Below are 70,314 nucleotides of genomic sequence, written 5' to 3' on the forward strand. Positions count from 1 at the left end.
CAATTAGAGACTGAGACCTCTCCTGGGTGCTAGGACACCTAGTCCTTAATCTGAGCCCACTCCTTCGACAGCCGGCCCTCCAGAGGTCAGTGCTATGTTACTGATGGCCAGGTCCCAGCCCGATAGATGAAAGTTAGGGCACCCTGGTAGGGCCAGGCAAAGCGCTGGTTCTGGGGAAATGGAGGGCAGGCAGTGTGCACTTGGTGACGGAGAATGAGGCCTATCTAGAAGCCAGGAGTAAGTTCTAGGAGATTCATCAGTGTAAGGGGAGATGCGATGCGAGGGGAGCAGGCCTGAGGACCTGGGTCTGAGCAGAGCAGAGACAAGTAGGGAGGTGGCCTCAGAGTCACTACCCACTCTCAAGCAATGAGCGCGTTCAGGTTGTGGTAGACACCAGGAAACTACTACATTTTAGGACTCTGCAGGCACTGGCCAATTCAACTCTCCCTACCGCCGGGAGGGGCGGGGCGCTATGGCCCACGATGCGCATGCGCCGGAGGAGGTGCCCCGGACGCGGCAAGGATCGCTCCGCCCCGTTCCCGCCCTCAACTCCGCTGTCCCTGACTCACGTGACGTGCCCGGGGCAAACAAGCCGGTCAGCTGATCCGCCCCGACTGCGCAGTCATCCCGGCTATAAGCGCGCGACCTGAACCCGGCGTTCGGCTCGCACCTGGCCGCCGCCACCATGCTGCCCCCTATTCTCATGCTGCTCGCCCTGGGCCTGCTGCCCTTTTCCACCACCGCGCTCATCAGGTGAGGCACCCCTGCGGCTTCTGCGACACTAGCCGGCCAACCCCTCCCCTCCCCCAGTGCTGGCATGCAGACACCTGTGTCCTGCGCGACCTCAGGGGCTCTTGAGCTTGGAGTGTAGGGTTCTACCCTCCACCTCTACCACTGGGAGGAGTCTGGCCTTGAGGGCCAGGAGAGGGCAGGAGACCTTGGCTAGGCCTCGAGCGTGATCCCAGGTTGCCAGGTCAGTGCGCATGAAGAATAGGAAGACTACAGTGTCTGTACTGAGGGCCCAAGGAGGATCAGGACACAGAGGAGTAGGCCTTGGAGCCTCCTGAATGCAAGCAAAACATTTTTCCACTTGGCGACAATGTTTGCTAGCTGTGAACTGGAGTGTCATCCTCCAGTTTTTTAATTGCATCTTTCCATAACCCCGAGGGAAGAGGTCCCTGAATACCTTAAGAGTCCCACAAGTCCCAGAGAAAAGGGGAAGGCTCAAGGTGGATCAGGCCCTCCTCAGCTGTAGAGATCTGCCCCTTGGGCTAGGTGGGCCTTTGCTGGAGACATCTGCTGCCTTTCACTTGCTGGGCTCTGTGCCTATAGCAGGTGGGTGGGTGAGGTCATAGGGCTGCCAGGACCTGGGAGCTTACTGGGCGGGCTGGGGGCAAGGAGCTGGGTAGGACTAAGCTTTGTCAAAGGCTGTGGGCTGCAGCCTGGAGGCGGGTAGCCTCAATTGGAGCCATTAAAGAGTGCAGCCACAGGTCTGGGCGTGCTCGTGTGTGCCCTGTTCCACCCTTAGGCCTCCCCTCCAGGGAGGGCAGAGATAGCTGTGAGAAGGGAGACCCGCCTGCTTCATCCTGGTAGGGCAGAAGGGTCAAAGCCCTTCCCACCTAGTCCTGGGTCTCACTGTACTGATGGCATGTGTATCCCAGATCCTTGGAAAGTGTGCTCCCCCAAAGCCAGAAGTTGGCTGTTTTCAGCCCCTGACCCTTAAAGCAAGAATCCTATCCTAGAGCTTGTCCTTGGCTTGCTAGGGAAAGCTATCTCTGACCTTGGGCTCAAATGGAGGGTGGGGATGGTTCACCCACCCACAAGCTCAGAGGAGCTATAATCTCTGCCGGAAGCTCAGACCAAGGAGGCTAGCAACACTAAGGTGTGGGGCAGGGAATCCTCACTCCACTCTATGATGGTAGAGTCCAATGTTTATGAGATTAATGAACCAGCCCCCCTCTGCACAGATCAGACCCCTAAAGCCACCTGAGTCAGGCCTCGGAAGGATTGCTTTGAGCCAGAGTCCCAGGGGCCCCATGGAGGACTCTCAGAAGCCTCTGACACCCTGGGGCAGTTGTTAAACTCTCAGGATGTGGTTGTGAGACACATAGATGGAGGCCTACAGGGCACCCACCTCAGTGTGGAGCCCAGTTGGAGAACAGTTCTTGCCAGAGGACCAGGGACAGGAGATGGCACAAAGGGCCTCAGGTGGAAGTGACAGGTACCTGGCAACACCTTCACCAAACTCAAGTGGTCACCATTTTGGATGAGACTAGAATTGCACAAAGATTGGAGACCAGCAGGGGTTCCTATGGGGCATCTGGAATGACTGAGGGTGGCTGGGGAGCAGCAGAGGTAGACACACAAGCCTCCACCTTTAGATGTGGGATACAAGAGCAGTAAACTGGATCAGAGTCCCTGTAGGGTGCAGGACCTTCCAGAACTTTGGTCTGAGCCACCTGGGATGGTGATGGGTTGCTGTTTGGTGGTTTGAGGGCCATTGGACCTGCAGATTTTGTTTAGGTCAGGAGTTTGGTTTAAGCCATGCAGAGTTTGAGATTTCCAGGGACATCCAGGTGGACCTACCCCAGAGGTAGCTGGCGGACATCTGGTTGTCATCAGGTGGTCTCAGCATGCTAGAGGGCTACCCTCACTATCCCTAGGGTGGGAGATGAAGGGGGAATCCGGGTCCCTCTCTGATGTGCCCTGCCCCATCTTGACAGAATTCCCCTGCACAAGTTCAAGTCCATTCGCCACACCATGACGGAGGCAGGGGGCTCCGTGGAAAACCTGATTGCCCGAGATCCCTTGACAAAGTACTCACCACAGTTGTCCACCAAGGCCACTGGCCCTGTTCCTGAGCCACTGAGTAACTACATGGATGTGAGTTTGGGGCACGGGTACACTGAAGGGTGAGTTTGGGGTACCTGCCATACAAACCAGAAGGTGAAAACTGCCTTCTTACTCTGCAGTCAGGAAATTGGCTGGTACATCTGTTTGGTGTCGCTGTGCTTGGCCACTTCTTCCCTCCTCAACCCCACTCATCTGCCTGCCTTCTGGGATCCCCCTGCTGGGACTGACACGGCAGGTTAGGGGTTGGTCTTGGCACCTTGGGAATGATTTTACTGTGTGTCCTTCTGAGCACTGACCACCAGCTCAGAGGTATAGCAATGTCTAATCCTCAGGACTATGGGGCACAGAGGAGCCTCAGATCAATCTCAGCCCTGCCCTGATCCTGCCCCAGATGCTGTGGTATGGAACCTGGGCCTTGTGTCTGCCTGGGTGTGACTAGAGCTCTGTTTTCTGCCTGTCTTGTGGGAGGCCTAGGGTGACACTGTACACTCCTGTCCCCTCACCATCTGTCAGTCCACTATTCCTGTGCCCCCTGTCTGTGAGATGCAAATAGGCTCCAGGTTAGAATGTTTTGGGAGCCATGTAGCAGACTGGACCTAGCCAGCCTGACCCAACTGTAGGGGCAGATTCTGGGCCAAACACTGGAATCTCTCCAGTAGCCTACGACGCTGTTTCCAAATGAGTCTCAAAAGCCCTTGGCACTGTCTAGTACGAGCTTTGTGGCTACCCTGGCAGGGAGGTGACTATGCCCTCTCTCCTGTTTGGGCAGAGCCCTGACTCTGACAAGAAGCTTGAGTGCAGCATGTGACTCTGGAGAAGGTGGGGGCCACCTCTCCTGGAGGCTACTGGTCAGTCTGAATCCCCCCAGAGCACATGCATGCACATATGCGCGTGCACACACGCAGCAGTATGCTGAGTCACACATACAGAGCCACTGCTTCAAGAGGCCAAGAGATTGGAACCCAAGGTCATGTGTGGACAGTTCTCCCCTCTCAGGAAACAGGCTGGCGAGGCAAGCAGGATCCAGCTGACCCCAGACTATAGGAATTGAGGCCACCAGAATCAGGTGTGGCCTAAGGAAGAAATGTCCCCCTTTGTGGACTTTAGGTCCCTAGGCAGTGGCAAGGTCTACCAGGCCAGCCATTGTAGCACTTGGGCCCAGCTCAAGGGCCAGGCCTGACCTCTGGCCTCATTTTCTGAATAGTGTGGTCCTTGCCTGGCCCTGCCTTGCATCAGGTTAGGGGCTGCTGTTGAGGGGAGACCATGAGTACCTGTGAGCCTGAGACCTGCGTTGTGGGGCTGAAGCTTGTTTCTTGGGACCCTCACTCCCCACTTGTACAAACCCCTGCCAAGCACAGCAGATAAAAGTGGATTCCAGGGCCCTTCTTCCTGCAACCTGGGAGTCAGGGGTCCTCTCAGGCCTAGCAGAGAGCTAGGATGCTTCTCCTCACCCTGATGCATACTGCCTCTACCAGGCTCAGTACTACGGGGAGATCGGCATTGGAACCCCGCCACAGTGCTTCACAGTCGTCTTCGACACGGGCTCCTCCAACCTGTGGGTCCCCTCTGCCAAATGTAAAATGCTCGACATAGCCTGCTGTGAGTCTTCCCTGTCACCTTCTGCCCCTAATTCTTCCCTGGCCCCCCAAGGGGAAACCAAGGGCCCTCTCCCCTTCCAGATGCCCACTTGTACACTGTCCTGCCTGCCCTGTGTCCTCATCCATACCCAGGAACCTATGGTCAGGGAGACAGAAGTCCTGCTTGGGGGGCTTAAGTAGCCATGTCCACTCCACTTTTTAGAACACTTGCTTTCCTTCCGGAAGTCCAGCCTTTCTGGTGTACAGTGGCAAGGCCATCAGGGAGATGGGGCAGGCCTGGGACCTATAGGTGTCTCTGCCTTGGGAAGCCTCTTGGGCAATGTGTGGCTGGCTTCTCAACCACATCAGACAGGCTGGCTCTTCTGACCTGCCCCAGGGCACCCTATTTTGGGTGAACTTGTTTGTGCTGGCCTTGCTGCCCAGCAGGGCTGAGGACTCAGTTGGTGCAGTCCCAAGTGAGCTATGAGCTGGACCACCTGTGGATACAAGAGCAGGACTAGGGTATCAGCCCACAGTCAGGGGATCTCTGGCATAGTGGGCCAAGGCCCCTTTGGGGGTTGGGGTGGTCCATGGTGGAGTGGATGACAGGCTGATGATGTCCCCTCTCACCTTTCGCAGGGTTCCACCATAAGTACCATGGTGACAAGTCTAGCACCTATGTGAAGAACGGTACATCTTTCGACATCCACTATGGCTCGGGCAGCCTTTCTGGGTACCTGAGCCAGGACACTGTGTCGGTGAGTCTCCAGGGCCTTTCCTGAGTCTGGTGATGTCAGCTGTGGCTGAGGACTCACCTTCTGTGTACCTGGGGCTGAAGGAAAGGGCATAGTGGGCTCAGGCCAACCCCACCTCTGAGGGGTGAATTTGGGGCTACTGAGTTTGGAAACCAGTAGCAGGGAGGGCCTAGGGGCAGATCTGCTAGGCAGAAGGTTCCGTCTGAGTGGAGACTGGGACAGGAAGGGCTCCAGTGCTCTGTGGGGAAGGCAGGTGGGGATCCTGTGATGTGTAGACCAGAGGGCAGCAAGGAGCCCCTAGGATGGAAGAGCCTGGGTTCCCCGGGAGTCAGGTTAGCTGAGCAGAGGGACAGTACTGGGGCAGCAAGGATGGCCACACCTTGGTGACACAGCAGCACCCATGGGAAGGTGATGTGAGTCAGACTCCCTCTCTGTGGTGTAGTGTGCAGGGTTGGCCTGACTGGGAGGGTAGGATTTTGTTCTGAATGTGTTGGGTTGAAAGAGCCAGCAAGGTGTCTAGGGCCAGGCCTGAGGGGGCCTGGGAAGGGAGTGGGTGTTTGCACCTGCCTGAGGGATTGAATGGGGTAAAATGTGCCAGAAAGCCAGAGGAGAGTTGTCTAGGGAAAAATTCTAGGGAGATGGGTAGAAAAGGACACCATGGGGGCAGCCATCAGGTCTCTTGTGGATGGATGGAGGGTCTTACAAGGAGAGGCTGAGAGACAGTAGACTACCTCTGAGTCAGACTTGGGCGTGACCACATGCGGGTAGGGGGCAGATGTGTTAACCGGGCCTATCTGTAGCATCTCCTTAGGGTTTTCTTTTCTGTGGGCCCCCAACTGAACAGGATGTTGCCCAACCCACTCCCTCTTTTGTCAGCCCCACATAGCCATCCCACATCCTGCTCTGCAGCCTCAGCAGTGTGAGTGCTGTCAGGTTTCCTAGCCTCTTGAGCTAAAGGCCCAGGGTCAGCAACTTATCCCCAGACTCTGTGGTAGAAGTGAGACTGGCCTGGCAGGCAGAGGTCAGAGGATACCACCTAACCTCACATCACATCCTCGTCCCCTGCTGTATTTGACTGAATTCAGCCCTTTGGCTCATAGTTTCTCTGCCTGCTTGTCCTGGGTGAATAGGCTTCCCAGCTGGGGCCACTGGTGCACAAGGTGAATATTCACACACAATCAGCGTACATAACCTACCAACCCCTGCCCTGACCCACAGGTGCCCTGTAAATCATCCAACTCCAGTGTCAAAGTCAGTAAGCAGACCTTTGGAGAGGCCACCAAGCAACCAGGTATCGTCTTTGTTGCGGCCAAGTTTGATGGCATCCTGGGCTTGGCTTATCCCCGCATCTCTGTCAACAACGTGCTGCCGGTCTTTGACAACCTGATGGAACAGAAGCTGGTAGAAAAGAACATCTTCTCCTTCTACCTTAACAGGTGGGTTGGGAGACACAGTGGGCAATTTCCCATTCCGTGCTTCTCCCCCAACTCTCCTGGGCTCAGCTTTGCTGAAACTCAGGTTGGGACTTGGAGCCTGTGCCCACCTTCCAGACATGTGGCCTCAGCCCCAGATCTCTGGCCTACCTTGGGGAGGTCTGAATGAACCACCTTCTTGTGGATAAGCAGGCAGCCTCATGAGAAAAGTGTCATGTCAGGATCCACAGCTGGGAAGTACTTGGGCAGGGTCCTGGCGGCTGTGGCCTCTCTTCCCAGGGGAGTATACCTGGTTAAGGTTATGACAGTTCCTTGAGGCTCAGTCTGCCTCAAGCTTTCAGTAGGGAGGACAGATGGCGTCTTGGCTGCTGATGGCCCAGGGGGGACACAGCTGTGAGTTCTGATCCATGGTGGGCCTCCCAGGAAGGTGGCCCTAGGTTGGCTTCGAGAGGCAGATGTTGGCACACACTCAGAATCGCGGTCTCCATGTGGAAGGAAAGCAGATGTGGCCTAAAGGGAACCCTGGAGACCTTCTTGCCAGTGAGATAGGAGGTCCACTCACTGCCCAGCATGGAGACCCCTGGTCGGTAGACCTTGCAAGGGCCCTCAGTTCTCTCTTTACCCTGGTGCTGTGGGTCCTGGGCAGGAGCTGCAGGCAGGGGGAGGTGACTGAGCATCAGATACGGTACTGCCTGGGATCTGTCTTCCGGGCAAACAGGGTGTCAGTAGGTGGGTCCTAGCCCAAGGTATTGCCATTCACTGTGCTTCATACACCCTTTCCATTTCTTGTGTCCGTTTGACTCTCGGGTCTCTGGATGTGGACCCTAATCCTAAGCCCTAAGGCCCTAAGGCCCTTCTCACAGAATTCCTATCCAAAGCCTTTCACTATAGCTAAACCCTGTCTGTCCGTACGCTTGGCTCAGTGTCTATTCCTTTTCTCTCTTGCTGGGTCCATGATTGCTTCTTAGCAACAGGACTCTAGACAGAACTGCTGGCTGGAGCCTGGGGTGCAGGTGAGGAACTGGAATCATTTCCCTGGGTCACCCATAGGTACAGAGGAGAAGGGAAGATAAAAGACAGTTGCCTCCCGCCAGGGTAAGAGAGGCCCAGGAGCTTGGCACCCAGGCTAAGACCCACCTCTGTGACTGCCCCAGGCAGGGTCTAGAGCCCTGACTGCTTACTGGGCGGGGGTGGGAGTGAAGTCAGCAGGGGGAGGGACCCAGAACTGAGAAGAGCAGGCTTGTGGGTGGAAGAAAGGAGGGACAAGGTGCCCGTCAGGTTTTTCTACACCTGTAATTTCAGAAGTGATGACAGGAGGCCAAGGTTGGAGGCAGGAGAAGCCTGCCCAGGTGGGAGGACAGGGCTTTCGGGTACAGGCACCAGCCAGGAGAAGGGTGGCAAGTACAGTCAGGGACACCCCAAGAAGACAGCAGAGAACTCTGAGAGCGCTTCTCCTAGATTCACTGCATGCTAAGGCTCAGATTTTCCCATTGTTTTTTGTTGTTGTTGTTGTTGTTTTTTAATTTTCAGCATTATGGCTACAGACCACAGAAAGCCGGAAGCAAGTAGCCCACATTCCAGTCAAGGGCACCTTGGCTAGCTGTGAATAGGCCTCTGTGTAAGAGGCTAGAGGTGGGAGGTGAGAGAAACAGATTGAGAAGAGCTCACAAGGGTGTAGGTATAGGTGGTTTCTGGAACAACAAGTACAAAAGCCCTCGAGCAGGAACAGGCCACCTCCTCAGTTTCTCAGAGTTGTGCCCATCTTTGCCTTCCCCTTGAAGTTTTCCTTGATTTTTTTTTCCCCCTGGGCTGAAAAGAGTCCCCCCACTTCCTGGCCTCCTGACATTTCCCTCTCGGCACCGCTGCCTTGATCTGATCACTCATGCTAAGCTTCGGGTGCTCAGAGTTCCAGCCAGCGCTCTCTTGCTGTGAACAGGAAGGAGGAGGGTGCAGCTTTCTCTCTTTGGGTCTTCCTCCTTCCAGAAGCCTCCTGCCTCCCTCTCCTGGTCCACCCAGTCCTCTGGCACCTGTTTAGCAGCCGCCTGTCCTGGGGTGAGAGTTGCTGACTTCCTCTGCCTTTTCCTCCAGGGACCCGACTGCGCAACCCGGCGGGGAGTTGGTGCTGGGCGGCATTGACAGCAAGTACTACAAGGGTTCCTTCACCTACCTGAATGTCACCCGCAAGGCCTACTGGCAGGTCCACATGGACCAGTGAGTCGGGATTCCTCTGGGGCAGGGGTGGCCTTTGGGGTTGAGCAGAATCTATAGCTGAGGCCAGGCCATTACCCTACAGCTCCTGTCACCCCAAGTTCCTCTCTGCCCTGAGGCCCAGTGCAGGAACTCATGTCCTCCACCCCTAGGTTGCAAGTGGGCAGTGAGCTGACTTTGTGCAAGGGGGGCTGTGAGGCCATCGTGGACACAGGCACCTCCCTCCTCGTGGGCCCTGTGGATGAAGTGAAGGAGCTGCAGAAGGCCATCGGGGCCTTGCCGCTGATCCAGGGTGAGGTAAGAGCAGCTGCAGGGCTGGTGGACCAGTGAGCAGCAGAGTGTAGGGGCTGCACCCCGACACTCCTCTCTTCCTGCAGTATATGATCCCCTGTGAGAAGGTGTCCAGCCTGCCCTCAGTTACCCTGAAGCTTGGAGGCACTGACTACACCCTTGCCTCAGAGGACTACGTTCTCAAGGTAAGTAAGTGGGTATGGACAGAGTGCTTCAGGGTGGACACTGGGTGGACAGGCCCCATGATGACCACCATAATCTTGCAGGTATCACAAGCCGGGAAGACCATCTGTCTGAGTGGCTTCATGGGCATGGACATCCCCCCGCCCAGCGGTCCTCTCTGGATCCTGGGTGACGTCTTTATTGGCCGCTACTACACCGTCTTCGACCGAGACAACAACAGGGTGGGCTTCGCCCAGTCTGCCAAGCTCTAGGTCACTTCTGTCCAGTGGTGGAGAAATGGCCTGGAGTCCAGTAGGAGGCTGCCCAGCCCTCCAGCCCTCCAGCCCCTTCCCCACTCACACTTGCACACTTATACACTCACCATGTGGCTCTGGAAGCTCTGGGCCGGTCACTGTTCTTGTGGTTTTTCTCTCCCTGGACTCAGAAACACTGCCAGTCTGTTTGAGAATGGTAGAGACCAGTCCAGTGCATGGATCCGTTTCGCTTACTTGGAAGACCCAGCATGGGCTTGGTGGTTTCCCAGGTTGCATCCCAGGAGACCCTGCCTTGCAACAGACTATTCTCCCCAGGAAACCGGCTCACCTGAGGTCCCTCTGCCCTCACCAGGTTGTGCACCCACCCTCACCCCAGCCACTGCAGAGGCCTGAAGGGTCAGAAGGAGCATGTGGACTAAAACTGGCATAGGGGGCTGCAGGGTCATTCTGTGGTTTCATCCATCTGCAATGCGTACATTGGCCTGGGTGGGGGCAGAATGATTGGGGGCTGGCATAGAGCTTCCTGTCCTCTCTGGCTGACGTTTGCTCCCTTTCCCCTGGGGGACTGAGAGCCACTGTGATGTGAAAATACAGTTGTTTGGGCCTCTGTTTGTGTGTCCATGTTCTTTGTGCCGATTGGGAAAGTTAACTCAGGGCTGAGCAAGGGAGGCCCCTGGTGTGCCCAGGCCTGACTCTCTGACATTGGCCATCTTGCTTAGGCCCCACAATTGTGACTTTCTGTTCAGTCTTGTGCCAATATACAGCTGCCAAGGACTGGCTTGTTCTGAGTCATAGAACAGTGACCAGTGGATGTGACCTGAAGCTGGGGGATGGGGCCTGGCACATAGGTTCTGATGTGAGCCCTACATAAGGCCCAAAGGACACAGGAAGGTGTGATCCAGGCAGGTATCTGCAATGCTTTTCCAGACAGTAGTCCTGCCCTGAAGAAACAGAACAGGACCAGGACACCAGTGGGACCATGAGCATTGCTCCACACCCACCTTAGGCCCAAGGAAGAGGACTTTGCATGGTCTGGGTAGTGTGGGCAACCTGCTTCTAACTGGGCTGCTTTCCCCAGCTCTGGAAGCAGCCTGGACCTGTGTGAACCAAGCCAGTACTGGAGTAGATCTGTCTGGGACCAGAGTCAGGACCCCCAGGTTGCAGCTGTTACAGATAGAAATGCAGGCTGGTTACCAAGTAGTCTTGTTAGAAGCAAAAATATAAGTACATGCTGCAGAGGCAGCCGCTAACAGGTTTTTAAGAGCTGAGTAGGAGTCAGTGAACACAGTGGCAGGGCCAGATTCCCTTTAGGATCAGTGGCTCTGGAGTCTTGCTTGGGATCTCAACCCCAGCAGGTATACGAGACTGGGGGTGAGTGTGATGTTTGTCATCCTGTCATTCTGGCTCCTTCTCAGCCTGCTGGATGGTGATGGTTACTGGTTTCCTAGTTTGGGGCTTAGGCCTGCACCCAAGCATCAAACCTCAGCAGGCACCTTCTCTGCAGAACATTCTCCCAGAGCTGCCAGGAGGCCAGGGTACATGTGGTCAGTGTTCTCTGCACCTGAAATATGAGCAGGGAGCTGGAGAGAGCTCCGCAGGGCCTGGCAGGGTTTCTGGAGACAAGTGTCATCAGGCACTTTGTGCACCAAGGCTGGAAAGCAGCTCCTCCCCTCTTCTGCTGGCCTGAGGCTGCTGTCCACTCCTCTCCCTCCTGAGCTGCCCGTGTTTGCTCAAGCCCACAGCTCAGCTGCCCAGCAGCTATTTAGTCAGCCAGTTAGGATTCTTAGGACCCTGGAGTCTGACTTCAGGTTCAAATCCAGCCTCAGAGGTTTTCTGGCTAGATGACCCACCCCAAGACTCCCTGGCTTCAGGGAGTAACAGGCCTCACTGTATGGCTGGCTGTGGGGGCCCTGGAAGTGTCTAAACAATGGCCCCTCTGCACCACCTGGCTCCCTCAGGGTGGGAGATTCCTGGCCTGGAGAATCTGTAGGAGGTGTCTACCCAAGGTCAGCCCTTCACCCACCATATCAGAGTGAGGACTGCTGAGGCCTTGGAGATAATCCCCCAAGGTGAGGTGCAGGGAGAGGGCTTGACTGCCCTTGTCAATGACCTTGATCAGCCCTGCTCTGAGGCCCAGGCATCTCTTGCTGCCTGAGATGTGCAGACTTGGCTACCCTGGCTATTCTGCTAGTGCCCAGGGTAGCACCAGACAGGGTCTCAAAGGGGTGCCTGCCCTGAGGAGTCAGAATGGCATAACAGCCACACGAAGAGGTTGGGCCCAGTCTTCAGCACATCTGGATGCTGGGTCTGAGTTCCGTAGGGCCAGGCCCTTGAGAAAGGGGAGGTAGACTTAGGTAAACACAAACAGTCTGGTTCCATACCAGGCTCTGGTTCTCTGCCAGAGACCCATCTACCTGTGGGCCCATCTACATATGGGCCTCTGGGCCCATGCACTAAAGCTGAGCTTCATGAAGGGAGCAGCCTGGACTTCCAAAAAGGGAGGGAGGGCTCTTTGAGTTTGGGAATTCTTCATATACAGGGTGTTATCAACATCATTTAGGGGCTCAGCAGCATAAGTGCCTGCCTTGCAAGCGTGTGGTCGTGAGTTCAATCCCCGGTACCGATTAAAAAAAGATTTAAAAAACATCATTTAAGATCACTTCAAGCTGTGGGTTTCCTACAGGCCAGGTGGAGGCTGAGCCAGGGGGTCAGCCTGGGAGAGGAGGCGGGGCCTGCACCAACAAGGGAGGGACTTTTGAGGGGGTGTGGCTTCTCCTGCTACAAGGGTTCTGAAAAGGACTCTGGGCTTAGAGAGCCCAGAAGTTCCAGAGAGAAAGGGTTCAGAGAGGCAGGGCCCGGTGAGCACTAACTTGGGAATGAGTTCCTGAGAGGTTGAGGGAATGAGGGAGTGTCTTGGAGAGGCTGGAGGCAAAACACTAGGGCTCCAGAAAACGGCTTCATAGGAGGAAGGATGGGGCCTTGGACAGGAGGACAGACTGGAGAGGGAGAAGGGCACAAGTATAGTTTCAGGGGACTTAGGAGAAGGTCTGGGCCCAGTAAGGCCACCAAACCGGTGAAGAGAACCCAGCTCAGAGTTGGCAACTGTATGGTATACAGGGGACATCAAGGGAGGGAGAGCTCGGGTTCTTTCCAAGCAGAGGGGGTCCATTACAACTTTTCTGCTGGGAGATCAATTGAGAGAGAATAAGTATTGGAGAGAGTATGAGAGTGTGTGTGTATGTGTGTGTGCGTGTGTGTGTGTGTGTGTGTGTGTGTGTGTGTGTGTGTGTGTTGGGGAGTGTCCAGTGGAGAGAGTGGCACTGTTTAGGGGAAGTGAGGTGTGGTACAGCACCCTCAGGATGGGGCCCAAATGGGATGGAGGCTCACGGAGAGGCCCTGGCAAGTGCATGAACTGGGCTTCAAGGTTACCAGTGTTGGAGGTCGCAGTAAGAGACCAGGGGCCAAGGCTTTGGAGCAGGACACTGGCGCTGAGAGAGTAGTCTATGCACTTATGCAGGGACAACTGACTCGTGAAGGGCCACAGGATCCAGCACCCACTTTTTGAATGAATTGGATTAGAGAGAGTAGGCTAGGTAGAGATGAGACTCAGGCAGGTGGGTGGGAGCTCCAGCGAAGGTCCTGGACTTGGTAGGCTCAGCAAGGAAGGGGTTGGAGAGTGGCCTTAGGTTCTGGGGACTTGTAGGGACAGGACTGCAAAAATGGATGGTTGGGTGGAGGTTTGGTGATGTACACACCACTCTGGAACTGTGATGCAAGTGTTTGGGAACTTTGAGAGACCAGAGACTTTAGAGAAGGGCTTGGTCAGAGACAGGGACATGAGCTGAGCTAGAGGACAAGCTTGGCCAGGAGCAGGGTCAAGACAGGACAGAGAGGAGGAAGTCTCAGGGGGCCCCAATAGGGTCTTTGTAAGGCTCAGACTGCCCCAGGACTGGGAAGTGAGGGGCTCCATGGACTAGGGGGAGGAAGGAGGTGATTGTGGTTTCCATTGCACCAGGACTGAGATCTCACCACCTGGGGCACGAACTCTGCCAGAGGGAAGAAATGGCAGGTGGGCTTAACAGGCCCAGAGGTGGCGAGGTGGGTGGGGGCTCTGAAGACAGCAGCTCCTGGGAAGAGAGAAGAGCAGGAGTAAGGGGCATCTCTCCTGAGGAGAGAGGTGAGGACTGCCCCAGACCCTCTTCAACAGCGACAGGGGACTCCAAGGAAGAGTGGCAGTAGGGTGGGCCCGGATGACAAGCTTGGTGGTCTGGGATGATGGAGGCGGTGTGGCGCTGGATCCCATGGTCCCATGCCTGTCCGGCCTGCCATTCCCTGGGGTCGCGGCTTCCGGCCGGCCTGAGGCCCCCGCCTCCCGGCGGAGGAGGCGGAGGTGTCTGCGCCGCCGCCGCCACCACCGCCACCACCGCCTCTGTGAGTCAGGCTCTGGCTGCAGCCGCGGCCGGGCTGGCGCTGCGGAGCGGCGCGGGCAACGGGGGAGGCAGCGGCGTGGAGAGCACCGCGCGCTCCCCGCCTCCAAGGTTGGGCCACCGGGACGCGCCTCGGTGGACAGATAGCGGCCCGGGACGGTGGAAGGACGCGCGCACAGAGGCGCAGGGGTCTGGCTGCCCACGGCAGTCTCCAGTAGGTGAGGACGCACTGTCCCGGTGGCTGCAGCGGCCCTGGGGCGGGGGGGGGGGGGGCGGGCGGCGGAGCCTGGTGCAGACCCCCGTGTGCCGCACGCGGAGTGGCGCGGAAGGCGAGCGCCTGGGTGCCTCTTTGGAGAAGTGTTCGTTTCGGAGTCGTGCGTCCGTTTGTGGCAAGGGGGCTTCGTGTGTGGGAGTGCACGCTTGGGGTCCCAGAGACCAGTTTCAGCTGAGGTGGGGGTTGGGGGCGATGAGTGCGAGTTTGGTGCCTGGCACTTGTGTTTATCCTCCCTCTGGCGACTGTCTGAGCCTGCGTCGCTGTCCGTGTCCAGTGCGTAGCACAGTGGACAGTTGTTTACCTGGCGATGTCAGCCAGGGTGTGCCGGGGTTGGGGAGCCTGTCTGATGGTGCTGGTTGTTTGCTGTCTGTTTGTCTGTCTGTCTGTCTGTCTGTGGGCAGGGGCTTCAAAAGCTGCCTGTTCTGCCAGGCAGCGCCTGAGGCTTGCATTGTAGGTCTGTGTGCTGGGATGTTTGGGGTTCCGGGGACCTCTATGTATGGCAACAGTGTGTCTGTGGGAGTGCTGTTGGGGGTGCATTTGAGGTGCTGTTGTGTGTGTGTCAGTGGGTGTTTGTGCGCAGATGGCAAAGTGATGAAAAGCCGAGATGCGCCTGCCAAGGCTGCTGCGGAGGGCTTTGGCATCAGCAGTGGCCAGTGGGTGGGGGAGGCAGGTGGCAGACAGCAGCTGGCTGCCTCTCAGGGATCTTCATCTCCACTAGGGGCTCTGAATGGGGCCGCAGAGGGGGATGCAGCAGCCTTGAGGCTGAGCACTGAGAGGCAGGTAGGGCCTGACTTCCTATTCTCTTCCCTTCTCCAGGCCCAGGGCCACGGCCAGTGCCCAGCCCTGCTGGGAGCCCCGGCCAGCACCACGGACGGCGCCCAGGAAGCCCGTGTCCCCCTGGACGGGGCCTTCTGGATCCCGAGGCCCCCAGCAGGTTCACCCAAGGGCTGTTTTGCCTGTGTGTCCAAGCCCCCCGCTTTGCAGGCTCCAGCGGCCCCTGCCCCTGAGGCCTCGGCCTCACCTCCCATGGCTCCCACTCTGTTCCCCATGGAATCCAAGAGCAGCAAGACCGACAGTGTGCGGGCGACCGGTGCCCCTCAGGCTTGCAAGCACTTAGCCGAAAAGAAGACCATGACAAACCCCACAACAGTCATCGAGGTCTACCCGGACACCACCGAGGTGAACGACTACTACCTGTGGTCCATCTTCAACTTCGTCTACCTCAACTTCTGCTGCCTGGGCTTTATCGCATTGGCCTACTCCCTCAAAGTGAGCATGGCGGCAGGGATGGGGGTGGTGGGGAAGGCACTAGCAGGGTGAGCCCTGACTGTGTTGTTCTGGCCCTCCCTTCCCAGAGGAGCCTCTGAGCAGAACAGATACAGTCAAGGGGCAGGGGATCTGACAACCGCAAGGGGCCATGCTGGTGGGTGCGGAGATGAGTGTTGGCTAGGTCTGAGCCGGCAGCAAGAAGCTGAACTGAAAAAAGATCTTGATGGAGCTTGGGTTCATTGGGACCAGCTCGGCACAGCTAGTTTAGCCGAGCCATGGGGAGTGGGGGACTCAGCACTCAGAGCCCTGTCCTCTGGTCAGGGAATGTGGGAATTTAACCTATCGTGTGAGAATTCAACTTAGCTGGCAGCTACCCCTAAGCAAATGGATACAGAGCTGGCATGAAACTGAAGAGGGCTTGCAGCCCTGTGTCTGTCAAGAGAGTGAGGCCAGGACCCTTGCAGACCCCCTTACCCAGAAGCTTGATGCCAGGCACCATGTGCACCCAGCTTGGCACTTGCTGGGGGGACAGTGCCTAGTGACCAGAGCAATCCAGAGCAAGAACAGGGAAGCCTCTCCCAACACTCCCCAGTCACACTTTTTACCCAGAGTGGACATAATTTCTAGAGCCCCTTGATACTGAGAGGAATTGGTTTGGAGCAGATTAGGGCGGTAGGTAATGAAGCCACATCCCCCAAGGGCAAAGTGAGGGAACTGACTACACATATGGGGGTGATGATAAGACACACTCAGGTGGGGCAGCCCCTGTGTCCTATGTAAGGACCAAGCAGCTCTGGGTTGTTGCAACCCACCAGCATGGTGCAAGGAGACAGGCTCAGGCTCTCCACCCACCCTCCCATTCCAGAAGGAAGGAGGGAGGGAGGGAAGCAGGAGTGAGGGAGTGAGGGAGGATAGATGAATGAATAAAAAAGAAGAAAGTGTTTGGCTCACACTGAGCCAGGTCATTTCTTCCCAAGCCTAGACTTGAATGGCCTAAGCCAGATGCAGTCTACTGACTGAAGCTTCTCAGGGTGGTGGGGGTGGCAGAGGGCTGGCCTACAAGGGAGAGGAGAGCTCAGGCAGGCTGTCCTGGGAGGAAGGAAGGACACTGGGACATCTTGCTCTGATCATTTCTGAGTGTGCGCCCCACCCTGCCCTCCATCACATGCTGGCCACCTGGCCTCCATCCTTTCCCTGACTCAGCCCCAGTGCCGCCACCAACACTGTCACTTGCACCTTCATCTTCAAGCCTGTGTACTTAGCTCTGGCTCCACTATTTGGGACTTGTGTATGTGAATATGCATGTGTGATGTGTGTGTCATTTGCATTTGCATGTGTGTACATGCATGTACATCTGACTGTATATGTGAATGAATGTGTGCCTATGAGCATGTGCAGATGTGGGTATATTGCATGGGTGTGCATGTAAGTGTACTGTGTGTTTATATAGGTATGAGTGTAGACATGTGAGTATGTGGGGGAACATGAATATAATGCAATGTGTGTGTGTGCATGTATTGTGCATGTGTTGAATGATGTGCATGAGTGTATGTGCAAATATATATGCATGTGTGGGGAGCATGAGTGTGATTACATGTGTGTGTGGATTTATACATGTGCATACATTTGTGTGCATGTATATGAGTGAATGCATGTGTTTGAGTGTGCTTGAAAATGCCAGTGTAAGTATATGCTGAGTGTGAATGTGGAGGAGGTACTCATACATGAGTGTATGCCTGCACAATAGGGCAGTAAGTGAAAGACCCTGGGATCTGGTGTTGGTCCCTAGTTTGGCTCTGCTCCATTCTCCAGGCCAACGCTGAGCAGAGAACGTGCTTCCTGGGGCAGCTGTGGCTGCAGCTGATAGAGCTCAGCCTCCCTGGTGCCCTCTTGCCTTGCACTTCTGGTGGCCTGTGGCATGATCTGGCTGCCTGGGCTTCGGTCCGGAAACCATCCCCTCCTCCCCTGGCTCAGCCTGTGCTGGCTGGCTTCTGGCGTGGGGCAGTCCCATCTGGTGTGGGTTGTAGGTAGGTCAGGCATCTCTGGATGGTACCGGGTTTGTGCTGCAGTGGGGGTGGTATGAGATTGGTGTTTTGGGGTCAAGGAAGGCTCATACATTTCCTTCTGGTGCTGGCCCTTCCTGGGAGGTAGTGAGACTTGGAAGGCTCTGAGGCTTCCCCAGGGGTGTGGAGCAAGGTGAGCTGACTGCCTCCAGACAGAAGGGAACACAGAGCAGCTGGTTCTGGCCCTGAGCCTGAGAATTGTCCACCTGCCCATCAGCTACATGTATCCTGACCTGCTGCACCCATACTGTATGCAGCTTGTCATGGGTAATTCCAAGGGCAGAGGGTGAACAGGGGGTCAGGAAGTTCTGGCTGAAACTCCAGCTGTAGAGATGTAGCTATCTCACCTGCCTCACTGAGTCCCTGTTCCCTTATATGATCACCAAAGAAACAGAAACAAAATGCCATTGGAGCCAGCACATGTAAACATGGCAGCAGCTGGCAGGTAAACAGGTGTGAAATAAGTGCTACATCTCTGTCTTGCCCTGTCTGTTCATATGTCCACCAGCCACCCCACAGCCCTCCACCAACTGGGCCAGCACCACTCCATGCAGACTAGGCCTGCATCACAGAGACCGGAGCCTCACTTCGCTTAGCCCTTTGGAAAGGGTGGGATATGAAAATAAACTCTCTATTCATGCACTCCGCCTCATAATAACCGTGGCATTATGCTCTGTTGGCTTTTGTATATGCATGTTTTCCACTCCGTCCTTTCTGAGAAGCAACATCATCCATCCACAGCCATCCATCTCCCCATCCATCTATCTATCCACCACCGTCCCACTCTTACATGGTCATGTGATGTAAGGTGGGATATCATGAGGCCTGAGCTAAGGCAAAGATGGAGGACAGTAGATGCAGCCAGGAGGTAATAGCTACTTAACTTGAGCCCAAGAGACTGGGAGACTCCCCAGTGGCAGAGAAACCAAATGGAATAGATTCAGAGCGAGGATGCTCTGTTGGTTTTTATATATGCATGTCTTCTACTCCCTCCTTTCTGAGAAAGCTTTCTTGTGAGCTGGATAGTGTCCAGATTTTCATCTTGTTTAAGATGCCTGAAAACTCCTTTGCATCCCTTTCCTGGCCTCACCAAACACTCTCCTGCCTGTGTCATTCTGGAAACACCATAAGTAATGTTCTTATGTAGGTTTACATAAGCTCTTTCCTCAGCTGGGGGAATTTGTAAGATTGAAGTCTCACAAACCTCAGGACACCCTTGCCCACATCTGCCTACTTCCACCCCAACCATCCTTTCATTTTGGTGTCGTCAGCATCCAAAACGAAGTTGATTAACATAGGAGTCAGAGAATGTTGGTTATATGGGAGGATGGACAGAGGGCCTGTGGCAAGCTGGCATAAATATCCTCAGTGCCTCAGAAAGGAAATACTTGTGGATGAGTGAGGCTCAGGGGCAGGAGACTTCTGGGAAGAGGACGCATTTTTCTGGGTCTTAAAAGAGTGGGTGAGGGGAAAGGCATTCCAGAGAGAATGACATGGAGGTTGGGGCTTTGGGAATCAGTAAGAGCTCTGCCCTTATAGGGTGTGGAAGATAATCCCGAATAGGCAGGCAGAAGCCCTATAGCGAAGGATCTGGTTTCCACCATGGAGACCATTGAAGAAGAAGATGTGATCATGCTGTACCATGAAGAGCAGTGTGGAGGAAGGGGATGAGGAAAGCCTAAAGGCAGTTATGTTGCCAGTATGGAGGTCCAGGTGGGATATCATGAGGCCTGAGCTAAGGCAAAGAGGGGGACAGTACATGCAGCCAGGAGGTAATAGCTACTTAACTTGAGCCCAAGAGACTGGGAGACTCCCCAGTGACAAAGAAACCAGATGGAATAGATTCAGAGGGAGGATGCTCTGTTGGCTTTTGTATATGCATGTCTTCCACTCCCTCCTTTCTGAGAAGCAACATCATCCATCCACAACCACCCATCTCCCCATCCATCTGTCTATCCACCACCGTCCCACTCTTACATGGTCATGTGATGTTTCGGTCAACAGAGGACCACACATACACTGGCAGTTCCATTAAAATGACGTCAGCTAATGATATCATCGCCATTTCAGATTGTGTGAGTGCACTCTAATGTTAGCACAATGATGAAGTCACCTAAAGATGCATGTCTCAGAACGTTTCCCTGTCACTAAGTGACATGTGACTGATTCCTTCATTCCTCTCAATCCTCCAGATAACCTCCCGACCCTCTATTTGACCTTTCATGCTTCCTCCTCCCTCTCCTGATCTCCTGTTCTGCTCCCACCTACCATGTGCATAAATCCAATGAGCTATTCCTTTAACATCATTCTCCCAGTGAGTTTCCTACTTTCCTATCAATCCTCCCTATCAATATGTTTGATCATTCACCCATCTTGGGCCCAATGCATGGATGCTTCTACTTCAAGTCATCCCTCTTCATCCTTCCCCTTGCCTCTCTAGGTGATCCACATCTGTCCATCCATCCATCTGTCCATCCATCTGTCCATCTGTCCATCCATCCATCCATCCACCCATCCATCCATTTCCAGCCAGCCAGCCAAGTGCCTTTCTTCACACTTGTGTTCACCATTTACCTTTCAACTCCCAGGGTAACTCACCCATTATCATGTTTGTATTTTTCTTCTCTTCTCATCCATCCATTTATCCAACTATTCATGCATCCGTATCTTATTTTTCCTTTTTCTTTTATCCCTTATGTCCACTCTACATGCTGAATTCATTAATTTGTAATATATCCATGCAGCCTCACTATGTCCTTGGTTTCATTCATTGTCCAGTTCACACACCTGTTTTTTTCATCATGAATCCATCCATATAGTTCTGTCTTCCCATCATCTATCTACTTTCCTTCCCTCCTGGTGTCCCTTGCTTCTCCCCCTCTCCCTGAATACCATCCATCAATATACAAAATCATTCATCTGCATCCCGCACACCCACCCTCCATTGACCTTTTCATAATCTACCCTTCCCCCTTGCTTCCTGTTTTTCGTTTCTCCCAACTACGTCTGTACCAATGATCATCCAACCATTTCCCCACTTTCCCGCCCTCTTCCTGCCCATCTCTTTTGCCTTCTGTGGTTTCCACATAGCCATACCCCATATGGATGATGGTGACCCTGACTCAGAGCGTGTGTTTAAGTCTCAGATACACTGTTAACTAGCTATGAGCCCTCAAATAGGTAACCACACATGTGCTGCCTTGTGCAGTTCCTACTTCAAGGTGGTGTTGAGAGAAATTAGTACATGTAATTCTGCAGTACAGTACCTGGCCATGAGAATTTCTTCCTGTTACTGTTACTGTTATTTCACACATCCATCTTCCCTCTCTGGTCCCGCCTCTATCCCCCCGTGTGTGTTCACCAGCCCTGTGTAGGACTTTACCTGGGCATCTATCCATCCATACACAAACCTGTCAGCTTCCTTCAAGCGCCATCCTTTCCCAGCTTATGACCCCTAACTACCTTCTCCCCTGTTATTTCCTCTCGTCCCCTTCTTTTTTTACTTTTGCCTGTCTGGCTGCCCCACCCAACAACTTATCCGTTACATGTTAACACACGTGTACTTATCCACTCTGTCTGCTTCCCAGCTTTCCCATTCCTCCCTTTCCCTAACTCTTCTCATTCCAACCACGTACCCCATTTTTCTATGGTATACCCACCCATTCTTTTCTCTCACATTTACCCATCAAAACACAGAACTCACTAGCTCATGCAGTCACCCCCACGCCTACCTTTCCTTTCTGCTTTTTGCTTCCAACTAATTACCCTCCTCATACCCTTATCTAACTCCTATTAATCCCTCTCTCCACATATTGTCACCTCATTTCTTCAGTTATCCCCCTTTATGCCATGCAGTCTTCTCCTCATTGTTCCAGCTAGTTTTTCCACATTACCTCCTGCAGATTTGTCTCTTTGAAAAACATTTTTTTGTGTGGTGCTGGGGATTGACCCCAGGACCTTTGCCCTGAGCTTTTATATTCCATACATCCATCCTGCCTCTCTGGTAGAACTTTGCCTGGGCATCCATCCATCAATACACAAGTCTATCAACTTACACGGCCCTTTTACACTTTTTATTTTGAGACAGGATCTCACTAAGTCACCCAGACTGGGCTTAAATTTGTGATCCTCTTGCCTCAGCTTTCAAGAATACTGGGATTACAGGCATATGCCACCACACCTGACTTGTTTTTTTTCTTCTCTGCCTCACTCACTTCTATCCCTCGATCTACCCTCCATCTGCACATCTGTCCATCTTTCTTCACTTTGTTTTCCCCCCTCCTTTTTCTCCTGTGTGATGTCACCATCACAGGCCTTTGTTAATCTGTCTAATCAGCCACCCCATTATTATCTCCTTTAAACCCCTCCACAACCTCCCACTGCTTCACCATTTACTACACATCCAGGGAATGATTGTACAGTTCCCAGAAAGTGATAAGAACTTGTAGCCCTTGACCACAGGTGTTTATTTCCTGGCAAAGGGGTCAGGCAGGAATGAAACACCCAGCTATATGTGCTGGGCAGTGACGTCATCGATGAAGAGTAAAGTGTGGTTGAGGAAATGGCCAGGGACTTCTATTTTATAGAGAGTGAGCAAAGAAGACCTCTTTGGTGGGATCGTTCCTGCCATTGCTGCACATGTGTCTGAGGAAGAATGTTCTAGAACCGGGAGACCAGTGTGGCTGGAGTAGGGGTAGGAAACAGGAGAGGGGATCAGAGGGGATCTGAGCGTCAGACTATGTAGCCTTGTGAACTACAGCAGAGATCTTGGCATGGAATGAAATGAGAACTCCTTGAAGAATTTTAAACAAAGCTCAGTGTGATGTGGCTTTCAGAATTAACCTTACTGCTGTATGGAGGGTAGGAAATAGGATGCGGAGATATGGGGGTAGGAGAACAGATGAAAGGCTTCTGCATCAGTCAGCATTTGGACCAGCAAGGTAGGCAAGAAAAGCTAAAATAGGGTCACTTATTCGTATAGTGGCCCCGCAATATCCACGGGCGATGGTTCTGGACCCCTTGTGGACAATAAAATCTGAGGATGCTCAAGTCCTAATATAAAATGAAATAGTATTTACGTGCAACTTACACACATCCCCCCATGTTCTTTAAATCAACCCTGGATGACATGTGACACCTAGAACAATGTAAATACTATATAAGTAGTTCTTATGCTGCATTGTTTAGAGGAGGCCAAGAAACACACACACACACACACACACACACACACCCCTCATCTGTGCAGCTCTCACCCCCCCTCCTTCCTACCATCTGCCCATCCATTTCTCCTTCTGTAAATTACCCTATTCATCCTTTTCCCTTTTGCCATATTCCTTCCATACTCAATCACCCCTATATTCATCCATTGATTATTGACTAAATTTATATTTCTGTTCCTGCAGCAGCCGTTTTTTTCTTTCTCCTTCCTCTGTTTCACTACTTACATGCTAACCACCTCCATCACGCCACTCTCCATTGATTGTGTTCTCCCTGGAGTCATCCACTCCTTCTTCACTCATTAACAGTAACAGTGGCAAAAGCAACACCAGCAAATAGCAATGACCACACAACAGCAAATGTGTCGAGCTATTAGCATATTCTAGAATTCCTCCTTATTTAATTTAATATTTTAATTAATGATAATAAAGCGCTATGAAGTAGGCACAGCTTTCCAGATGAGGAAGCTGAGAAACAAAGTAACTTCCTGTGGCCATCACCAAGAATGGTTCTCACACCTTGCTCCTAGCTCCTCCTACTTCTGTTCTTCCTGTAAGTCCTCCTACCTCTCCTCTCATTCCTCCTGCTTTCCCTCCTCCATCCACTTCCCACCCTAATTCATCCACTGAGCCACTCAGCCAAGCACTCTTCCTTTCCGCCCCTCTCCATTTTAACTACCCACCCACCCGCTCTACCAGTGTATCTGGTCTTCCACTCGTAGAACTTCTGTTCATCCGCCTTGGTCTCTTTTGCCCTGTCTCCTCCATGTGTCCCCTAGCCCACGCTCCATCCGGTCACCGGATGACATCCTTTCTCATCTCTCTTTCTCTTCCTTCTGTACATCCCTACTTCCCATTCACTCACACCCAGTTGAGTTGCCTGTCTAATCTGGATCACCTCAGACTTTGTGCTTCATAAACAAGAGGAACTTATTTCTCACATTCCTGGACTTTGGAAGTCTGACATCAAGGTGCCTGCACGGTCAGATTCTAGTAAGGGTCTGCCCTCTCTTGGGTCGTAGACTGTTGATTCATCTCTGTGTCCTCAGATCTGTTCATCTTATTGCTGTCCTCCCATCTCTTTCCATCCTTGCTTTGACTGGTTCACACAGCTATCTCACTACCAGGCTCTCTGCTGTTTGCCCCCCACCTTTATTCACCCAGTATCACCCATCACCTTTCTTTGCCCCATCACCTGGCACTAGTGTATCTGCCTGTCTTTGTGTGCTAACTTTGTTTTTCCACTTTTTTGCCCTGACCTCCATCTTCCCATTCTTACACACCCTTGGTTCTCCTCCTGCTTTCTTCATTCATTCTTCGGCCCTTTCCCTGATTGTTTTTGGACTGACCTTTGAACTCAGGATGCCCCCGGGTCTGCCGGGCCTCTCTTCCTTGTTGACTTGCCCTTGCTTGGTGCCCTGCCAGGTCTCAGATGCACCAGGTCTGTGCTGACGCCTCTCAGACTTACAATTTAGCCAGCCCAGAATTGGACTGCTGAGCACTGTTTCTGAGCACCCTACACCTGACCTCAGGAAGCCCCACCATCTCTGCCTTCAATGTATATCCAGAGAAGGCCGGGGATATAGCTCAGCAGCTCAGCACCTGCCTGGAAAGCCCAAGATTGTGAGTTTGATTCCCAGTACTCCACCCCCCAAAAAAGAATCAGATTCTATCTTCCCACCTTCACTGCTCCTGCCTGGAGAGCCACCCCGACCTTGAGCTGGTTCTGTACATTGATCTCTGCTCCTGTTCAGGTGCTGTCTTTCTCTCAGTCTGTTGATAACATGGCAGCTGGAATCTCCATGTTGAGATATGTCAGATCACCCAGTATTTCTTAAATCCCTGCAAAAATCTCCTCCAAACCTCCCACCAGCTGGCTCCTGAACAGTGTTCTCGCCCTGTATCCGCCTGTGTCCTGGTCTCTGCGTTCCTGCAGCTTTGCATCTACCTGTGCTCCTCTCCCCCGATAAACTCGTGTCCACGCCTGTCCCACTTGTCTGGTCTGGTCTGTCCTCACCTGCCCCGTCCTCACTGGCTCTTCCCGGCACACAGCCAGGACCACACCTCCTTGGGTTTCTTCTGAGCACTTTTAACACATCAGCCGCTTTACTTCCTTATGTACTTCTTTCCGGGGTCCTTGCCTCAGAATGTAAACTCCACGAGGACAGAGACTGTTTCATTCCTTCTAGAACAGCAGCTGCACAAAGGCACTGGATAAAGATCAACTGATTGATGACTGAGCCATTGATTCATCTCTCTATCTACCATCCATTGGGCTACACATAACTTACCCAACAACCCCTTTTTCACTTACGTACCTTCTCACCCATCCAACATGCGATCACACCTACCTGTTCCACCTGTCCAGCATATGTACCCTAGGTAGCTGCCCATGATGTGACATATGTTACTGCATCCCCAGTACACACAACAGCTACCCAGCATACACTCATAAAGTCGCTTTCTGCCTGCCTGCCTAACCCCCTGATTCATTCATCCAGCTTACACCCACAGGTTGCTTTGCCCATTTGTGCCACCGCCTATTCTCCTGTGCTGTCCACTTAGCGTAGTCACATGTCCATCTATGGACCTGCTGTACCCAATCCAGTGTATATTGATACATTTACCTCCTTGCCCATTCTGCCGATTCAATGTGCATTATTGTCAATCCAGCATACATTATTCCTGTGACCGCTTCTCTGTCCACCTTTCACAAACCCACCCCCTTTCCAGATACTGAGTTGTCTCCCCAGGCCCTCCTTTCCCATGTCATCTTCATAGCCAGCATCCCTTTGTGCTGGCTGCCATCCAGCTGTCTTCCAATTGCTGATCCATCCATGTGAAACCTTGCCTCTGTCATTCCTTCCAACAAGAAGCAATGATCAAGACTTAGCTGAAGAATTCATAGCTTGGTGGGGGGCTTTTTATTTTGTAACAAGGTCTTACTATGTAGTCCAGTTGTGCAAGCAGCCTTGCACTCATGATCCTCCTGCCTCTGCCTGCTGAGGGCTGATTACAGCCATGTGACCCAGCTTCAGACATTTTGTTGTTGGGTTTTGTTTTGTTTTGTTTTGTTTTAATATGAAAAAAGCAATGAATGGAGTCCACCACATTAACGAATCAGAAGACAAAATCGTGTTTGTCACATGAAACTTTTTAGCACAGTGTTAGACCTCTAGACATGAGGTGAACATTGTGCTCTGTAGTGGAATTTAAGCTCTAGCTTGAGAAGGGACTGCTTATTACGTCTGTGCTACTCCATACTCTTCTAAAGTCACCTTCGCCTCCACCATAAAAGCTGCTATGGGCCAGCTGTTCTGCCAGTCCTGCACGCTTGCTAGTTCACGAGGCCCTTCACCGCCTGCATGAGGACAGCACCATGTGGCCCTTGTGTCACAGATGAGGGCTCAGAGGGACAGTAAGGGCAGTTACCTTCTGGGTCACATGGTGAGCACTTGGCAGAACCAGGTGTGCGTCCAGCTAGCGACTATCTCACATCTGTGCCCCTAACTGCTGTATTGCACAGTCTGGAATAAGGACTAGAACGAGCCCGCAGAACTGCTGTTGTTCACAGTGGATTTGTTATGATTTATTATGAAAAACATTTGGTCAGTTATTAAAAATACCATCGCATAGCTGGACACAGAACCACTCTGCAGGAGAGAGTCAGATGTCTACAAGCCAGCAAAAAATCAATGAGAAATGTCACTTTACATTGTAATTTAAAAATAAATAGGCAACTGGGCGTGGTGGCCCACTCCTGTAATCCAAGCACTCAGGAGGCTGCAAATTCAAGACCAGCCTGGACTACAAAGTGAGTTCAAGTTCAACCTGAACTGCATAGTGAGACCTTGTCTCAAAAAGACAATTCATTAATTAAAAAATTAAAATAAATAGGCTAAAACCAGGTTTGGAGGTAAATGCTTATAATCCCAACACATGGGAGGCTGAGGCAGAGAGATCCTTATGAACTAAACAAAACCAAATCTAAATAAGTAAATAGGGAGGAAGGTACAGAAAGTTTTAGTTGAGGTAATCCCAGCATTTGGGAGGCTGAAGCAGGATGATCACTGTGAATTTGAGACCAGTTTGGGCTACAAAGTGAGCTCAAGTGCAGCCTGAACTGCGTAGCAAGATCCTGTTCTCAAAAAGACAATAAATAAAATAAAATAAAATAAAATAAAATAAAATAAAATAAAATAGCTAAAGCCAGATGTGGAGGTACATGCCTATAATCCCAACAGATAGGAGGCCGAGACAGAAGGACCCTCATGAACTAAACAAAATAAAACCTAAATGAATAAATAGGCGAATACGAAACCTACAAAAGATAACTCTTTAAGGAGAAAATTACAAATCTATTTAATAAAGATTCCCTGTTCTCGGGAAGGAGGACAGAATTCAGTGACAGCTACCAACATCCATTCCCTCCAAGGTCACTGGAATAACAACTCCCCCGACAGAGCCTGCTCCCCACTTCCATCCCCTGTCCCTCAGCCCCATTTGCACTCTGCTATCTCTGTATGTGCACATCCCCCGTGAGTCTGCTCTCCCTTCCCCTCCCTGCCATCTGACCTTCCTGTCCCATCTGACCCTCCTCTCCCACCAGCCCTCCATCCCTCTATCCGTCTGCACATCCATCCCTTCATCCTCCTCTCTCTCCTCTCCCTTTGCTCCTCCCACTACCTGCTTCCTCCCTCCACACAGAACCATCCTCCACCCAGCTGCTCTCCTGCGCACGCGTGCACTCCCACCTTCCTGCCCTCTGCCCTCTGCCCCACTCAGTGCTCTGATCTCCATCCACCTTCACCATCTGTCTGTCCAGTGAACTGGGCCTGGTCAGTCCAGGTACTTATCTGTCCTATCTGTCCACCTTCCTTCCTTCAACCAGCCCAGTTGACTAATGCAAAGACTTTCTTTTTTCTTTTTCTTTCATTCTTTTTTTGTTTGTTTGTTTTTGTATTTTTGAAAACAGGGTCTCACTATGCAGTTTAGGCTGGCCTTGAGCTCACTTTGTAGCCCACACTCGTCTCAAACTCACAATGAGCTTCCTGCCTCAGCCTCCCAAGTGCTGGGATTACAGTCATGCACCACCACACCCAACTAAAACTTTCAGTACCTCTCTCCCTATTTACTCATTTAAATAAGGTTTTGTTTAGTTCATGAGGATCTCTCTGCCTCAGCCTCCCATGTGTTGGGATTACAGGCATATACCTCCAAACCTGGTTGTAGCCTATTTATTTTAATTTTTTAATTAATTAATTAATTGTCTTTTTGAGACAAGGTCTCACTATGCAGTTCAGGTTGAACTCGAACTCACATTGTAGCCCAGGTTGGTCTTGAATTTGCAGCCTCCTGAGTGCTTGGATTACAGGAGTGGGCCACCACGCCCAGTTGCCTATTTATTTTTAAATTACAATGTAAAGTGACATTTCTCATTGATTTTTTTGCTGGCTTGTAGACATCTGACTCTCTCCTGCAGAGTGGTTCTGTGTCCAGCTATGCTATGGTATTTTTAATAACTGGCCAAATGTTTTTCATAATAAATCATAACAAATCCACTGTGAACAACAGCAGTTATACTGGCTCATTGTAGTCCTCGTTCCAGCAATACAGCAGTTAGGGGCACAGATGCGAGATAGTCGCTGGCTGGACGCGGACCTGGTTCTGCCAAGTGCTCACCATGTGACCCAGCAGGTAACTGCCTTTGTGTCCCTCTGTGCCCTCATCTGTGACACAAGGGCCACATGGTGCTGGCCTCATGCAGGCGGAGAAGGACCTCGTGAACTAGCTAAGGCTTTCTGTTCCTTCTTCCCTTTGGTTCTCTCTCTCCTTCTCTTCTTCCTCTCTGGTTTTCATTTCTGCTTACACCGTTCTCACACTTGCCCTTGTTGGACTTTGTAGGTAGAGAAGGACACCCCAACACTCCCTTGGAAGAGGGTGCCCTCTCAGAAAATTGCCAGGGTGCCCACAGACCCTCCAGGGAGCTGGGGTCCTCCTACCCCATTCCCACCATATCCTTCTTCAGACAACATGGGGCCAGATGGGCACCTGTCCTCTCCTCCCAGCACCTGCTCTCAGAATCAGTTCCATCAGGGCGTGTATGTCACCTCTGCTCTCACTACACTGCCCTCTCTAAGACCACCTTGTCTTTTCAGTTTAGATCACTTCAGACTTACCAAAATGCTGTGAAAAACAAATTAAAACAAACAAAGTCCCGGGTACTTTTTCCCAGATTTGTAAATGTTACTGTTTTCCCCCTACTTGCTTTTTCTTTCTCTCTAAATATTTCTCTCATAAACTTTTCTGAAAGTAAACTTCACACAGGAGACCTCAAGGCTTCCCAAAAGCCAGGGCACTTCCTTGCAGATGAGCATACAGATACTGAAAATCAGGAAGTTGTCCTGGTCCTCCACCTTCTGTGGGCACCCGCATCCACACCCTGGTGACCCAGGTCTCATCCTCTTTTTGGCTCCAGGTTCGGGACAAGAAGCTCCTTAATGACCTGAATGGGGCAGTGGAAGATGCCAAAACAGCTCGGCTGTTCAACATCACCAGCTCGGCGCTGGCAGCCTCCTGCATCATCCTGGTCTTCATCTTCCTGCGGTACCCACTCACTGACTACTGACCCCATGGGCGCCAGGGCCGTGAGAATGAAGCACTGAGACTTCCCTGTCAGAGTGTGGTCGCTGAGGTGCAGGATGCCCTGAGGGTGAGGCAGATCGAGGCTCCCTCTGGGCCTCAGAGGCCGTGAGTAACCCAGAATGAGGCTGCTGAAACTGAGCGCCCAAAGAGCAGAGAGCTCCATCCAGTCCCTGTCTGCCTCTTGGCCCTCCACCCTGCCTGTCTCTGGGCCCCAGCTTCTTCCCTACTGCTGCCCCGGCTTCCATATGCCCTGCCTAGGCTCCGGGGCCTGCAGACCCCCCAGCAAGAAGGGCTTATGTGGGAGCTCCCGAGATGGGGGACTGCCAGCACCTGGGGCTCACTCTTTCCTGACCCCGCCTCCTCCAAGCTGTGACCTGCTCAGAGTACTTATACCTGTGAACTTTCAATAAAATACCTACCCTGCTCCTGCGTGGCCTTCATTCCATGCCCCAGGTGTGTGTGGTGGGGGCAGGGACCCTGGAAGCCTTAGGAGCCTCCTTTAGCTATAGCCTGACAGTCTGGGTCTGCAGAGCTGCATCACAGCCAATTGCTGACATGGACCTGACCCCTGGGGTGCATGCAGTCTGGGTACACATGGGACAGCCGAAACCTACAGCTCTCCCAGGAGGAAGTGCTCAGAAGTGATGCCAGGGCTGGCCCATCCCTGAGACGGAGGCAAGTTCCTCACCCACGCCTGCGTCTCCTCAGCCCTAAACAGGCAAAGTGGCCTCATGCTTGCCAGAGTCACAGTGAAGGCCAATCCAAGGCTGCAGCTCAGGACACCGCAGCTGTGCTGTTCTGTGGCACTAAGGAGAGGGCACTAGACTGGACAAGAACAGGCCTGTCTAGGGTGGTGATGGAGCGGGCTGCAGGCAGAGGTGGCCTCTGGCCACTGCTTCGGACAAATGGCTAGACAACTGGCAGGGGGAGAGGGCCACAGGCCAACAGTGGAAAGAAGAGGCCGACTTTGAGATGCCAAGCGGAGACATGCAGGCAAGAGGCAACACTGTGGGGAGGCGGGTTGGCAACACTGGGTTGGCAACACTGAGGGGAGATGTTGTCACCAGTGCAAGGGCATTGGGATGGGGCTTCCATGCTGGTTGCTATGGGGAAGGGGAAAGGAGGAAGCAGGGGCTCAGGGACACTGCGTGGTGAGTGGGGAGGGTGGGCCTTTGTGGGAGAGATGGGAATGTGGGGCTGGAGCCTTCACCTTTTGGCAGCAGCAAGAAGAGATCATCCTTCTCCTCCCAGTCTGGAAAAGCACTTTCCAGATGAAAAGGTCAAGCACTTGGGCCTTGGACACCAGCACATGGACAACATCCCATGGACACAGGGGGAAGCAAGAAGCCTGGCAAGTAGGGATGTGTGCAGGGGTTGGGGGAAGGGGTGCAGTGTCCCACTGTGAGTGAGACCCAGTCCCAGTCCTGACTCAAATCCTACGCAGCAAGGTAGGGTGACCCAGGTTTCAGTCCAGGCAGGAATAAAGAGGACAGGAACAGGAGGGCCTAGAAGTCAGAAAAGGGGCTTGCTGGGACCTGAGCAAGACCCTAGGGCACTGCTCCTGTCCCCAAAGGTAGTAGAGATGCCATGGCAGGGGTTGGGGGACGGACTCTGATCTGCTCAGTCCTGGACGCTCCTGACCCTTCGTCATCAGAGTAGGTAGCCCCAATGGCCTCGCCAAGGCTTCCTGGAAGAGTCAGGCAACAAATGGGGGTGCTGGGCCCTAGAAGGGGCCAGGACATGCACAAGAGACTGGGCCCTGGGCATAAAGTCAGCTTAGGCTGACCCCATATTCAAGCGACTTGTGCTGGACGGGAGGAAGCAGACTGATACAATGTCTTCCTCGTTCCCTTCCTCTGCACTGATTCTGCATTGAGCGGCTGCCTGCCTAGATGGTCTGCAGGGCTGAGTCAGGGAAGCCCCTCTCTGGGATGTGCCTAGCCCAAGGGAGGCCTCCCAAGCTCATCGTGTTGGAGACAGGACAGCCACCTGACAGCCAACAGCAATGGGACAGAGCCACACTGCACAGGTCAGCTTCACTAAGAGGGAGGACAAAACTCCTACATCCAGGGTCTTGGTGGGGTCAGTCAGCCCAAGCCCTCACTGCCTGCTTCTGGCTTCAAGCTCTGTGTCTTCACCTCCCCACAAGCCTCTCTGGGCCATTTAATTTGGTTTTGTATAGTGCCTGGGTCACATTTGACATGTGGCAAACACTTGTCTGAATCAAAGAGAGAATTACCTTCTCTCTTCACTCCCTGCCCTTCTCCCTACAGCATCTTTCTGTATGGTTCTGGCCAACTTCCCTCATATCCCAGGCTGCCCTGGCCACTGCCCTGTGACTACCAGCCCCCAGCCCACAGCTCTTCCCCCAAGTATGGATGGAAAGGGGCTGAGACCCTATCCATGCATCTGTGTGCCCATGTGTGACAGTGACCTTGTGATACAGGTATATTAAGAGGCGGTGCTCTGAGGATGGCCCAGCATCTCTCACCTTCACCACACTGGAGGTCCCCAGCCCCATGCACTTGTCCAAGCTGCTGCTGCCCTAAAGAAGCAAAGCTGACATCTCCCCGGAAGTTGATCCTGTGCCCTCAGCATCCCTGGGGCTTAGGAGAACAGAGACCTATACTCCCCCTGAGGTCCTTCTGCTCCTGCAGACCAGAAGGTGACTCAGAGTGGATGGTACCATGAGGAACAGCAAGCAGCTACTGAGGAGAGCTCAGTCCCACAGAGTGCAGAAAGAGAGGGGTTATCCGGGAAAGATGCTGGGAGACAGAGAGGGAACTATTCTGAGGCCGATTATCTTCTTACTCTGGTTCTACATTTGCCGGCTCTGCTGCAGGCTCCTGGGGGTGGCCACAGGGGCGGATGTAGCCAGGACAGCAAGACTGCGCTCCTGGGAGGCCAGCCAGCGAAGCTGTGAGCACAGAAAAGACAGAAGAGTAGTTGTGGAAAATCTCCACTACGATCACATCAACCCACAAACTCAAGACTAAGCAGCAGAAATAAAAAATCCCTAGCTTTGTCCATCAGAGAAAGGAAAAAGCTTTTTACAGCAACCAGAGAAAAACCCAGTTGTTTTCAAAGCAGCAAGAGAGGGGTGACTTTTCATCAAAAATAATGGAACATTCATAACCTGCGGGAAAGAAAATACTTCTTTGAACAAAAACTTCTGAAATGTGAACTATAATACAAAGGATTATAGTATGTAGCACAGAAGTCAATCAAAACTAAAATTTTAGGCAATGCACAGCTAGGTGAATTTTCACAAAGCACTCATCACAAAACATGGCGAATGAACACCTTGTCTCACCACCCTGATCAATATCCAGCAGACAATTACAGCCCTTTACCCATGTTCCTACGATCGATCTAAGCACTCATCTCTTAGCACTGGCATCTATTAAGTTCTTGTGTTTGAAACTCTTTGTAATTGGAAGCAATCGGCATACAGTTGTGCCCAGCATCTTTTATTGACTGTGGTTTACTGAGGTGTTGGTTAGAACCACAGCTCATGGAATCCTCACTGCTGACCATTCTTCCACTGTACAAGTAGACCAGCAGATGTGGGTGTTTCCCATTCGGGAATTCATGGATAACTGCTGGAGACCAGCGCTCTGCAGGCCCCAGGCACTTGGGCATCCTCTCCTGCATAGGTTCCGGAAAGGGACAACTGGGTTGTGAATTTCCCAGACCATCTACTCTGACAGAAAGCCCGAGTTTTCCAAGGTGCTTGTACCTCTGCCCTGCCTGCATTGCCTGGTACCTGTTTTCTTCACTTTAGTCACTGGTGCATGCCTGGCAGCATTTATGCTTTCCTCCTGAGAAATGAGGTCGAGGGTCCTTTCCATGTGTTTGCTGGCCATTTGGACCTCCCCTTTTGGGAAATGCCTGTTTTAGTACCTTGACCATTTCTTTCCTCCAGAACTATGGTTTCTTTGCTTTTGTAGGTGTTCCTAGGTCAGCTGATACACATCCTCTGAGAGCTCACTTTGCAGAAACTCTGCACTCTGAAGCTCCCGTTTCTACCTTCTCAGTGGCATCTTAAAAAACAACAAAAAAAAAAATCAGGAGTTTCCAATTTCAATACAGTCACCTGTGCATACCCTTCATTCAGTTACTGCTTTTCTGCAAGACTAGAGATGTCAAAATAGAAAGAAAATCAATACATTTAGCCAATCAAAGTATATGGAAATTCCTAGAGTGCTGGAGGAAGTTGGTGTTTTAATTTTTTAAATTTATAGTGCTGAGGTTGGAACTGGCCTCACACAGGCAGGTGAGGGCTCTACCACTGAGTTACCTTCCCAGACTTGGATCCTATTTCTTGTTGCTGGTGCTGGTCACATGATTATTTGATTCATAAAAGTCAGTAAGTTGCACATTTAAGATTTATGCACATTTAAGATTTATTTTATGTATGATATATGTACAGGTGGATATTTATGTCTGTATTAGTCATAAATGCCACAATAGGAAATAACAGAAATGCATAAATGTTTGTATGGGTTCAAGTAATGTTCCTGAAGAAATAATCACTATACTGATACATGAGACATGGTGGGGATTGAGAAGGCCTACATCTGGCAGCTAGACACTGGATTCTAAAAATTCACCACCAACGGAAACGGGGCTCTCTGGGGGAAATGGCTGATGTAGGGTTTGGGGCAGAAGGCACAGGGTGAGCCTGGAGCTTCCTGTTGGGCAGGAAGAAGCAAGCTGGGAGCGTATGCCCAAAGTGTGCACTGACCAAGTCCGAGGTCTCCTGAGCAGCAGGCCATTGAATAAGATGGAAACAGTGAATCAGTGGAGGGGAGCCATCAACAAGTAAACCAAAACCTCAATGAACAGGAGCATCTTTAGTACCAAAGAACCACCAGGAAGAATAATTTCAATGAGAAAAGGAAACCAAGCAATCTCTCAGGTGGACGAAAATGATCAGAGAGAATGTTATCAGCAGACAAGTTTACCTACCTCTGAGAGATGTGCTGAGGAGAGCCTGCACAGTTCTGAATGTTTGTGTCCCCACCAGATTCACTGCCCCAGTGCACCGGTGTGGGGAGACAGGCTCTTTAACAGAGATTAGCATTAAGATGAGGCTTAAAGGTGGCCCCGGGGTAGGTTTAGTGCCCCAACCAGGAGACCCATAAGGGAGAGCTTTCTGTCTCTTCCTCTCTCCTGCAGGAGGACACAACAGGAGGATGATGGAAGCCAGGAAGAGGCCTCACAAGTTTGTCCACACCTTGCCCTGTGACTCCCAGCCTGCAGAGCTCTGAGGAGTAAGCGTTGGTGTTTGCAGCCCTGCTTGTGACTGTCACAGCAGCAGAGCTGACTAACCTGCCAAACGTGCAGAACTAAACACCAGCAACTTCAGCTGAGGGAGCCCAAGCCCACACCTGTCTGATGTCCCCAGAGGAGTCCAGGCTACGCAAGTACAGGGAAGACCTTGGAGATCTTGGGGAGATACAGATGGCAAAGCATGGCCACTACCGAGGTGACAGTGTCCTACTTGCTGAGTGGTGGGTTTTTTCTCTCTCTTAAATGTTAGCTTTTGATAAGCAGAAGTTATTTTTAATCGAGTCCCATTTATAAATTTTTCTTGTCTGGTTGATCTTGTTGATGTTGTGTGAATTTTTTATTTTCCTGCTTACATAAAAGTCACAGAGTTCCTCTTAGCCTTGTAATAGCTTTGCTGTCCTACCTCTAGATCTGTGGTCCACCTCGAATGGATGCTTGTATAGAATGTGAGACAGGGTCTCAGGTCCCCTGATGTCACCCCCATCATTTCTTGGGCCCCTTCCCAGCTCCAAGGGCTCTGAGAATTGTGGGAAAGGATGCCTTCAGTCACCAAAGCCACCACATACCTGTACCTGTCTTTAAACTACAGGTTCGTCTTGATTTAGACAAGAGACAGTGGCTCTGGGACTCTGGCAAAAACATGGTAGCCTAAGGGTGGGAGGAGGGGCTCTGATGTAAATTCATAAGACTTGTTTTTGTGTTACAATTTTATTTATTTATTTAGTTTGCCTTTTGGGGCAAGGTGCCACTATGCAGTTCAGGCAGGCCTTAAGCTTACTTTGTAACCCAGGCTAGTCTCAAACTGGCAACAATCCTCCTGCCTCAGCCTTCCAGAGTGATGGGATTATATCCAGCATGCACCACCACACCCAGCTGAATTAGAATTTGATCTAGTTTTGAAACTATTTCTGTGAGCATCTGAAAAGAATATTCATTTGCCAGTTTGGGGCATGGTGTTCCATCACTTTCACTCATGTCCTACAGCTAATTACATGACTGGAATCTTTTTCCACCCTATGGATCTTTTTCTGACCTAATGAAATGAATTAAAACCTCTGGATCTAAGCCGGGCATGGTGGCTCACTCCTGTAATCCCAGCACTTGGGAGGCTGAGGCAGGAGGATTGTTGCGAGTTCAAGACTAGCCTAGGCTACAAAGTGAGCTCAAGGCATGCCCGAACTGCATACTGAGACCCTATCTCAAAAAAAAAAAAAGTTTAAGATTGTTATGTCTTTCTGAATCAATCCTTTTAGTATTAACAAAAGATTATGTTAGTGCTTGCAATGTTTCACTTATTAATCTACCATTTTTCCTGATATTTATTTAACTATGCTGCTTTTTGGTCAATGTTTATAGCCATATCATATTTCCATTCTAATGTGTAGGTGTTATTTTTTATTTTATTTTTTTGATGTCCTTTAATATCTTTTACAAAATAAGTTTGTTTTTTGTTTTTGTTTTTTTTTTTTTTTTTTGGTACTGAGAATCGAACTCACAACCTCTCACTTGCTAGGCAGGCCCTGTGCAGCTGAGCTACATCCCCTACCTACAAATAACGTTTTTAAGAATCTGGATTAGAAATACTTTACTTTTGTTTGTTTTTCTAACATTTGACTTTTCCTTGAAACATTTGTTTAGGGAGTTAGCTTGGCTGGGTTAGCTCAGGACTGGGCTTACATTTTTGAAAGCCTGAGTCCTCTTTTATTCTGTTCCTGATTAGGGCAGGCCCACATGAGCCTTTGCAGCCTGGCCTGGGGCATCTTTCTCTTCAGCCTTCACCCTGTGGCAAATGTGACTTTTCCTGCAAAGGCTTTGAACATGGCTTTCTGGGTCTGTGCTGTGGAGCTGGAGCATCTCAGTGGAACTTTCAGCAATGATCTGCCCCCAAATTTGAAGCAGGTCACTCTCCAGGGGGACCTAGTCTTTCATGTATCATGAGAAGCCAGGAGACTGCACTCAGTTCCCCAGAGTTCCCAGCTCCAAAGCCCCAGAACTCAGCAGATGTCTGGCTTCCCAAACCCCTCTCCCTTTCTAGCTTCACAAAAGCCAGCAGGGATCGGCTGCTTCCCCTCCTCTGGGAGGACTCACCACCCAGGCCAGGCCCTTTTTATTTGCATTTCTAGCTTCCCCAGAGAGCTTATTCTCCTGGACAAGGACCAGGTCCTGTACCCTACCTTCTCTCTCTCTCTGTCTCTGTCTCTGTCTCTGTCTCTCTCCCTGTATCTCTCACTCATTCTCCAACTCTCTCTCTGCCTCTCTGTCTCTGTCTCTCTGATCTCTGTCTCTCTTCTCTCTCTCTCTCTCTCTCTCTCTCTCTCTCTCTCTTTCTCTCTCTCTCTCTCTCTCTCTCTCTGTCTCTGTCTCTCTTTCAGAATTGCTCCCAAGAAAAAATTAGCCAATTATATCAACTGCTTGGGACAAGATTGTCCTCTTTGGAATTTCAGTTTCTCTGATCTGCATTGCTTTGATGGCTCTCCAATGTCCTAGCACACTGGCAGCCTGCATTTTTTTCTGGCATTTGTAGTATTTTTACCTAATGTGACTTTGTACTTTTTAGTGAAGCAGAGGCCTTTTTTCTACTTTGTCTCTTCCTTTATAAACAGTTCTTTGCTCATTTGTTTGTTCATGGTACTGGGAATTGAACTCAAGGTCTTTGCACTGAGCTACAGCTCCCCACCAATCTTTTTATTCATGTATTTATTTTTATTTTGAGGCGGGGTCTTGCTAAGTTCTAAATTCCCCAGGCTGGGCTCAAACTTGCCATCCTCCTGTCTCAGCCTCCCGGAATGCAGAATCTACAGCTGAACACCACTACATCTGGCTTCTTTGCTAACAGTTCTTAACTCACTATACTTTAAAAATATTCTTTGTTGTTTTCTAGAATCTTTATTATTTTCTCACTCATGTTTAGCTATTTAATCTACTTTTATGTGAGGCAAGGTAAGTTCCATCTTTCTGTTTTTCTGAAAAGCTGCCCTTTCTTCTATGCTTCACAGGCTGTCTCAGTCCAATGTCAAGTGTTCCTTCCAGGGCCTCCTTTTCCAGGCTTTTTATTCGGCCTTTCCTTTGTCTTTTCACCAATACCATAAAGACTTAAGTATTGGGGCTGGGGATTTAGCTCAGCAGCATAAGCACTTGCCTTGCAAGCAGGTGGTCGTGAGTTCAATCCTCGGCACTGATAAAAAGGAAAAAGACAAAAAAAAAAAAAGACTTAAGTATTATAACTTCATAGTAAGTCACAATGTCTGCTAGGTCCCTTGTTCTTCTTAAAAATTTCCTGAATATTCTCCTTTTTCCTTCTTTTAATTTTGGAATCAGCTTGTCAAGTTAAAACAAAAAAACCCTACTGAAGCCAGGTGGGCAATGGCAGATACCTGTAATCTCCATTATTTAAGGTAGGAGGATCATAGATTCAAGGCCAGCCTGGGCAACTTGGAGACTCTGTCTCAAAATGAAATTTTAAAAGGCTGAGGATGTAGTTCAGTAGCAAGTTGCTCACATAGCATTCATAAGATGCTAGGTTCCATCCCTAGTACCAGACAGGAGGCAGGGAGAGGACTACAAAACAGACACATTTGGGGAGAACTTACATTTTTTAATATGGAATTTTCCAAATCTCCAAATGTGCTACTCATTTCTTTTATTTAAGCCTCCTTTAATTTCTTCCCCAAAATGTTTTATCATTTACTGTGTAGTCTTACACGGAATTTGTTAGATTTATTTCTCCGTATTTGGTTTTTATGCTATTATAAATGTCACCGTTGGAAATATTTTCATTTTCAAGTGTTTATTACTAATGGAAAGAAATGCAATTGACTCTTTAAAAAGCAACTGTACTCTCAGTATCCTTACTAAGCACTTTTTTAACTGAGTGATCTTTTTTTTTGGAGCTTCATCTAGATTTTCTACATATGCAATCATAGCACGCGATCACATGAGTGGCTACAGTTTTAGTTCTTCCTTCCTAATCTGCATCTACTTTGTTTTTCTTGACTTACTGCATTTCCTAAGACCTCATTTACCATGCAAAAATAGAGTTTGCCATATCAGGCGTTTCTGGGATGATCTTCATCTCAAAGATAAGCCCTTGAAGGCCATGTTACTCTGTGTGATATTTGTTCTAAGTATTTGTAGTTGTCCTGTATTATTTAAGGAACTTCTTTATTATTCATAAGATGCTAACGCTGACATTTTTGCTATGATGCCACGCATATGAAAGATTTTGTATTCTGCAAAAGCCTGGAGTGAATCTACCAGAACTAATGCAAAAATAAATTTAGGGAGCAGAGTCATGCAAAACCTGTGGAATTTCTGCCCCTGGAGAAAATGACAACGGCCAAATCCAATCCATTATTTCCTCCTGACCCTGCATCCTGTCCCTTCCCACCCTCTCCTCTGGCTCAGGATTCTTGCTGCGTCAAGCTGGTCCTTCGGTCACCTTGAACGGCCCAGATTCAAACACTGCTCCAGAGGCCTGTCCAACCTGTGGCTTGCCAGTTGCTTCCCTTCATTTTTTTTTTAAATGTTATATTACAAAATCTTTTAAAATGAGGTTTTGCTCCTCATGTACATTAACTATATCTTATACACGGCTACTTCTTTCTAGACCAGTGGCTATTAAGCCAGTGTACAATTCACAAATGTGCCTTTTAACAGAAATGGCTCTTTTATTAAATTTCTATTAAATTTAATTTTCTGCTATTAAAATAACCGCATGCCTGAACTAAATCTAAAACGTGTACTCTATCAGTATTTTTAAAACATTGCCACTTTTGTTGTATTGTGTTTTTGTTTTGTTTTTTCCAAATACAAAAGTGTGTGATAGACTTCTAATGTCCCTCGCCCACCATGCTCCTTAGATTGGGTCTCAGGTTCCCCCAGGTCTTGACGTTGGGAAGGTTCTAGTCTTATGCTTTATCTTTGGCATAGCAGCTGGGAAGCCCATGAGGCTTACTTTTCTATGTAGGAAGATTTTGACTTTAGTTTCAATTCCTTTATGAGTTACTGTTTTCTTTGTTTCCTGCTCATCTATTCCTATCTCCAGTATCTTGCACTAAATATTTCATTAGTTAATTTTTTATATTCTCTTACTTTCATATAGAAACATAATTATTATCCACTTTATAATGTGAGCAACCAAAAGCTTTGTACTCCTTTAGAACATTTTTTATTCAATATATTGACTTTTCATCCCCCAAATACACTAAATAAACATAAAAAGTGATTGTTATTATGGCTTTAGACAAAACTGTTTATACATTTATCGTCTGCACTGCTAGACTAAACTACTTTTCTGTTTGTTAAGAATTCTTGGAGAATGTTATGTGACACAATCTGAATTGCATGCCCCATTTCAACAACTCTGAAACATTTTACCTGTTTTACACACATTCAGAACAGGGATGGAGACCTGTACTTTCACAACTTTTTTTGTGGATTCCAGATGTTGAAAACTACTCTCAAGTTAGACTTCTATTTTTCCTTTCAGGCTATAGTTTTACTTTTGACTGAAACCTGAATGTAAAATATCTGTGGCTGATTAGTGACAAACTGATTGGCCAACACATTGGTGGAGAAAATGGGGCAGAAAAAATGGTAAAATGACCTTTTATGACATTGCATTTCACATACAAACTTCCCCTTATTGTCTACACTGTTAGACTAAACTAATTTGTTTGTTAAGATAACTTTGATATCTTGCACTGCGATAGAGCACATTATAATTTTTCTTACTAAAGTTAATGGGGATATTATTTTGTCTCTTTTTTCTGCTACTCCAGAATTTAAAAAAAAAAATAATAAGTTACAGTAGGACCTGTATTTAAGCATTCAGTTCTTCTCCTAAGTCCTTTTTCTAATTTTGACAAATAGTGTTTTTACTATATTTGATTTAACTTCTTTGAATTGCTGCTTTGATGAGTAAAAACAACCAAAATTTAGCAATTTCATACATTTAACTTAAGAGGTTAAAATACTTCCCAAATTGTATTGTGGTTTTCTACTAAGGTTGATAATAATATTTTCTAATATGTAAACAAATATGAATGTTCTAGTTAAATTTTTTCACTGAGTTGTAACATTATTGCATCCTGGGTGCAGAGGATTTTCTAAGTATTTCAAGATATAGTTCACAGTCAGGCGTGGTAGCTTACGCCTGTAATCCCAGCACTTGGGAGGCTGAGGTGAGAGGGTTCGAGACCAGCCTGGGCTACAAAGTGAGCTCAAGGCCAGCCTGAACTGCATAGCGAGACCCCATCTTAAAAAAGACGAAATAAAAAAAGATATAGTTTATGCTTAATCTTTTGTTAAGGGATCAAATGTGCTTGAAAAATAGTTGCAGTGTGGGGGGTACAATGGTTATTTGACTTTAGGCCAAGGTTTTTAACCAGGATGTCCAAATCATCTCTATACTTAGCTTGATATAAAGAGAGGAATTGTCCTAAGATCTAGCAACTGAGAGCTAAAATCCAACACTGCATTTACCCCCAAGGCTTTGGGCTGCTCTGCAGGACTGCAATCTCTGCAGGCTTGTTCTTGGCATACCCGGCAGTCTTCTGATGAGAAACGTAGGTGGAAAGATTCCCTAGAGCCATGCCAGGTTTTTCTCAGATGGCATGGCTAACACGCTGTCTTTCTGCTCTCCTGGGCTCAGGGTGAGACCTGAACCATGTTTGCATGGCTTCCCAGCCTTAGGATACCTCCTTTCTTTCTCCCACACAGGGGGTTCCCCTATTAAAAACCCTTCATGCTAGTTTTTGTCTTGTTATCTGCTCCCCAGAAGCCATGGAACAGTATCAGAAATGCAGGAAGTGGTCTAAGAAAACAGGCAATGGGGAGGGGGTTGAGGGTGGTTCACCTTTGCATAGGAGGCAAATAAGTCACATCCTGGCCACTGGGCAGGCCTGGACAGTCTCCAAGACCAGACGGAGGCTCTGTTGTTAGCAGTTTCACTGGTGATGACTGGGGGAGGCCAGGGAAGGAGAACCCCATGGAAACACAAAATTTGTTGGGAGTGATGCCATGTCCCCTCCCTGCCCCCTCCCCAGTCATCTTCCTGTCATGTATTTTTGCTTTTTCCTGGATGTCACGGAAATGACACCAGATAACATGGAAAAGCTCAGGTCCAGCGTCCTTCAGTCAGCATGATGTGTTGAGATTCTTGCCCTATCGTGGCATGTATCTGTGGTTTGTTCCTTTGTGTTGCCAAACTGTCTTTCCATATATGAAACAACACAGTTTCCACTCCCAAGCTGAGAAACAGTTTGGACTTTCTCTGACTGCGTTTATTTTGTATTTTTCCTTTGTTTGTCGGTTTCATTTTTACTTCTCCTCCTCCTGCCTGCCTGTCTCCCTTGATTTCCTGAGTGCTTCCCAAAGTCTGCCTCCCTGTTCCCTGTCATCTACCTTTTATTTTGTTCTCCAAGTTATTTATACTTTGGGTTTCTCCGATAAGAGAATCCCTGTGATATTTAATCTTCCGGTTCTGAGTCATTTCATTTTCCTGGCTGTTGGCAGTTATGAATACCTGTGCAGGTATCTATGGGAACACAGGCTTTTCTTTCACCTGAACAAACATTTGCAGGTAGAATTGCCGAGCCACGTGATGCATGTAAATTTAATTTGGTAAGAATCAGGGGTGGATTTCCAAAGTCCTTATGCAGTCTCACAGGTTTACTCATATGCCTCCTGGTTTCTCAGTCACAGCACTATTAACAGTGTGAGGCAGAGAATCCTCTCTGGGGTACCACCCTGGCATCACGAGGTGCTCAGCTGAACTTTGGCCCTGCCCACTGTACCCACAGTGCCTCTCCCAGGTGTAACATCCTATTTGAGGAGAAACTGCCAGCTGGGGATGTAGCTCAGTGACACAGCACCTGCCCGGCAGGCACAAGGGTCTGAATTTGATTCCTAGTACAAAAACAAATACAAAACCCTGCCAAACCCAGATCCCAAGGAGCAGTACCATTCTTTATCACTACTGGTGGTGGCTACAGGAGGTCCAGTCAGCTCTCTGCTTGCCCACACTTAATACAGAACACTTAACAAAATTCTGGACATTCAAAAGAAGTGTAGTGTTACATCATTGTGGTTTAAATTTACATTTCCCTAATTACCACTTGTGTTGAGCATATTTTCATGTGCTTCTTTATCATCTATCTTTAGGCTTTGGTTCACTGTCTGTTTAAATCTTATGCCATATTTTTTCTTTTTTGAGACAGGGTTTCACTGTGTAGTTCAGACTGGTTTTCGGTTCACTGTGTAGCACAGGCTGGCCTCAAACTCATCCTCCTGTCTCAACTTCCTGCGTGCTAAGATTACAGATATATGCCATCATGTTTGGCCTCTTGCTCGTTTTTGATTAGTTGTTCTCTTCATCTTGTTTGAAAGATTCGTTATCTATTCCGGATACAAATCCTTTATCAGAGAGCTGTTTTCAAGCATTTTCTCTTCCTCTATGGTTTGTACTTTTATTTCCTTCACAGTGCTTTTCCAAATTCAACCAAGTCACAAAGAATTTCTCCTATATTTTAATTCAGATGTGTGATTCACTTGGTAATAATCTTTTTATCTGGCCTCAGATGTGAATTCAAATTCTTTTGCATCTGGATATACAGTTATCCCAGCCCACTTTGTTGTGAAAATCTGCTTTTTTTTTTTTTTTTTGTCTTTTTCCTTTTTATCGGTACCGGGGATCAAACTCACGACTGCCTGCTTGCAAGGCAGGTGCTTAGCTGAGCTAAACCTCCAGCCCCTAAATCTGCTGTCTTTGATGTAGGGGGTCTACTTCTTTATCTTGTCTCACTGATCTAGTCTGTCTCCTGGCTTCTCAACCATAGCACTAGTAACAGTATGGGATGGACAGTTCTCTGCTATGAGGTCTGTCTGTGCACTGTTGATCATCCAGACCCAAGTATGTAGTTAAGCAATTCTTTTCATATTTCTCCAATCCAATCCAGTTGTCTCTGCTCCTTTGTCAGAAATGAGTTGGTCTTACTTGTAAGAATTGTTGCCTATACTCAACTCCTTCCCTTAATCTATGAATGTACCCTTTTGTGAATATCATACTATCTGGAATATTGTTGCTTTATTTAAAAAATTTGTCAAATCAGGTAGTATCATTCCTCCAACTTTATATCCCTCTTCAAAAATCTTTTTGGCTATTCTAAGTTGCTTAGCCCAGTCCCTGGCCCTGCCCACTGCACCAGCAGCGCCTCCCCCAAATGTAACATCTTCAAATGTCTTATGACATTGCTGCATTTGGTCAGCATAATAAATATCGCAGACTAAGTGGCTTAAACAGCAGTTGTTCCCTCACATTCTCGAGGCCAGAAGCCCAAGTCCCTCTGGAGGCAGCAACTCTCTCCCAGGTTTGCAGTTGGCATCTTTTCCCTGTGTGTCTGTGTCTTGAGCTCTTTTTACAGGACCCCACTCTGATAGATTACAGCCCCCTGAGTGGTTAGGGATTTTTGTTGTTGTTATTGTTTGTTTTTTTAGACACAGTTTCACTATGCAGATCAGGCTGGTCTGGAACTCACTTTGTAACCTAGGCTGGCCTTGACCTCACAGCAATCCCCTTGCTTCCAGCCTCCCGAGTGCTGGGATTACAGGTGTGTGCCACCACACCTAGCACTGAGTGGTTTTATTTTCCATTAATCTGTTCTTTAAATCTCCTGTCTCAAATACAGTCACAGCTGAAATGCTCAGAGTCAGGGATTCAGCCCTTGACAATGGCCTGTTAAAGAGACAATATGGTAACTACTTTTATGTCAGGATTATCTTGTGGTGAAACACTATTCTGCTTAAATGGTTACGTTTTGATCTGCGCTGTTTTGCTGTTATGCCCTCTTTTATCTCAATCTCCACTCCATTATTTACTTTTTTACTTTTATCGTTTTAATTAAGGGAAAAATAAATAAAAATAGCAGGATATATTATAGCAACCCACTTTGACTTTCCATTATCTTGATTTAAAGCCCTGTATTACTCTCACCATCTTGTTTTTGACTGATGTCCCCCTATTCTGCTTTGCTTGATAGTACCAGGTTCGAAAGTTTAGGCAACAGCTGTGAAGATAGTGAGATTCATTATGACGCCCATTCTCGATGACTTTTATCTACTTTTGAAGACCTACAATGTCTCCAATGTTTTGGTTTTGTCGGTTTTGTTCTTTACTGTTTTGTTCAATTTTATTATCTGATGATATAGGCAATTCTATTAGAGATAGCGGGAGGCATTATGGTAACCATTATTGATCACCTTGTATTATGCTTTTACATTATCTATTATGTCCACCCTTTTGATTTGATTGACTCTGTTCTGTTATGTCACATTTGGTTCTACTCCCTTCCAAAAAAGTAATAAGAACTGTGGGAGTAACAAAACCCAAAATATGTAATTGTCATTGTACAAAAGAGAGGAAAAGAAAGTGCTCTAAATGATATGACTGCATGTATCTTTAAGTGTATAAGATAGAAAATGATATCACTGAGTTTTATTGGATCATTGAACAGAACTGTTTGCAGTTTCACTGTTGGAATGTCCACTTTACAAGCTTTAACTTTGTGACTTGAACAATTATTTCTAAGATGACAATATGTAATCTATTAACTAGTGATTTCCTACTGTTTATTTTTTTCTGTAAATCTGTATAACTTGTACCCTTTCTCTGCTTTTTTTTCTCCTTAAATAAAATTAAAAAGAAACAAAAAAAAAACAAAAAAAAAACAAGGCCTGTTGACCAGTGCTATAGCTGAGAACTACGAGTCCTTCTTGACATATGAGCCACTGGGTCTCGATTTCTATACATTTATAATCCTTCATTAGTGAAGTCTTTTTATTTCCAAATTGATTTTTCTGTTCTAGACTTCTTTCTGATATCTATACCTGTATATCCATATCTATCTACCTATCTATTTATCTATTTTTCTCACTATATATTGGCTGGCCTCAAACTCACTATGTAGCCCAGCCTGGTTTCAAATTTATGATGATCCTCCTGCCTCACCTTCCCAAGTGCTGGGATTATAGGCATACTTATGCCTGCTTTGATGTTTGTTTGTTTTTAAAGTTTGCCTTAGTGTTTGTACATATAGTTATTTTGCATTACAGGTATAAAACCATTTATTGTTCCTATAAAAATCATGAACTCCCCAAAGACCGAGCAGCTGGCGGAGAAAGAGGTGCAGAGAAAAGAATATCCCTTCTAAAAAAAAACCCATTCAACCCTCCTCCGCCAACCCCTGCTGCAGCCAAGTCCATCCTGTGGCTTTGTCTAGGACAATGAGACTTTGTTTCATGACCTTTTATATCCTAACTATAACAATGCCTGGGTGTTGTTATCCAGTTTTCACACAAGGTCACAAAGATTTCCTTCTATTATATGCCAAATGTTTCACAGTTTTATATTTTGATCTATAATTGATTTAACTTTGGGAAAAGTATGGGCTTTAGGTTGCAGTGCTTTTCTGTACATGGTTGCTCAATTGTTTGAGCAGCATTTGTTGGGAATGCCTGTCCCTTCTTGCTCCGTGGGAATGTGTCCCCCAAAACTTACATTTTGAAACAGGTTGCCCATTGTCCTGTGTCTGTGGTGCCCACGGAGGTGGGGGCCTGTGGAGAATCATAGGGTTCTGGCTTCGTTGATGGATCTATGCCTAGCCATAGGGCTGGAGGGAGCAAGCATGGGCCATTTTTACTCTTCTACTAGGTGAGAAAAGAGCTATCCCACATCTGATGTTGACGGCCAGCACCTTTACCATGGACTACTCAGCCTCCAGAACTGTAGAAATAAACTTCAGTTGTTTGCAAATCACCCAGACTCAAGTATTTTTGTTAACTAACACAAATGGACAGGTGCTTCTCCAATCCAATTGTCCCTGCTCTTTTGTCAGAAATCAGTTGGTCTTACTTGTAAGAGTTGCTGCCTAAACTCAACTATGAATCTACCCCTTTGTCAGTATCATACTATCTAGATTACTGTTGTTTTATTTTTAAAATCTTCAGAATAGGTAGTATAATTTCTCCAACCTTATTTCCTTCTTTAAAATTTTTTGGCTATTCTAATCTCTTTTTTCCTATCCACAGAAACTTCATAAATATTTGCCTATATCTAAAAGAATCCTAAGTGTTTTGGAATCCTACTAACAGCATACAGATTCTGATTGGCTAGATTTATAGCTAAGCAATTTGAGAGATTTTTTTTTTTTTTTTTTTTTGGTCGTTTTGAGACAAGGTTTCACTTTGCAGTTCAGGTAGACCTCTAACTTACTATGTAGCCCAAGTTGGCCTTAAACTCACAACGATCCTTCTACCTCAGTCTTACAAGTGCTGGATTATAGGCATATGCCACAACGCCTGGTTTGAAGGAGTTTTTTTTTTCAGATAAACTTTATTTTATAGAGCAATTTTAGGTGCACAGCACACTTGAGTCTTACATATGACTTCCAAATTCTCCTGTCCCTCATATCTACAGATTCCCATATTTCCAGTGCCCCCACTCACAGAGGTACATTTGTTACAACCTATGAACCTATGTTGACACCTCTTTGTCACCAAAGCCTATAGTTGACCTTAGGGTCACTGTTACATCATATATTCTGTGGAGTCTATCAGACTCCACAGAACCCTGTAGAACAGTTGACATCCACAGTATCACTACAGAACAGTTTTGCCACCTTAGAGAATCTTCTTCATTTTACTTATCCCTGGAAAACACCAATTTTTTTAAAAATTTTTTATTTTTTGGTCTTTTTGAGACAGGATCTCAATATGCAGTTCAGGCTGGCCTTGAGCTCACTTTGTAGCCCAGGCTGGTCTCGAACTCACAATGATCCTCCTGCCTCAGCCTCCCGAGTGCTGGGATTACAGGCATGAGCCACTATGCCCGGCTCTAACACCAATTATTTTACTGTCTCTGTTTTTTCCTTTTCCAAACGTCACCCGCTCAGACCACACAGAGCGCTGCCTTTTCTAATTGGTCTCTCCCACTTGCAATGTGCGTTCACCTTTCCTCTGTCTTTTCATGGCTTTACAGCTCTATTTTTTGCCATTTTTTTATTGTGGTAAAATACACATAAAATTCATCATCCTGCTCATTCTCAGTGCCCAGTCTGGAGCGAGCAACCATCACCTTGGCCCACTGACAGAGCTCTTTTCAGGTTGCAAAACTGAAACTGTCTGCATTAAATGCTGACTCCCCGGGGCTGGGGATTTAGCTCAGCTGCATAAGTACCTGCCTTGCAAGCAGGCAGTTGTGAGTTCGATCCCTGGTACCGATTAAAGGAAAAAGACAAAAAAAAACCAAAAAAATGCTGACTCCCCACCCACTTGCCCTGCACCACCGCCCTACTCCCTGTCCCTGACTCTGACTCCACCGGAGACCTCCATACGCAGGATCACACAATGTCTGGCCTTTTGTGACTGGTGTATTCCTTAAGGACCATCCATACAGTAGCATGGGTCAGAATTTCCTTCCTTCTCAGGGCTGAAGAACAATATTCTATTTATAAACCGACCACAATGTGCTTATCTATTCATTTATTAATGGACTCAGGAATTGCTTCTCTATTTCAGCTATTGTGGATTAATCGGCTGAGAACATTGGGTGGACAACTACCTCTTCTCCAAGGCCTCGCTTTCAGTTCTCTTGGCTGTAAACCTGGAAGCGGAATTGCTGGATCATGGAATTGCATTCCATGTCTAATTCCTGAGGAGCTGCTTAGTTCATTTCTTCCTGTTTCTGAATAACCTCCCTTTGTCTGGATATACACTTTTTCTAGACTGAAGGATGTCTTGGTTGCTTCCAAGTTTAGGTCATAATTGATATAGGGGAATGAAACTCCCAACCTACTATGTCCCCAAGTTCGGGTTCTCTAAAACCAAGGAATGAATTTTAGGAACAATGGAGGTAAAGAGTAGAATATATTTATTGAGAGAAAGAAAGCTACTGTCTGAAGAGAGACAGAAAGGGTCCCGAGTGGCTTGCCAAGGATTCTGTCTTTTCCAGGGACTTTTATAGAGTAAAAACATAAGTTCAAGGTGGGGGAAGACTGGGAACTCACAAGGCAGATGGGCATAAGATGGGACAGAACTATGGTTATCCAATAAGATCAATAGTTCAGGTAAAATTGATTAAATTAGGGACAAATGGGGAAGCGAGTCACATAGAAAGCAAGCATTCTTAAGGAGCTGTGACTCTTCCCTAGGGGGATGGGAATTATTTAGGGTACCAATCCTCAGGATATGGGTGCATTTGTATGGTCTTTTGTCTTGAGGCCTGACCCTGTCTCACTGCCTATAATATTTCTAACTAACTTAGCTGCCTGCAACTAATGAATAAAGCCATCATAAATCTCCATGCACAGGTTTTTGCATAGACATGTTTTCATCTGGGTAAATGCTAAGTATGGGATGCAGTGGAGAGAGTATATGGTAAAGGTACGCTTAGCTTTGTAAGAAACTCCCAAACTGTCTTCCCAAGTGGCTGGATCAGATTGCAGTGAGAGTCTCATGTCTTCACCAAAGTTCTGTTGTCAGTGTTCTGACATTTGGGGTCTCATTGTTTTAATTTGCAGTTCCCTGAAAACATAGGGTGCCAAGAACTTTTTTTCATATGCTTCTTTGTTTGGGGGGCTATTTTAAATGATGTTTTTTTTAAATGATGTTTTTAATAATTTGGATCTCCAACTGCTTAGTGCTATCGCAGAGTTACATTAAAGTGATTGATTTTTGTAAGGTGACCACATGACTGATATTTTCACTTATTAGTTCTAAGAGTCTTAGATGTGTCGAGTTTTCTGTGTATACCAGCACACTGGCTGAGGAGCAGGGTGTCTTCATTTTTCCATTTATGCTTTACACCTTCCTCCAGGGCCACCTAACTGTGTCTTTCAGGGCCACATTAGAGCTAGTGATAGTGGACCCTGTGTCCTGCTCCTGATCCCAGGGGCAAAGCATTCCCTTTTTGATCACTACCTATAACTGAACTGTAGTGATATTGTGGATGTCAGTACTTTTAAATTTATTATTGTTTTATTTGGTTTTTTGTGACAGGGTCTCACTATGTACTTCAAGCTAGTTTTGATCTCACTATATAGCCTATATAGCCTCACTATATAGAGATCACAGGCCGGCATCATGATGCCAGGCTTGTGAATGTCTTTAATTAGGGTGAAGCCTCACCCTGCTAACTGATTGAGAGCATTTATTGTGCATGGATGCTGGATTTCGGTTGGGGGTTCACCCACATCCACTGCTAGTATTCCACAGACTTTCTCTTTAGCTTTTCATGTGCCCAGTGGCATTAATTTCAAACATTTAGCCAGTCTACACTCCTGGGATCAAGCCTGCATGGCTGTGGTACCTCACCTATGACCTAGTACACCCACTGTGCCGGGCAGGCCATGCCCTGCTGAGGGTGTAGGGTACCCGAGCCCATCACACACAAGGCTCTGTCACTTTCTTCTTGAAACGCATTTGATTTTTGTCTCTCGGTCATGCTCCTCCTTTGAAAAAGAGAGGCTGTGAGAGTGTTGGAAAGTGCTTTTCCCTATTCAGTTTTGGGGAAGTGCTTATGTACAATTGATATTACCTCTTCCTTAAAGGTTTTCTATAATTCACTAGTGAAACCATCTAGCCTTTGCCTTTGTGTATTGAAATGTCTTTAAATAGAAATAGGGTGCTCATGCTCTTTCTTCTTGAGTTTGGTTGTTTATGTCTCATGAAATTAAGCTCACTCCATTATTTATATATTTATTTACGTAGGTGGTGGGGGAGATTGAACCCAGGGCCTTCTGTATGCAAGGCAAGAACTCTACCACCATGCCACATCCCCAGCCCTCTAGCCCATTCCATCTTCATCACTGAATTTATGCATGTGTATAGTGCCACAGTGTTACAGTGGTGATATTTATAGTGTTCCCCTAGTATCTTTATAATGGCTATGAGGTTCAATATCCCTCCTCCAATCCTAAAGCCAGTCTTCAGTGTCTGCTCTTTTTTATTGTCAGTCCCACTAGCATTTTGCCGATTTTAGGGATCTTTTCAAAGAACTAGTTTCTATGTTTATCAGATTCTCCACGTTGTGCTGTTCTCTGTGCACTGGCTTCTGGATTTATATAGACACTCACATGCATATGCATGCATATTTCTCCCTGCTTGCTTTCAGGTTATTTACTCACTGAATTCACCAGTGAAGCCACCCAGACCTGGAGATTCCCTTGTGAGAGGCTTTTAATTACATGTTACAGTTCTTTAATAGGCCAAGGATTACTCTCGCTATTACTTCTTGAATTTGGGGGTTCATGTCTTTCAAAGAATTGCTCCCCTTTCATCTAAGTTTCCAAATGTATGCGTGGGCAGAGATATTTGTAGTACTGCCTTATTATCCTTTTTATTTTTTATTTTATTATTTATGAATGGGCATTAATTGAACATTTTAATGGGGTGTGATGGAATCATTTAAAGCTTGCCTGTGCCATGCACAGATCAAATACAGCCCCCGTTCCCATCCCTGCCCCAATCCTCCCAGTCTCAGTTAATGACTATTCTCTATGCAGGGCAACATCTTTTAGCTTCCATATATGAGAGACAGAGCACCCAGGGCTGGTCTTTCTACAGCTGGTTTACTTCACTTAGCCTCCTGGCCTCGATTTCCATCTGTTTTCCAACAAATGGCAGGATTTCCTTCTCCTTTATCATGGGAAATTCCCACTGTGGGCATACACAGTACTGCTCGCCCATGCATGCACAGATGGGAGCCAGGCTGGTTCCATGTCATACTGATTGTCACTGGTGCTGCCGTCACCACGGGTATGCAGGTGTCTCTCTGGTGAGCTGGCCTTACTTCCTCTGGATGCATACCCACAAGTGGGCTAGCTGGATCATGTATGGAGGTTCTGGTTTTAGTTTTTTTAGGAATCACCATGCTGCTCTCCACAATGACTGTACTAATATACATTCCCACCAATGGCACTTAAAACCATTCCCTTTCTCATGTCTTTGCCAGGGTGTTATTTTTATTTTTTTGTATTTATTTAGTTTATTTTGGTGATGGGATCAAACTTAGGGTCTCACACATCCTAGGCAAGCACTATACCACTGTGTTACATTCCCAGCTCCTTGAAAAAAATTTTTTTTAATTTTTTAAATTTTGTGACAGGGTCTCAGCTCCTTCCTTTCTCTCTCTCTCTCTCTCTCTCTCTCTCCAATAGAAGCCATGATCCTCATTATGAGTTTAGTAGTTATTTGTTTTACTGTGCTGGGGTTATAACCCAGGACCTCAGGTGTGCTAGGCAAGTGCTCTGCCACTGAGTTACACCCTCAGCTTCACTGTGGTTTTGATTTGCACTTTTTGATGCCAATGATTAATGTTTTTCATATATTTGTTGTCCATTTGTATTTTGTCTTTTTCGAAGTGTCTATTCAAATCATTTGCTTACTTTTAAATTGTATTATTTGGGAGTTTTGGTTAATGTTTTGAGTTCCTTGTGTACTCTGTGTGTGTTTGTTTGTTTGTTTATTTGTTTTGTTTTGGGATGGGGTCTTGCTATGTACTTTAGTCTGGCCTTGAACTCCTGCCCAGGTGATCCTCCTGCTTCAGCTTCCTGAGTGCTGGGATTATGGGCAAGCACCACCACTCCCATCTGCACACTGAGTGTTTACCCTGTATGAGCTGAGAAACTGGCAGAAGTTTTCTCTCCTGTTGATTTCTTCCTTAGCTGCACAAAAGCTTTTCAGCTGGTGTGCAATCCCATCTATGGGGGTTCGCAGTGATTTTCCTTCTCCACCCCTGTCCCCTTCTCTTTTCCCCTTGTGATACTGGGGATTGAACCTAAGACCTTCAACCTAAACTAATTCTCAGGCCTTTTTTTATTTTGAAACCAGGTCTCACTGAGTCCTGTGGTGGGCTCATAAGTGTAATCCTCCTATCTCAGCCTCCCAGGGTATTGGGATTACAGGTGCCAGACCCTACACTGAGCTTCTTTTTTTCATTCCTAATGTTCATAACTCATATCTTCTTTTCTCTTTTATCTATCTTATCAGTCTTGCTAGAGTTTCATCCAAGGTCTTGATCTTGTCAAAGAACCCTCTTCACCACACCCTTTGAGAATGTATTTTGATTGGCTGTTCCAGAGATGCCAAATAATTACTTGCTTCCTTTGTTACGTGTATCCACTCTGGGAGGAGCAAGGAAACCATATACAGTGCAGCTCCTCTTAGCAGCCCCTCGTGCCATGTGGGCACATAGATCACACACAAGGAGTCCCCAGAGACACTGTGGTTTTTGTTTACAATGCCAAATCCATTTTAAAAGATGGCTCTCCTCACCTGTGTGTTAATCTGGCAGCCGGCTGAGGTATTAGAAGACTCTAATGAGAGATGCTGTGGTCCCCAGACAGTGGGGACCCTGTGTTTTGCGAAGTCACTTATCAGGTCCTTCGCCTCTGCAGTCGCAGGATCATGCCTCCTGGCTCTCACTCATGGCTGCTTCTTTTCTTGCAGGTTTTTGCTTTCTATTACGAGCTCCCATTTGCAGGAGTTGTGGGTTCCTTTGTTTGCATTTTCCCTTGGTTTTTGCTAGGTTGCTCTGGGTTCCACTGACTTTCTAGCTCACAAGTTTTCTGGACCACAAAAGCAATGCAAATGTGGGGCATAAAACTTTGAGGAGGTGGCCCTGCCCCTGCCACTCCTGGGGGAGTTGTTTTTATCACCCTCCGCAGACTCAAGGAAACATTTTTCCTTGTTGTTATCTGCTTTGACAGCTGGGAGGTGGTCCTTACCCAGTCTTTTCTTGGAGGGTGTGGCCTTTTCACCAGCCCTTGCCACTAAGTAGTCATCTTGCAGGCCCAGGTGTGCCTCTTGATTGCACCCTCCCACCTGCCTCTGAACTCTTTGAGAACCTTGTGCTGTGTTCATTCCCCAAACTCAATGCAGCTGCAGTCCAGTGCAGCCGCGTGGATGAGCCTCACCACACTCCCTGGGCAGACACACAATGCACAGCAGCATTCGTGAGGCTCAGTAACACAACACATATTTGCAGAGCAAATTTGGGAGACTGGTCATTCTCCTGGGGGTGTCGAAGTGGGTTCTCCTTGACCCTGGGCTGTGGGCTGGTCCTCGGAGGGGCTTAGCCCATGAAAACCTACTGAGGTGCACACGCCGCCATGGCTACTGCTCTGCAGTTTTCTGTCAATGCAACGTGGCCATGGCAGCAGAAAGGACACAGCCACGGGGCCCAGTGGCAGCAGGGGCAGCTCCGACCCAGAACCTAATGCTCGACCTCCAGCACCCAATTCATTCGTTTCATAAAGATCATCCTTATTTTTGTGAGCCTGGCTGAGTGTTTAAACCAGTCTTCCTTGTTTTACTTGACAACTGAAAGTTTTTAAACCAGAGTTTTCAGATTGTATATCTACTTGAGCTTCTAGATCTGGAAGTTGGTGGAGTGAATTCTATGTGAGGAAGGCACTAAATCTACTCAGGTGAGACCAGCAGGCACTTTGTTCCTAGATCTTCACAGAGCTCTGCTCCTGCCCAGGGGCAGGACCAGGCAGTCAGAGGACAAAAGAAGGCGCTGGCCTTGGAGTTTGTGTCACAGCAGCCCTGCCCCGGCCTTCCCCCACCAAGCCTTGAGACTTGGATGCCTGTCAAGCCTTTGCTGCCTGTTGTATAGCATCTATTACACCCCCCACCCTCACAGGCCAGCACCTTGGTTCTCTTAAGCCCAAGGGCACAGGCCAAGAGAATGGTGTGGGTCCCAGGATGTATCGAGCATTTCCGGAAGCAGCCTCCTTTTCCAGGACTGTTCTCTAGCAATCTGGACCTGAGCTCCAGGGCAGGGGCTTCTGTTCCTCTTACTGCTGCATCCCCAGAGCTTAGCAAAGCTTGAGACATGGACACTCAGGAAACGTGTACTCAGGAAAGACATGAACCTAAGGATAGACTGCTCATCAGCAAAGCCTGTATGTGAAGAACCACAGTGAGAGTGAGGATTGGGTGGGGGTGTATTTTGAAAGCGTTTCAGGGCCTGTTTGACCTTTGCTGGAGAGGACTGTCAAGGGTGACCACCTTCTGGGAGGAAGAGGGGTCCTGGAGCCTTGTGGGATCTGGGGCTCCTTTACCCCACCTAGGGCTGCTCCAGATGTGACACCATGTGTGGGAGATAAGCAGCAAGAAGGGCAGGAGGGAGCGACAGACAAGGGAGAGTCCTGCCCTGCGTGGACTACACTTGACATAGGGCTTGTCAAAGGAGACTCTAGGGTTCTGGGAGCAGGGAAACTGTGGGGTGCAGAATGACAGGAAAGACCAACACGGGACGGGCCAAGGACTACAAAGGGCATTACCTCCTCAGGACTTAGTGCCAGGACTCCTGGGTGTGTGGGACAGCCAGAAACTGAGCTGAAGTTCTGGTTACTTTCTGGGGAGGACTGAAATGTCATACTCACCTGAGATCTGGAAACAGAACCTCAGACCTTGCACTGGCAGCGCCCAGGGACACAGCAGCGGGACTGGGAACAGCAGGGCTTGCGGCAGCCTCTCTTACAGCCCCCACAGGAGGAACAGCTCCCCTTGGAGCAGCCACAGGAGCCACAGCCCCCTTTGCTACAGTTGGAGCAGGAACAGGCTGGCACACAGCAGCAGCTGGAGCCACAACCTCCACACCTGAGCCACAGCAGGTCGTGGATCTGGTGATGAAAGTGGAGAGGTCAGAGAAGCAGGGGTGTGGGAGGGGTGCGGATGTGGACTGCCTGGGCCTGGAGCCTTATACACACAGGCAGGACAGGTGTAAGTCTGGACACAGGGCTACTTCCTGCCTCTTGTTTATGCCATTTCCCAGGGAAAATTTTGTTTATTTAATCTTAAAATAACCTCAGTGGTGTCATACTTTGCCCCCCCCCCCCTTTGGTTTATTATGTTCCTCACACGTTCTCTGAAAAACTACATGGCCCCTGCCATTTCTATGCCATCTTGAACCATGGGAATAACAGCTCAGCTTTGATGTCATGTTTATTTGATGCCAACATTTACTTTTCTGCACGGCTGTAACAAATGACCAGATGGACAGTTTAAAACAACAGACTTTATTGTCTCACAGTTCTGAAGCCTGGATGTCTGGATCAAAATCGTGGTCCTGTAGAGGAAGACTTTCTTTGTCTCTTCTGGCATCTGGTGGCTTTTGGGTAGTCTCAGCTCGTTTCTGTGTTGCTCCCATGTCTGTCTCCAACCTCACATGGCCTCCTCCTCCTCCGCTGTGTCTGCAATTCAAATCTCCCCACGTTTTGCTTTTGAGGACCTAAGTCATTGGTTTAGGACTGCCCTGATCCAGCGCCACCTCCTGTTAACTTGGTTCCAGGCAGACATGCTGGGGGCCTCTGCTCTACCTGTGACTGCAGATTTTCTTGATCTCAGCCTGACTATAGAGCCCCAGGGTTGTTCATGGAAAGCACCGGGGAGTCCATAGGGACACTGTGGAGTAGGTAACTTCATCCTGAGCCAGTGGGCAGAAAAGGACTTAGGATAAAGATGAGACACACATTCAAGATGGACCTAGGGGACCAGGACAGCACCCAGAAGCAGGTGATCTAGGACCTAGAAGCAGGATCTAGGTCTAGGACAGGTCCCAGGACCAGGATCAGACTCAGGACCAGAATAGAGTCCAGAATGAGTACAGGATCTAGAATCAGGTTAAGAACAGTAGGAACCACGGTTAGGAGAGGAGGTAGGATTGATACAAGATCTAGAATCAGGATGAGGGCCCGGTCTAGGACAGGGCTGGGACTGGGATAACGTGAAGGTTAATCATGATTGTCAACTCGATTGGGTTGAGAAACACCTAGGAAATTAGTAAAGTGCACTTCTAGGTACGTAATAAAGGTGTTTCCACAAACAGTTGGCATGTGGGATGGCAATCTGATGGGGATGGCCTGCCCTGCACGTAGGTGGCACCACCAGTAGGCAGGAACACTGGATGGAACAAAAGCAGAAGGAGGAGGAAGCCCATCAGGATATACTTTGGTCCCTGCTTCTTTCCTGCCACAACTTCAGTGAATACTTTGCTCCATCAAATACTCACTCATCATTGGCCCAGAAGCAATGGTGCCAAATGACCAACAGTGGAAACCATAGGCCAACACACATCTCTCCTCCTTTAGGACAATACTGCCGGGTATTCTGTCCCAGCAACAGGAAGCTGGTTAACATAAATAGGAACCAGGCCAGGCCAGGATGCAGGATTAGGGCAACACCCAAGATCAGCAGAGGACTCATCAGAACAAGACCTAGAATCAAAATAGGACCCAGTATACAGATGAGACTTAGGATGAAGACAGGTCCTAGGATAAGGAGCACTCAGGAAAAGGACCTGGGGTGTCTTTGTTGGAAGCTGGGCCATGACCCAGGATCGGTTGACCTGCACTACCATTTCTATAGAGCTAAATGACTCAAGGCTTGCTTAGGCTCGAAGATGAAAGATGTGCGGGCTGGTACCTTGGAATGCTCACAGCTGCATCCAGCTGGTGGGGAGAGCTGGAGCAGTAATAGAAGTGATAGAAGCTGCCCAGCAGCTCTGGGCAGCCAGGAGGCCAGCTTGGGCTTGGCTAATCAGGAGGGCACAGCAGAAGTATGAAAGACAGAGTAGGAGGCCACCCTGTACACACAGGACAGTGGCTCTCACAGTGAACCTAGGTGACAGCTAGAAAGAGCCGAGGGACAGAGGATGGCCAGTGAGTCCACACTTGGAGCCCTGTCAGTGCCAGGGAGGGGACTCACAAGATGTGTCCTCAGTCAGCTAGGGTGGGGCAGAGTGCTCAGTGGAAGGGAGGGCACAGCTGCTCACCTGGTAAGCATGAGGCCTGGGCCCAGGATGACCCCCAAGGGTGCAGACTGCTTTGACTGGGAGGCTCAGGAGGGAAACAGCAAACCAAAGCAGAGCCTTTCATATTTAACTGTGCCCAAGTCTGTGCTCTCCACTGCCAACCCAGGTGCCCAGATGTCCTGGGGCATCGGAGTGTTCTTGAGAAATATATTTGATTTTTTTTTTCTTTTTTGAGACAAAGCCTCACTGTGTATTCCAAGCTGGCCTTTAATTCACTATGTAGCCCAGGTCGGCCTCAAACTTTTAGCAATCTTCCTGCCTCAGCCCCCAGAGCACTGCCAAGCCCAGCTATTGCTGTGTTCTCCACACTTGCCCCTTTGCCCCCCCAGGATGACCCCCTGGGCTACCTCCAAGCCCTTCTAGGATGGGCCAGGGAATGGCCAGACAGGCCCCTGGAGCCACATCCAGAGACAACTTTAAAGGTTGGAAACCATGAAAAGTAAGTCACTGACTCTCTGCAAAATCCCAGTTGTCACCTTTTAGCCTGTCATCTTCACTTCCTGTGTTTGAGTCTCTTCCCAGCCTTCCCTTCCCCCAGGCCAGCATGTTAAGGGATAAACAGAGCCACCCTAATCCAGCGGGCTGTGGAAGCGTTCTGAGAAGTCCGTGGGTGCCCCCTGGTGGTGGCTGAACTCTGGGCGTGGACAGACCCAGGCTAAATCCGAGGATTCAGAGCAGTCTGGGGAGCAGCAGCAGCAGGCCAGACTGGCTCAGGGGGGCACCCACCAGGTTCTGAGGGATCAAGGTTGGGTGTAGCTTACCTCGTGGGGATTCCAGGCACTCAGACCCCTCCTCATGTCCTCTCTGTCCAGACATTTTTCAGTGCACTGAATTCTTCTGGCCTTTGTCTCATGGTCTCTGCCTTAGTCTCCTTGGAAGACTCTGGCAGCACCCAGAGCTTGTGAAGGTTCAGTCCCAAGAAGGACGATGGGAAGTGGTTGCTGGAGCCCCTGGACCTCGATTTCCTGGTGGATGAACGGAAACTGACGCTGCCTTCTCTGAAAGCTGCCACTAGCTGAAATTATAAATAAAGCACAACCCAGTTCAGGGTACATTGTGAGTGTCTCGGGGTCATTTCCAGCTGCATCTGGAGCCTCAGCCCCTCCAGAGCAGAGACAGGCAGAGCCCTGGGCAAGAGGTGGTGAGGGGTCCTGCTCCTGTGCATGCTGACCCGAGGTACAAGATGGAGCTGGCTCAGGTCCCTGGGGACAGATGGCCAGCTCTTCCCACCCTGTGCCAGGGGTCCTGGCCCTCTGAGACTTGCCACATCCTTGGCCTGTCCTTGTCAACCCACCAGGCTTCCCTCCAGCCCACGAGGAAGTGGTCCTTGTCCTTGCCAATCTCTGGGTGTCTTCCCATCAGTACCTTCTTTTTCCTGGTTGGATTTTTGTGTGTGTGTGTGTGTGTCTTTTTTCATTTTTATCGGTACCAGGGATCGAACTTAAAACCGCCTGCTTGCAAGGCTGGTGCTTATGCTGTTGAGCTAAACCCCCAGCCCTCCTGGTTGGAATTTAGTTCCAACCCCATCACCCAGGGTTTCCCGTGTCCTGGGGTGGCTGCTGACCCTCACAAAGCTTTGCTCACATTGTTCATGCTGACTGCTCCCTTTTCAAGTTACAACTGTCTCCATTACTGAGAAACAAAAGGGAAAGAGCACGTGGCTGTTAGCAGCCAGGGCATAACTGGGAGGAAGAGAGCGCCACCTGGTGGCCAAAATCTCACCCCTGTGGTCCATCTTTCAAAAGAAAACGCTTTTCACCTAAAAAATCTCTGTCCAAAGAAGATGGCCTGATGACCCCGCGGGGCTCCGTGTCCCTAGCTCTTTGGGCCTAGAGATTCACCAAGGCTCCTGAAGATTCCAGGATATCATAGGTCTCTCTTCCCAGCCCCTCTGGGTGACAATGCAGAAATGAAGCATAAACTCATCATCTTTTCAAATTCCGCCCTTTCCAATCACAATGACTTTGGTGCCTGTTAAGCTGTACACATTAAAGTTTCATTTCTGTGGGCTCCTCTTTCCCAGGCTCAGAGCATGTGCTTTGTGGTTTCTGCTTGACACAGCATTTAGACAAGGGAGTGTCAATTTTAGCCCCTCTAAGTTAAGTTGGACCCACCTGTCAGAGCTGCAGAGAGCACCAAAGGGAAGAAGACCCACAGGCAGGGAGACACAGAAGCAGCAGTGTCCCTGGGCAGCATCAGGAGCTGCAGTGAGGGTCCAGGTCAGAGTTTCAGCCCCCACTGAAAGGAGGTGCAGGGTATGAGTGCCAGGCCATGTGCTCTTTGGTGGTACCGGATGGGAGACAACGAGGGTTTATAGAACAAAGCCACAGAATGGGCATGTCACTGAAAACTGGAAGACTGAAGGGTTTTGCTTGCTTGTTTGTCTTGACTGGTACTGGGGATGGAACTCGGGCACGTAACCTCTGAGCTAAGGCCCTGCCATGTTGTGTTTATTTTTTATTTTGAGACAGCGCCTTGCTAAGCTGCCCAGGTGGTTCTGTAAATTTCAGTCATCCTGGCTTAGCCTCCTAGAAAGCAGAAATAACTGGCAAAAGGTTCCTGAAATCCACTCCCTGATTGACCCAGGGACATTACAGATGCCACCGAGGGGCCCATGTTCACATCCAAGCCAGCAGCAGTGTAGGAACATCTGAGAGGACGGTGGCAAAGGACCATGAACAGATCTGAGGGAGACTCAAGAAGTGGTGCTCCGGGAAGTACAGGCCAGGGCCCCGCAGAGGTGGGAGAGGAAGGGGTTTCAGGGCCAGGCCAAAGCTGCCACCATGGGTCATTTTTCCTGCTGACAATGGGGAAGGCAGAGTGTGGCTGTCCAAGGCTCCCAGGATAAGCAGGGCTTCACACCTCAGGCCTGCTAGGAAAAGGCTGTAGGACCAGACACAGCCACTTTAAAATGGTGTCTTGATGTTACTGAGCTCAAAAAAGACTTCCTAGGAGACTCAGCCCGGCCAAGAGCAGGGTACCTGGAACTTCTAAAACCTCCACCTCTCCATCCACAGAACTGCTATCTCCACTACGCATAGCACTGCTCACGCTACAGGTGAACCCCAGAAGTTCCAGTCTCCCCAAGAATATTTCAGGTCCAGCTCAAGCTGAACTTAACCCACTGTGTAGCCAATGTAGGCTCCCAGGTCCGAGAAAGTGACCTCTGGAACCCAGCAGGGTCAGCAGCCGGAAAAACACACTTGCATTCCTTCTGTCTGCCCCCCAGGCCAAGGGCATAGGTCTGGAAAATAAGGACAGCAGACACAGATAACAGGGATACACAGACACTTAGAGAGCAAGTGGCAACATTTAACTAACCACAAACATTTAGCAGGCAGTAAACAGCGGCAGACTCAGCAAACTGTGAGAAGCACAAGATATCTTCAAAGAGATTGGTGCCCCAAGCAAACATTGCTCCCCCACTCTTCCCAGGAAATCAGGAAGTTGCACTATGGTCAAACTGTTGTTTTTGCCAGGTACTCAGGTATCTGTAGGAAAATCTACAGGAACAACACCACAGAGGAAGGGGGGCTTTGTGGCCTGTCACCCACAGGAGGAGTGGAGGCACATGGTGCTGGGACCCAAAGCTGGTGCCCACTTGCAGCACCAACCCAAGCCATGAGGCCAGGACAGAAAATGAGGTCACTGAGAAGATGCTGTGGCTCCATGGTTAACAAACAGACCCCAGGCCACCCCCAAAGTCACAAGTTTAATAGGAAATAGCTGCTCTGCAGCTGCCAGGGTGCCCACTGGGCTGGGGTTGCCAGGTTCCAGCTCTGCACTCCTCCATGGCTGCCAGGGCCTTCACAGGTGACAGGGAGGGGCTCCAACCCAAATGTGCTGCCTGTTCCTGTGCCATCCAGGATCAAACCCATCTCAGGATGGGATTTTGCAAGCTTTAAACCTTCACCTGGAGAATGGCGTTTGTCACTGGCATCCAATGCCCTTGGTTTTGCCAACAGCCATTGATGTGAAGCCGCTCACCCGGCTCAGCTGTGGCCGCTCAGCCATGGTGTGAGCAGGGAGGAGCCCATGGGCACATTCATGCTCTGTGATGGTGCAGTGACTTCCACCCACACAGACACGGCCAGAGGGAGCTTGACTAAGCCACTAGAGGGAAGATGGCAGACGCTCACCATCCACTCCCCACACCCGGGTGCTGTTTGTTTGCTCACCTGAGCACCAGACCCTTGGGAGGGAAGGAAACCAAGGGAAGATATTTTACAACAGGAAACCTGAGGCCTCCTCAGAGAAATTCAAATTCCAGTGGGGGGAAATACCCACTAGAGGCAAGAACACAGCCTGCTGCCATGAACACCCCAAACTCAAAACTAGCAACGCACTGGAGAAAAGATGGGCCACTGTGTGAAAGGGGTCCAGCTCCAGGCACAAGCCCCGGAGAGCCATGGAAAAGGGGCAGAGACACAAGGCAAGAAGATGGGAGGTGCAGCAAGGAGAGGCATGGAACGGGGGGCCGCAGAGTGACCCCGGCCTCTGTGTGGCAGTAAAATGACAGCTCCCACCGCAGGCCCTGCGTGGGAGCAGAATGCTGAGCAAGTCTCCTCAGGAAGGAGGCGGTAAACATATCCGGAATCAGCTGACAGAAAGCACCCAGAGCCTTTGCCACGTCAATTCCACCGCTCAAGTTTATCTCCAAAAGTATTAGCACAACGATTTATGAGGGATGCCAGCTGAGATTCTATCTTTACAAGTGTACAAAAAGGCAGAATTTCAGACGGAATAGTATTAAGCTCTTAAAATTCTTGGTCCCGGAAAAATGTTCCTAGCATGGGAAATATACAGATACACCCTCTATCTGGTCCCAGGGTGCAAGGGCTAAGTCCATATCTGTGTGGGAACAGGAGAGCGGCCAAGGGAAACAAGACAGGAAAATGCAAGCGAGGCACCTCTCGGTGGGCAGACTGGACTCAGTTTTGCTGGCTGGCTTGGGTTGAAATTGAGATCTACAGTGTATTCTTTTAACACTTTGGAAGCTGCTAATTAGTTGCAAGCAGGCTGCATGTGCTAGAAATGTCACAACCACAAAAGCTTCCACAAGGTATCATTTCAGTTCCCTGTCACAGCCTTAAAGTCCGTGCAGAGCGCTGTGGAGGCCACTGTGAAGGCCCAGGCACGCAGCTGGGTCCCAGAGTGTCCATCTGTCTGCCCCATGAGCCCCACAGAAGGAGCCTGTGCTTGGCGGTGTAATGTGGACACTGAGGCACTGCTGTTCCTTCCATCGGCCTTCTAGAAAGCAGACAGGGGACAGAGGGAAAGACAGAAGGAGCTCCCTTAGGGAGAGAGAATCACAGTGGCCTGGCAAGGCTCATGCCAGCTGTTCCCCCAGGAGGCACACAGGGGCTAGGGGCACATTTGTGGGTCCATGTTCAAAAGAGCCTTGTGCACGGTGGGCTCAGGGTGCATACGAGCCGCACACCTTCAGGTGCATGCATAAGCCATGTGCCCTGGGTCTTCTTGTCAGACTGTCACTTGCCTGACAGACGAATGGGCAGCGCTGCTCACAGCTGCTCCCAGTGGGGCTGGAGTGCACGAGGGGACCTCAGCCACAATGGAGCCCTGGCACCAGCTGGGCCTGGGGTTGAGGGAGGGGTCATCGGAATACCAGGAGATAGGGAGGGGGCTGAGGCCTCAACCTCCCAGCCCACTGGCTTCTCCATCATGTACCCGTTCAGTCCTCCCTTCTCGGAGGACTGAACCTCCGAGAATCCCCCTCCCAGCCCTGCTCTTCAGCTGGGCTCTAGCACTCCATGCCCTGTGGGCTGGGCTCTCCCCGGCAGGGAATCACAGGCTCTGGTACCACTCTCTGTGTCTGCTTCCACAACTCAGTAGAAGGTTTGGGGCCTCCAGTGCCCACTGCCTGGCCAACACTGCTGGGCAAGAGGAAGGCCCCTGCCCTCCATTGGGGTCCTGACCATTGACCCTGTGTGTCTGCTTCCAGCAGGCCTCCCACCCCCTCCAGGGCTCCACTGTGGCATGGACCTGGACCTGGACCCGGACCCGGACCCCGACCCGGGCCGCCCACATCCCCGTGGTCAGCCAGGAGCCAACGTGTCCCCACCTGGGACCCTCCCCGCACGTAGCCACTGGCGTGATGTCCCTGACCTGCCCACAGAGACCTGAGGGGGACCTGCAGAACATTACGGGGAAATGAAAGGGAAGGGGAGGGAGTGGCAGATGTGGCCTCCTGTAAACAGTCTGATTTCCCAATGTAAACCAGATTCTGGCCCAAGACATCAGGTAAACATCTGCATCAGAGCCCCCGGCCCCCACCGCCCGAGAGGCCCTGGGGTCTGCATCACCTACTCTGGGACGTGTCAGAGTTGCCGCCCAGACATTTCGTAATTAGGCAAAATTAGGCCCCGCATTCCTCTGCTAAATCCCAAAGATCTCTCTATTTCTCTCTCTCTGCCTTTTGCTTGCTTGCTTTCTTTCTTTTTTCTCTCTTTCTTTGTCTCTCTTTCTCTCTGCGTCTCTCCCTCTCTCCCCACAACTTCAGGTCTTGCCCCCAGTGCAAACACTTGGTAATGAGGTGACATTGGTGAGCACAGGATAGAATGTTCTCTCAACTGGAAAAAACTAAGCAAGGAAGGGAAGTCGTCTGATTTCCCACCTCCTTGGTTGGGAGGCAGCTTATCTGCCTGCAGAGGAATCTGCTGGGAAAGCAGATTAGCTGTGGCCTTGCTGTGCAGGGCCTGGGGGAGGCTGCCGAGGCCTGGGGGTGGGGAGGCTGGGCTGGGGGCGATGCTGAGCTGGGCCTGGCTGTCTGATGCTGGGGTTTGGGGCTCTCAGGCCCCACATTGCACCCAGCTGTGGGAGCAGCACCAAGGACAGTAACCCTGGTGGCTCCTGCCAGGGCCCAGAGCCTGTGGAGCTGGTGGGGTCCCCACCAGGGTCCTTGAATCCTCTGTGAACCCCAATCCCATCTGGGCTGTCAGGGCGACTCACATCTGATTGCATATACAGATATTCATCATTTACAATATTCATCTCTTCATTTTCCTTTTTTCTCTGTAAGTTTTGATTTTACTTAATTCTCTGAAAATAAAACTTTTTTTTTTTTTAAGTCTCTTCCAACAGAGTTTCACTATGCAATTTGGGCTGGCCTTGAACTCATTTTGTAGTCCAGGCCGCCCTTTGACTCACAGGGACCCCCTTGCATCACCCTCCTCAGTACTGGGATTACAGGTGTGCTACAAAAAATGTAACATTTTAAGGTTTTTGCCTACCGAAATTTTTAGCATCTGATATATCCTTCCTTGACATCAGTTACAAAAGCAGAGGGATACTTGGCATTTTTCATTTTCCTTTTTTACATAAATGGTAACATACAGTGCATACTTTCTTCTTAATGCTCAGGATGTTTTAAAGACTTTTCTTTAAAATAATAGCAGTTTCCCACACTTCCTAAAATAGTCCGGAGGGCTCCATGTATTCCTCAAGGAGTCTCCCAGTGGGCTTCATCATATTCTAGTAGCAAACAGTGTCAGGCAGGAAGTTGGCTTTGGTACCGTTCCTGTCTCTAGGGTCGTGGCACTCTAGAGAGTGTGCAAATCTGCACGCCCACCACTAACTGCAGACTTGCCGCCCTTATGCCCTGGCAACCATCCTGTTGCACCAAACCTTTGGACTTGGTCTCCCTTCACCCACTTTCCTGACTCCTTACAATCTCAGGCCTGCTTTCAATGGCTATCGTCTTGTCCTTTTGAAAATATTGAACAAATGGAACATATTTGGCCATCTGATACTGGCCTGTCTGTCACTTAGCACAATGCACTTACGCTCCAAATTGTTCTGTGTATCAGTGGTTGTTCCTTCCTATTGATAAGCTCTAGGATGTGTTATGGATCAGCCATGGTTTGTTTAGCTATCCACTTACTGGAGGATATTTTAATCAGTTCCAGTTTGGGACTATTACAAATAAAGCTTCTTCTGAACAGTCTTGTACAGGTTTGAGTGTGAACATAAGCTTTCCTGTGTCTGGGATACATATTCAGGGTGTGATTGTTGGGTGGTATGGTAAATGTATGTTTAGTTTTTAAAGTAACTGTCAAACTAGTTTCCAGAGATGATGGACTGTTTTACATTCCCAAGGGTAGTGCAAGGGCTCTCCAGGGTTCCTACATCCTTGCCAGTATTTGGTTTTGCCATCAGTTTCCATGGTAGCTGTTCTCATAGGTATGCAGTAGGACTTGACTGGAGACGACTGTGCTTCCCTTTGGGGTCAGTACAGACCAGCGCTCTCAGCAGGACCAGGGTGTGGGAAGCTGGACCTTTACTCACCCGTCATGTGCCTCGAAGACCAGGGGACCCTTCCCGATAGCAGTTGGCTGACACCCTAAATGTGAAGCCTCTGCCTTCCCCAGCCCTAAGTGCTCATCTGAGGGAAATGAGGGGGTCTGACCTGGTGTGGGTGTGCGCTGCTGCACCAGCTGCCGCCTCCTGCCTCTGTAGTCTCTCTCCTTCCAGTCACTGTTGGCAGGAAGGCCAGTGCTCCTTTCCAAAGATGGCCAGTGTGGTGTTGCCCTGTGTTTCCAAGCTAGGTTCAGCGCCTGCCACCAGAGTAGAAGAGTCTGTCCCTGCATCTCCTAGGTACAACTCTTAAAAAGAAAAGAAATTTAGAAAGTGCTACTGCCTCTTTCTTTTTGTCTCTGTCTCTCACAACAAGCCAGACCTAACGCTAAATGTCTTGCTGCAAAGGCCTATTTGGATCTTAGGAGAAACTTGCACTGTCCCCTGAAAGGTGATTTCAAATGCGGGCTTGGAGGATGCTTTGGGATGACGTTAATGTTTCAGTCAGCAAACCTGGGTGAAGAGGTTTGCCCTCCGAATGTGGACACACCCAGGGAAGAAGCCAGGTGCCAGCCCGCCAGCCACCAGAGGGGCAGCCAGCGGAGGCACAGGTAGTGATTTCAACAGCCTCAAGGTGTGGGAACAGAATTACACACACGGCATCCAACAAGGGGCCCAGCTGTCAGCTGATGCCTGTGGATAGGCCAGACCCGGATACGCGAGATCAGCCGTGACGGGTGACCCTGACCCCGTGTACTTTTCGTGCAGCCAGAAGAACATGTTACTGGCTCTGAGGGATGATTAACCAGCCAGAGTCTTTGCTGATGTTCACACACGTGGTCCAGCACAGTCCTGACTCCTCCAGGTCTGGCCCAGTTTTATCCTTCGATGAGCCTGAAAATGACTTGCCACTCCGAGCCTCAGTTTCCCAAACTGAGGAGGCTGAGAGTGATGGAGCCACCTCACAGTGTTCCCAGGAGCAATGCCAGACACACATAACAGAGAGATGACCACTTTCTCCCGGCCCCTCACCTCCTCCACACTGATAGTTTAAAGGCCAACTGTGGAAGACATGTCCCAAGTGGATGTGTCTAGCAGGCATGTGATAAGGACAGTACAGAGCAGCACAAATCCCTCACAAATCCCAAACAGGGCCCTGACGTCAATTCTTCAAAGATTGTTTGCCCTTTGAGGGCCTAGCAGCTTATGCCTTCCTGGGAATAGGGGATGGTGTCTTATCAGGAGAGACAGACAGGCATCTGCCTTCTTGGAAATTGCTACTATCACCAAGCCATAAAAATTGTTATTTTAAAATCTTCATTCTCCCATGGGCAATGCTGAGCCTTCACTGCACTGTGTTCTGCACGTATCCCAAGCCCACCATGACCCAGTGGAATGTCCCCACCATCCGGCGAACTGTTCCCACCACCAGCCACTCTCTGAAGTTTTCTCAGGTGTCCTCCTGCTGGGACCCTCAGCCTGGCCCACCTCCGATAAGAGCGCTTTTCTGGAGCCACCCTGTCCTCCCAGAAAACTTCACTGTGGGAGCCACAAATCTCATACCTGCTGTAGATGTGAGGCGCCTCTTGACATGGGAACAAAATTTGGGGTGGAGGTCATGACCTGTCTTCAGAGCCACTGCAGCCCAGCCACCTGGTCCATCCACAGCTCCACATGGAACCCACCACACTGACTGGGGAGTAGGGCTCCTGTGCAAATCGTTACATGTGCTGCATCCACCATGCAGCAACCTAGCAATGAAGGAGGAAAAGACACATGACACGTGCCCAAGGCTCAAATGGTTCCCATGGAAGGATCTAGCAGGCACTCAGAGAGCTGGAAGCACATGCAGGGCCATTCTCCCAGCAAGAGTGGAGCTAATCCACTTCAGAGCCCGGGGCCAGCACCGAGGCTGGTAAGTGGGGTAACACCATTGCTGTTTGGCCCCATGTTAGGTGAATCAGATCACTCATGAAGACCCACACCACATCCAGGCCCCATGGTATTTCCAGGTGTCAGCCCACTGCAATCTCATGTTCTATAAATTTAAACTGAGCAAAATTTCTGAAATTCAAAGGGTCTTGAAATGGCATTGAACATTTTGCTTGAAGCAAAGGTGCCCCAGGGCATCATGGGTCCCATTTCAAAGGTGACATTGACTTTGCACAGGTGAGGACGAGACATCAACTCTACTTTGGGACCCAAGAGTATACCCTGTACAGGACTTAGGCTAAAGTTCAACGAACTTTTTCTTCAAAGGACCAGACAATAAATATTTTACCTTTCTGGGTCAGCTTATCTCTGTCTGGATGTCTCAACTCTGGTGGGTGTTGAGAAAGAGAACGGGAAGGTATGTAAATACGTGTGGTGGGTTTAAGCTAATAAGGTATCACTGTGGACACTAGATAATGCTTTTCATACAGTTCTCAGAGATCAGAAAACACAGGGTTGTTTTTTCTGTACCAGAGGTCAAGCCCATGACCTTGCACTTGCCCGGTAGGCTCTTGTGCGATTGAGCTATATCCCTAGCCTCCATTTTAATTTTCATTCAGCTATTAAAAAATGCACGCAAGCTCAGCCCAGTTCATAATCTCAGCACTCAGGAGGCTGAGGAAAAAGATCACTGAATTTGAGGCAAGCCTGGGCAACATAGTGTGTTCAGGACCAGTGTGAAGTGCGTTGTTAGACCTCTGTCTCAAAAAGAGGTGAAGGGGCCAGTAAAATTATTTAGAATTATCAAGTCTGTGAGCTGCACAAGGACGGGGGAACAGACCATGCTTACACCACTGCTCTAGAAGGGAGGGCAACAAAGCAGAAGTGACACATGTGTATGTGATTCAGTCTCAGGTGTCCCAGAGGGCCCAAGACATCATTAGGCACAGAACAAGGGGATGCATCAGCAGGTGGGCCAGTGCTGAGAACTGAAAACACCAGGCGCCATGTCACTGTCAGGAGAGAGGAACACATCACAGCTCAGGACAGGAACACAGCTGACGCCATCTAAGGGCATGGCGGGCAGAGTATCTAGAAGACTGGGATCAGGCATAGCCAGCAGACCAGATGGGATTGGGGTTCACACAGGATTCAGGGACCCTGGTGGGCACCCCCACCAGCTCCACAGGCTCTGGGCCCTGGCAGGAGCCACCAGGGTTACTGTCCTTGGTGCTGCTCCCACAGCTGGGTGCAATGTGGGGCCTGAGAGCCCCAAACCCCAGCATCAGACAGCCAGGCCCAGCTCAGCATCGCCCCCAGCCCAGCCTCCCCACCCCCAGGCCTCGGCAGCCTCCCCCAGGCCCTGCACAGCAAGGCCACAGTTAATCTGCTTTCCCAGCAGATTCCTCTGCAGGCAGATAAGCTGCCTCCCAGCCAAGGAGGTGGGAAATCAGACGACTTCCCTTCCTTGCTTAGTTTTTTCCAGTTGAGAGAACATTCTATCCTGTGCTCACCAATGTCACCTCATTACCAAGTGTTTGCACTGGGGGCAAGACCTGAAGTTGTGGGGAGAGAGGGAGAGACGCAGAGAGAAAGAGAGACAAAGAAAGAGAGAAAAAAGAAAGAAAGAAAGAAAGCAAAAGGCAGAGAGAGAGAAATAGAGAGATCTTTGGGATTTAGCAGAGGAATGCGGGGCCTAATTTTGCCTAATTACGAAATGTCTGGGCGGCAACTCTGACACGTCCCAGAGTAGGCGATGCAGACCCCAGGGCCTCGCGGGCGGTGGGGGCCCGGGGGCTCTGATGCAGATGTTTACCTGATGTCTTGGGCCAGAATCTGGTTTACATTGGGAAATCAGACTGTTTACAGGAGGCCACATCTGCCACTCCCTCCCCTTCCCTTTCATTTCCCCGTAATGTTCTGCAGGTCCCCCTCAGGTCTCTGTGGGCAGGTCAGGGACATCACGCCAGTGGCTACGTGCGGGGAGGGTCCCAGGTGGGGACACGTTGGCTCCTGGCTGACCACGGGGATGTGGGCGGCCCGGGTCGGGGTCCGGGTCCGGGTCCAGGTCCAGGTCCATGCCACAGTGGAGCCCTGGAGGGGGTGGGAGGCCTGCTGGAAGCAGACACACAGGGTCAATGGTCAGGACCCCAATGGAGGGCAGGGGCCTTCCTCTTGCCCAGCAGTGTTGGCCAGGCAGTGGGCACTGGGGGCCCAAACCTTCTACTGAGTTGTGGAAGCAGAGACAGAGAGTGGCACCAGAGCCTGTGATTCCCTGCCAGGAGAGCCCAGCCCACAGGGCATGGAGTGCTAGAGCCCAGCTGAAGAGCAGGGCTGGGAGGGGGCTTCTCGGAGGACTGAACCTCCGAGAAGGGAGGACTGAAGGGGTCCATGATGGAGAACCCAGTGGGCTGGGAGCTTGGGGCCTCAGCCCCCTCCCTATCTCCTGGTAT

The 70,314-nt window shown here is 49.4% G+C and overlaps 2 protein-coding genes across 5 annotated transcripts; both read left to right on the plus strand.

Annotated features, from left to right (window-relative positions):
- Positions 1 to 545: 545 nt before the first annotated feature.
- Positions 546 to 10,163, plus strand: Ctsd (cathepsin D). The gene is made up of 9 exons (XM_003468346.5): positions 546 to 753; positions 2,724 to 2,883; positions 4,329 to 4,452; positions 5,070 to 5,188; positions 6,404 to 6,621; positions 8,707 to 8,829; positions 8,979 to 9,123; positions 9,204 to 9,302; positions 9,384 to 10,163. The coding sequence occupies exons 1-9, from the start codon at positions 686 to 688 to the stop codon at positions 9,549 to 9,551; spliced, it is 1,224 nt and encodes a 407-aa protein (XP_003468394.1). The 5' UTR covers positions 546 to 685; the 3' UTR covers positions 9,552 to 10,163.
- Positions 10,164 to 12,432: 2,269 nt separating this feature from the next.
- Positions 12,433 to 29,873, plus strand: Ifitm10 (interferon induced transmembrane protein 10). 4 transcript variants are annotated; one of them, XM_063227737.1, is made up of 3 exons: positions 12,433 to 12,663; positions 15,072 to 15,524; positions 18,096 to 18,229. In XM_063227737.1, exons 1-3 carry the CDS (start codon positions 12,526 to 12,528, stop codon positions 18,144 to 18,146), a joined length of 642 nt encoding a protein of 213 aa, XP_063083807.1. In that variant the 5' UTR covers positions 12,433 to 12,525; the 3' UTR covers positions 18,147 to 18,229. The 4 variants fall into 4 exon arrangements, with proteins under 4 accessions (XP_063083807.1, XP_063083806.1, XP_063083808.1 ...); XM_063227736.1 differs by lacking the exon at positions 18,096 to 18,229 and adding an exon at positions 29,282 to 29,873 and having other exon boundaries at positions 12,440 to 12,663; XM_063227738.1 differs by lacking the exons at positions 12,433 to 12,663; positions 18,096 to 18,229 and adding exons at positions 12,791 to 13,731; positions 29,282 to 29,873.
- Positions 29,874 to 70,314: the final 40,441 nt, after the last annotated feature.

The sequence above is a fragment of the Cavia porcellus genome, unplaced genomic scaffold (assembly GCF_034190915.1).
Source record: "Cavia porcellus strain 051 isolate PalLab524CR breed Dunkin Hartley unplaced genomic scaffold, mCavPor4.1 scaffold_17, whole genome shotgun sequence".
Classification (NCBI taxonomy): Eukaryota; Metazoa; Chordata; class Mammalia; order Rodentia; family Caviidae; genus Cavia; species Cavia porcellus.

Excerpts from the sequence above, each read along its gene's own strand:
- Ctsd (XM_003468346.5), top strand. The coding sequence starts at position 686 with ATGCTGCCCCCTATTCTCATGCTGCTCGCCCTGGGCCTGCTGCCCTTT. Across the intron at positions 2,884-4,328 it reads CACTGAGTAACTACATGGAT|GCTCAGTACTACGGGGAGAT; the intron begins GTGAGTTTGGGG and ends TGCCTCTACCAG. Across the intron at positions 4,453-5,069 it reads AATGCTCGACATAGCCTGCT|GGTTCCACCATAAGTACCAT; the intron begins GTGAGTCTTCCC and ends CACCTTTCGCAG.
- Ifitm10 (XM_063227736.1), top strand. The coding sequence starts at position 12,526 with ATGGGGCCTTGGACAGGAGGACAGACTGGAGAGGGAGAAGGGCACAAG. Across the intron at positions 12,664-15,071 it reads TCAGAGTTGGCAACTGTATG|GCCCAGGGCCACGGCCAGTG; the intron begins GTATACAGGGGA and ends TCCCTTCTCCAG. Across the intron at positions 15,525-29,281 it reads CATTGGCCTACTCCCTCAAA|GTTCGGGACAAGAAGCTCCT; the intron begins GTGAGCATGGCG and ends TTTTGGCTCCAG.